General features: G+C 28.2%; 3 protein-coding genes and 2 long non-coding RNA genes across 5 annotated transcripts; 4 read left to right on the top strand and 1 right to left on the bottom strand.

Annotated features, from left to right (window-relative positions):
• Window positions 1-11,174: 11,174 nt before the first annotated feature.
• On the top strand, window positions 11,175-12,224 carry LOC136089760 (uncharacterized). Its single transcript, XM_065815843.1, has one exon. It carries the CDS (start codon window positions 11,175-11,177, stop codon window positions 12,222-12,224), a length of 1,050 nt encoding a protein of 349 aa, XP_065671915.1.
• Window positions 12,225-37,079: 24,855 nt separating this feature from the next.
• LOC124816033 (5-hydroxytryptamine receptor 1B) lies at window positions 37,080-38,798 on the top strand. Its single transcript, XM_065815432.1, has 2 exons — window positions 37,080-37,184; window positions 37,776-38,798. Exon 2 carries the CDS (start codon window positions 37,784-37,786, stop codon window positions 38,789-38,791), a length of 1,008 nt encoding a protein of 335 aa, XP_065671504.1. The 5' UTR covers window positions 37,080-37,184; window positions 37,776-37,783; the 3' UTR covers window positions 38,792-38,798.
• A 6,686-nt stretch (window positions 38,799-45,484) lies between these two features.
• On the bottom strand, window positions 45,485-47,622 carry LOC136089394 (uncharacterized). Its single transcript, XM_065815365.1, has 3 exons — window positions 47,447-47,622; window positions 47,195-47,296; window positions 45,485-47,090 (listed from the first exon to the last, which is right to left on the bottom strand). The coding sequence occupies exon 3, from the start codon at window positions 47,071-47,073 to the stop codon at window positions 45,598-45,600; it is 1,476 nt and encodes a 491-aa protein (XP_065671437.1). The 5' UTR covers window positions 47,074-47,090; window positions 47,195-47,296; window positions 47,447-47,622; the 3' UTR covers window positions 45,485-45,597.
• A 1,254-nt stretch (window positions 47,623-48,876) lies between these two features.
• Window positions 48,877-51,538, top strand: LOC136089480 (uncharacterized). Its single transcript, XR_010643092.1, has 4 exons — window positions 48,877-49,518; window positions 49,718-49,814; window positions 50,607-50,679; window positions 51,362-51,538. It is a non-coding gene; the product is annotated as an uncharacterized LOC136089480 (long non-coding RNA).
• Window positions 51,539-52,860: 1,322 nt separating this feature from the next.
• Window positions 52,861-55,480, top strand: LOC136089246 (uncharacterized). The gene is made up of 3 exons (XR_010642891.1): window positions 52,861-53,509; window positions 53,707-53,803; window positions 55,295-55,480. It is a non-coding gene; the product is annotated as an uncharacterized LOC136089246 (long non-coding RNA).
• The last annotated feature ends 16,609 nt before the right edge of the window (window positions 55,481-72,089 follow it).

Genomic DNA, 72,089 nt, shown 5'->3' with positions numbered 1-72,089 from the left:
ACGCCGGTTTTTCCACTGAGGTCTTCATATATATATATATATATATATATATATATATATATATATATATATATATATATATATATATATATATATATATATATATATATTACCATCAACAAAAACTACTTATTACCATCAACAAAAGCAGGACAAAAATAGTAATCCAGCAACTTCAGGCTAACCACAACCATGAAGTAAGCAGGTTAGAGCCACCATCCTTTAATAGTATAAACAATCTTATTATGATCAACTTTATTAATAGCATAAGTTTAAAAAATATAGCTGGTTTGTTAGTTAGTTATTAATAATATTATGAATAGTAATAGCAATCATTCTGACAGTCAGAGTAAAAATAAAATGTATAAAATTACATTTTATTTAAAATTATGAAAAACAATACATTAGAAAAATTATTTTTAATTTTAAAAATTATGAAGCTAACACAATATTTAAAAAAGTATATTTTAAATGCCATATTATTTTTAAATACATTATGGTATTTTAAACTAATATTTAAGTTTTCGTCTCTTTCTGTATAACTTTTTGTTAAATTATAAACTATATTATATTTGTAATTATCTTCCTGTAAGCTTTTCTTAACTTGGTCATACTATTTGTGTAGTATATGCAGTATGGTAACTATTGCATTTATTTAAGTTTTGTAAACATGGTAATTGTCAAAAAAGACACTCAATTGCAAGTTTTAAGAATAAATTACTTTTACATTTTTAGTTTTTGATGGAAAAAGACAATATGTTACTAACACGCTAGTTTTTCTAATTTGTCTTTATATTTTCAAAGTAAGGCTAACATGTAAAAATCAACATGTAAAAATCAAGTTAAACAAACAATGTTTGTTTAATTTGCCTTTTGTATAGATTTCAATAAATATGTATAAATTTTAGCTATGAATAGAGCTAAAAAATGTTATTTGGAATACAAATTAGATAGATGTATTAAGTCGTTATTTTAAAGAAAAAAAAGCATCGGTGAAAATGAACTTTAAAGATTTAAAGAAGCTAATAAGGTTATAGATGGTAGTTACAAAAAAAGCTATAAATGTTTATATTCTGGATTATTGTTTATCATTAATGGAACCCCTTTAACTTAATTAATAAGCTGTTAAATGTTTCTTGGTGCCCTAATTAATAATGACTCATCAATAATATATTTTATTTAATAATTATATTTTATGCCAGAACAATGTTCAAACTAGAGGTAAAGGTCTGTTTTTTAAAAGAATATTTGCAAAATAAAGGAAGCAAAGTTACAACACCAAAAGATTTGTTCAACATTAATATAAAAATTGAACTAGAGGGCAATTGTAGAAAATCTAATAAAGCTTTGTTGATTGATGAACTCATATCCTTCAGTAAGCCTTTTGTAAAAACTTTACTTATTCAATTTGAATGTGTTTTGCAGAATTTATGATTTAAGGATAGTTTATATAGAGTGAATCGTGTTAATTTTAACATTTAAATTCAGTTTTAACATTTAAATTCAAGTTTGCTTATGTTTAAAACAGTTGAATTCCTCTGTTTATATAAATGAAAAGTTAAAATCACAGACTTAATAAAATTTTATGTGGTTTTCATCATATGAGATATAACTTAGTTATTAGTTAATAAATGCTAAATCACTGATTTATTTTGATATAAATAACATATTTTAATCATGTTTAAATTTGTTTTTTAAATTTAGGCGCAAAAGATCCAGAAGCTATGATATCTGTTCATGTTGATTCAGATAGTGTTCTGCAATTCCTTTTATTTATAAGTGTAGACATGAAACAGGTCTTTGAAATGTTTCCTGAAGTCTTAATGTTTGATTGCACATATTGCACAAACAAGTTAAGAATGCCTTTATTAACTTTGTTGGTTGAAGACGGAAATGGAAAAGGTAAAGCTGTTGGTTATGCTTTCATAACACAAGAAATCGAAAGTACCTTGCAGGATGCGTTTGCCAAAATTGAATTCATACTCAGTTTTAACAAAGTAAAAGTTGTTGTACTTGATAAAGACTTAAAAGAAATAGGTGCAGTTTTCAGGGTTATGCTTTTCCCTAGGTGAATTTAATTGTGATGAAAGTATTTTAACCCATTTACAGACAAAATGAAACTCATCAAAAAGAACAGTGAAGTCGTCAAATATAAAAATCAACGAAATATCCTTCAAATTTATTGATGACAAATTTATTGAAACAACATCTTTATCAGATATGTCTACAAATTATTTATCAAATGACATGGTCAATTCTAAAAATCTTTCCATACCCAAATATGAGTGCTGCACCAGTCGAGCTATAGATGTTTTTGGTAATTTAGCAAATATAAGCTTGCCTAATGTCCCTCTAGTTGTAGGCAATGTAAAAATTAAAAAAGCAAGACTAAAAAGGACAAGAGAATTGTATAACAATCCTTACCATCAATCTCGTAAGCGAGCTTTATCTAAAACTACTGATAAAGAAAAGTTATTAAAAATGCAGCGCTCTGTTATAGATCTTAAATTATTTTCTATTAAAGACTATTTCAAGATTTCGTCTGATTTGCATATCAATAAAGCACAACAACTTTTATCCATGCAACTTCCAGATATGCATGGATTGCAAGACCCTATTCTTGGATCAAAACTTCATTTTAGAGTACAAACTGGAAAATTTACATAATGGCGAAATGCATTGGCTTACTATTTCAAACTTTTTAAGCACAGATCAAAACTCAGTAGATATTTTCGACTCCTTAAATTCTGATTTAAGTCGTTGTGCAAAGATGCAAGTAGGATCAATTATGAAGGTTAAAGATCCCCTTTTAAAAATACTGTTCAAAGGTTTTCAAAAACAAACAGGTGAGCTTGATTGTGGTCTTTTTGCGATTGCAGCAGCAACAGATTTATGTAACAAAAATGAGCCTAGCATAAAATATTATAAGCAAGAACTGATGCGGGAGCATCTATTAAAATGCTTCAGTGACAATTGTTTAACTCCATTTCTTACAGAGACTTATGAGCGAAAAAGGAAAAAGCAACCCTAAGTACTTAACTTACCGCTATACTGTTTATGTCGTCCCCTTGATAATAAAGAAGAAAAATTGGTTGAATGTGAAAGTTGTAAGGAGTGATTTCATTTGACATGCCTTTTCATTCCAAGGATTATATTTGAGAATCCTGATTGCCCTTTACATTAGCATTGCAATTCATGCAGCTAACTTAGGTTTATTTATTTTTCATTTTTATAGGGTTTTTTTTTTTACAGTTTTTTTTTTTTTCTTATTGGGTGTTTTTTTTATAAAAATTAAAATGATCATAAGATGAAACACACACAGCATAAATATTTGCTATATTTAATTTACTAACATGTATATTAATACAAAAAATACATAATTTTTTTTATTTAAAAAAATTAAATGCTTTTTTTATATTAATGTTAGTTTTTCAGTTGGGAACAAATAAGACGAAGACGAAGCATTCTGATGTTATATTTTACATATTGGAAATAGTGAAATATTTTTTTTTTCTTTTTTTTTAGTTTGTTTTTTTGCAAATAATATAAATTATCAAGCTAATAACGTGTGTTTTCTCCCAAGCAGCTGCGCATATTTAACTGTTTATTAATAACTCTTAAATTCATGAGCTTTAGAGAGAACTTTCTAAAAATTCTATATGCAAATATTGCATATAGAAAAATATGCAATGTTTTATATTTCGAAAGAAAACTTAATAAATTTGAAATATTCCTTTTCATGTTTTATACAAGATGAATATTATACATAAAATATTTACAACTAATATGTACATACATAAAGTTCATCTTTAAATTTTAATTTTTTAAAATTAAATGTCTTACTGTTGAACTTTTTGTCACATGACTTGACCAGGTTAGTTTCCTATTTTAAGATGTAATGGGTTTTAGTAATTTGACCAAATTGAGCATCATATTCAATGTTGGTTACTAAGTTTAGGTTGTCACATATTATTAGATCTAATATATTTGTTAGTTTATCAAGAGCTATTTAAAAAGTTGATCCTTAAACTTGCAAAAGACCCCTTTACTTACAAATTGGTCCCCTAAATTCGCTGGGCTTATCTCAAATGTGGGTGTGGGAAAGCATAGCCACGGCTCTGATGTTCTGCTTGTTTGTCAGTTTTGTTTTAATTTAAAAGTTCCACTTTCATTCCAATTAGTTAAAATCACTAACAATAATTGTTTTACTTTTTGCAGTTTTTATTAATTCGTTAATTGAATTATTATATTAAGTATTAAGATTATTTTTTATAATGAAAACCATAATAGCTTTAAGATAATTCTTTCCATGACTATTAATGCTGGCCCTAATGAACAAAAATTGTTGTTAAGGTACGGCTAATTAAAAAAGTTGCACCAAGCCCAATTCACACCTGCAATTTTTCTAGATTCTACAAACCCATATATATCATATAAAAATATTTATAATAATAATTTCATATAATAATAATAAAAACTTTGCTGGTTCTTTTTTTTCTTTTTTTTTTTGGATTACTTTAATAATTAACAATTGCATTGATAATTTAGTATTTTAAGCTTTTGAAAACTAAATAAAAAGTTAATGACATTTTTTATAAGATAATAATTTTGGTTGTTTGCACCAAATGTTACTTGAGGTTGTTAAGCTTTTCTCGCTTATTTGCACGACTGCATCGTTAAGCGGAAATAGGATTTTGAACATATTTTTTAGTGATTTTTCATATTTAAACTTTTTAAGTTTTTTTTTTTTTTTGCATTCAGTTTTTAATTCTCTATAAAAAAAAAAAAAAAAAAAAAAAATTACTTTTAGTTTTTTTAAACTTGATATTTTAAGGGTATTTTCAAGGTTTTAAAAAAATCGCATTTTTGTTGAAGTCCTTTTAAAGTATATGATAAGTGTTAAATTTCTATATTATTTAAATGCAAAATTAAAATAATCACTTATTTAATTGAATGTAAAACTATAAATAGAAAAAAAAAGGCTTTTGCATAGCATTTTTTTGCTGATATTTTGATTTCTTAAACATTGATTGATTTGAGCATGTGGTCACAGAGGTTGCCTGTGGTAGAAAATTAGATCCCATGAAATATTAGATCTACTGCCGTAAAACTCAAAACGAGGATGCGTTTTTAATATACTATATTTAGAAATGTTCCTTTGAGTCCGAATATATAATAATATAAAGACATCAATAATGACTCAATAAGGGAAAGAAAAAAAAGGTTTACATTTGTAAATTTGCCATTTATAAAGTAAATGGTGAAATCTACTTATCTTTTAAAAAATATTTATATTTCATTAAAGTTGTTTGTAATTTTACGAGATGGAATCTTTTTTTTTAGATTTTTTTAGAAATTATTAGATCTCAATGTGTAAAACATATATATATTTATGCATAAAAGTAATAAATTGATAAATGACATGTAAAACTACCATTATCTTCACATCGCAAACATAAAACAACAAAATAGATGTAAAATTAGTTTCAATTTATAGTTTTACTCGAGGGGATCTAATAATTCAGCCGGATCTAATAATCTACCATAGTAATATGAATATAACCAATATGAATCTAAAGAATTTTTAAGATTGAACTAATAAAACGCGGCGTGGTGAAATGTATTAAGTACAAATATATATAAATATATAATAAATAAATATAAAAATGTCGCGACGCTGTACAAAAAATATTCCAGTTGAAGTAAAAATTATTTATTTTATAAATAGTTTTACGGGTAGCTTAATACAAAGTTATACTTGAAGTAATGAAAAATCCGTGTGAATTCGTTTGTTTAATTTTTTTACTCTCATCTGTAAGCGTGTGTGCGTATGAGAAATGAAGATTTCCGTACACACGTTAGCGTACGATGGCGCGTACGTGTACAAGTACACGTTTTTCAGTGTAAAAGCACATTAAAAGAGAATTTAAAAACGAATAAAGCAAATAGTTTAACACATTAAACTATTTGCTTTATTCGTTTGGATAATATGCATTTGTAATTTTGGCAATTGAATGGTAGTTATCAAATATTTTGTAAATTATAAAAAAGGGTTGATTTTTTTTTTTTTCTCTTTCATTTAGCCGTGCAAATATTTACAAATTCCGTGTTTTATAATATATATAAAAATGGCAAGGACGAAAAGAAGACAGATTTGCCTAGGGTGTCTTATTCCCGCAAAATTTTCGAATTCCCACTCCAACTTTTAAATTGAGGTTTAGACTAAGATAAAAATAATATTTACCAAGTATTTTGAAAAAATATAAAAATTTAAGGGTTCCCCCACTTAAAAAAAGTTAAAAAAATCCTTTTTTATCGTCTTTTTTGAGTATTTTTGTTTAAATCGTTAACAAATATATTCCGTAACGACTTCAACTTTTCACACAATTTAATTTACTATCTTATTTATGCTGTATAAAAAATTCGACTTAAAAAAAAAAATTTAAGGGTCCCCCGAATTAAATAGTAAAGTCGTTTTGTAATTTGGCAACATCAGAAAGTAGTTTTTTACTGTAAAGGCTTAAATTAAGGACGATCTAAAAATTGTATTGAAATAAAAAAATTTGATTGTCTTTATTTGAACCAATAATTATTCTAAAACAATGGTTGCGTCTAAACTGGACGTTCAGCCTAAGAAAAATTTCTTTTCGTGTTTTTTCTTCAGCATGGTAAATAATTCCATGTTGTTTGTTTTAAGTTGTTTTAACAAGTAAAATTTAATGTTTAATTAACATTATTTTCATTATTTTAATATTATTAAATAATATGTTTTTACAATAAATTTAATATACGAATTAAGGTTAGGAAATATTTTCTAAAATAGAGTTCCAATGAAATTAGACTAGTTTTTGTAATTGCTAGGCTTATGTAATTGCTTTTTTTAATTTCAGTAAAGTAATTTGCGCCAGATTTTGTTAAACGGTATCCCAATTAGTAAGTAACTCAGTCACGTGCTTCTGCTGCTGCTAGTACTGTTTTCTTTCTGTGGTAACCACAAAAATGGATCTACGTTCTCGTAAACTACCGAACCCTAGTATAAAAGAGAAAAATCGTTCAGTAGAAAAACCGAGATCCACACGAAATTATCATCAAGATTATTTTATTGGATTTGGACTAGAGAAAAGTTTAAGTGTCGGTGTAAAACTTCCCCTTAAAATTGCTTTGCTCCGAAGATACCTTTACTTTAGAGAAATCAACAAGGGAAATAGTGAAATAACAGTGTCGGCAAAAAATTTTTTAAAGTTATTTTGATTGAATTGCAAGAACTTTGGAAAATAGCTCACTTACCAGTTAAGCCAGATAACAAGTGCATCGAGTATTTCATTGCAGTTTTTAATGAATGGCAAAGTGTGCTGAAAAAAGAAAATAAGTGCCCCGAGAAGAAACGAACCCAGTTTTTGAAATCAATGAATCAACTCTGTGACATATCAGCCGCTGATATATTACGTCTCTCTCGATATGCAACCTGGAAGGAGGACTGGGAGTTTTTACTGAACCAACGGAAATATCCACAGGTAATTTCATGCATTATTTCAACCATGTTACTGTGCTATGTTTACTTAAGGTTATTGGCTATTTTTCATTTTACGTTAGTGTTGTATTGTTTATCTCCAATTAGGTTGGTTCGATGATTGGTTGCGACGCAACTCATGCGCAGCGAGATAAGAACAAGTCGGATCGCAATAAACGTCTTGAAAACAGAGTCAATGATCACAGCAAAGCTAAGAGAAGAAAAACAACTTTAAGTAGCAAAGAAATAGAAGAAATCATTGAGCAAAGTGAGGATGACTCAAACAGCTCAGAAGTTGAAGTTTACACTCCTTTCCACCAAAAACGGAAAACCAGATTGTCAACCGTTGCTATTCACATCGATCCTACAACGCTAACAAAATCATTCACTGATGTCTCTGACCAATTAGGCCTGAGCGTTAGAGATCAAATGGCTGTTGAAGCAAAAGTCATCGAAGTTTGCGGTGCTTCGTTACGTCATTTTCCAATCTCGCGATCATCAGTTCACCGTAACCGTATGGTAGAACGAGAAAAACAAGGGGCCCAAATAAAGGAGAAATATCAGGAGAAGCGCCCTCTTCATCCATCAGGTCACTGGGATTCAAAACTTGTTTCGTCACTTACTGGTAAATGGATGATTAATTTATTACTTGTTTACTGTTTTCAGTGTTTGGAAATGCAAATATTGAAAAAACAATATAATATTTAAAAGCAAACATTTTTTGTATGTAGGAAAGAAAGAAGAGCATGTTGCTATTTTGGCAAGTGGTTGGGAAGGGTTATCGAACGATGCAAACGAAAAAATTCTTGAAATCCCTGTAATTACTAACTCTACTGGTCATGCCCAGAAAGATGCCTTCATTAAGTGTTTTTCTTCATGGAATAGATAATTTGATTGCCCTAGTTTTCGACACCACTTCTAGTAACACTGGATGGAAAAATGGATGTGCAGCACTGGTTGAGAAAGAAGTTGGTCATGCACTGTTGTGGAAAGCTTGTCGCCATCATGTTTACGAACTGCATGTTCGTCACGTCTGGGATGCAGTTAATGGAAGTCATAACGGACCTATCGAGCCAATTTTGAAAATGCTTCAAGACATTTGGGATTCTATTTCTCCCGAACCTACAGATATAAAAAATTTGATTGGCCGGAAGAGAACCATCCTATTCATCGCCAGGCAACAATTGTTCTGAACTGGGCTAGTAGGTGCCTTTAGGAGAATATTTTTCCAAGGGCCGATTATCAAGAACTGATTGAACTAACAGTTCATTATCTTGGAGGTGACTTGCCAAAAGGTAAAATGTTTAACTTCCAAAAACCGGTTGCGCATCATCGTGCAAGATTTATGCACAATGAGCTGTACATCTTGAAACTTGTCATGCTGGATCAACGGATTACATCGCTCGACCTGGATCAACGTCATAAATTAAAAAGAATAGCTAATTTTATTGCTCTGTTTCACGCAAAGGCTTTTTTACAAAGTCGCATCTCAGTTATTGCACCAAAAGTTGATCGTCAATACATCGCCGATATGCAGTGGTACCGTGATACAGACAAAATCACTTCTGATGCAGCTATTCAGTCTTGCAGCAGGCACCTTTGGTATTTAACTGAAGAGTTAGTTATCTTCGCAATGTTTGATGATGAAATTTTGCCTATTGAAAGATCTGATATGGCATTGAAGTTGTATGACACCCAAAGAAGTGAAGAAATAAAGCCTGGAAAACCGTCTTTTCCGAAAGTCGATGGCGACAACATACCTTCTTTTGCCTCTTTAATTGGTCCTCGTTCCTGTCTACTATTTAATCTAATCAAGATGACTGCAAACCAGGTAGATTGGATGCAACTTCCTGTCGAGCACTGGGTGAAGATGAAAGACTACAACTATGTAAAAAGTGTTGTTAAGTATTGTCAAGTTGTGAATGACTGCGCCGAGAGAGGTGTAAAACTTATACAAGACTTTAAAAATAAAGTAAAAGACCCCGCGCAGCTTCAACTGCTACTTCAAATAGTGGAGGGTCATCGCAAACGAGCTTCTCTTCAAGGACGAAAAGAAAATTTAATGAATATTTGATTTATTTTTAAACAATGCTAATTGTTTTATTCTTACAATAGCAGAAGTTAAAATGCGTAAAACAACTTTACTGTTTAATTGGGGGGGGACCCTTAAATTAATTTTTTTTAAGTCGAATTTTTTATACAGTATAAATAAGATAGTAAATATTATTGTGTGAAAAGTTGAAGTTGTTACGGAATAAATTTGTTAACAATTTAAACAAAAATACTCAAAAAAGACGATAAAAAATGGTTTTTTTAACTTTTTTTAAGTGGGGGACCCTTAAATTTTTATATTTTTTCAAAATACATGGTAAATATTATTTTTATCTTAGTCTAAACCTCAATTTAAAAGTTGGAGTGGTAATTCGAAAATTTTGCGGGAATGGGACACCCTAGGCTCCTATTTTTAATATCGAATTATTACGTGGCTATTATTAGGACAATAGTTTAATTTATTGTGTATAAAGTTTAAACACAAATTGTGTCACAATAAATTGGACTTATATGTCCTTATTATAAAAGTTCTAATAACTTATATGTCCTAATTGTATCCTTATTATAATTATACTTAGTGTTTATACATGGTAAAGTAAATACTGATTATAGTTAATATAAGGCTTATATTAACTATAATCAGTATTTACTTTAACATGTATAAATACTACGTATAATTAGTATTTACTTTACAGTATTTATTTTAACGGTTTATTATGTCTGCAAGTATGTAATTTTATTTGTTTTAATGTTTGTAAATATTTAAAGTAATGGTTTGTATTTTATAATTTATATAATACAAATAAACAAAAATTATTATTATTAATATTTACTAGCTACATAACAATTTAAAACAAATATATTTTGTATATTTAATTTAATGCTCACTAAGTATTATGTATTATAAGTATTATGTTGTATTTAACCATTGTACTTATGTATGCTATTTCTGTTACATTGATGTATAGATATGTATGATAAGCATACTTTATGCTTGTATATGTATTTGTTTGTGGTATCCGTATATAACCTTACAAAAATCTAATGTAAACACATTATCATAACAATGTAGTCAGTATTCTCTATCTTTTAGTTAATTTGAGTAATTATGGGAAAAACCACGAAAATCGCAAAAAGGAATAACAAGATTAAAAAGAACACTGCCTCTAGTTTTAATTCAAAGTTGAACCAGAAAGTGACTAATGTAAAGAGATTTCAGTGGTCCAACAGAGGTATGAAAAATACAATTGCAGCTGTTCAAAATAGTTTAATGTCGCAACGAGAAGCTGCAGCACAACTTAGTATTCCTCGGTCAACCCTTGGTAAATATCTTAAAGGTAATTCAGTTCATGGTGTCAACCTCGGACCTAGCCCAATATTATCAATGAATTTAGAGCTAAAACTTGTTGAATATGCCACAACAAGAGCTGAACTTGGATTTGGATTTGGAAAGAGACAATTTAAAAAATATGCATCAGATTTAGCCACAAAGCACAATTGAAAGTTTAAACGTTCAACTCCTTCAGAAAAATGGTGGCGCTTATTTAATCAGCGACATAAAAATTTTGTTTTGCGAAAGCCTGAAGGTACTTCATCAGTCCGTCATCAATGCATGTCTATGCCAAAAGTTGCTAAATATTTCTATTCGCTGCATGAAGTTTTGAGTGACACTCGTGCCCTTTTAAAGCCTTCATTAATTTCGAACATGGATGAGTCTGGGCTACAGATGGATTTTAATCCTCCTAAAATAATTGCAAAAAGAGGTACAAAACACCTTCAATCTCGCACATCTGGAAAACGTGAAACCATAACCATTATTGCTGCTGTAAATGCTGCAGGTGGTTTAGTACCTCCACATTTGGTAGCAAAAGGTAAAACGGCTAGATCTCTTCATTCTTTTAATACTGCAAATGCACCATCAGGCAGGAGTTTTAGTGAGACAGGTAGGACAAAGCAAGGAATTGCATTTCTTTGGTTCACTAATACTTTCTTGCCTAACATAGGTAGAGATAGGCCACAAATTCTCATAGTTGATGGTCACGATTCTCATAGCTTTGTTGAGTTATTGTCTGTTGCAATCGAAAATAACATTTATATTGTCAAAATGCCAGCGCATTGTTCGCATTGGCTCCAGCCTCTAGATCGCACAGTATTTGGTCCTCTTAAAACCTATTATAATCAAACATGTCATGAATTAATGAATGAATATCCTGGAGTTACTATTGACAAGTCAACTTTTTGTGGCCTTTTTAGGAAAGCCTGGGATCAAGCTCTCACAGCTGCTAATATTATTTCAGGGTTTCGATCATATAGCATTTTTCCATACAATCCGTCTGCTGTTCCAAGCATAGCTTACTTGCCTAATTCTATCTATTTCATTCAACAGCTACTTGACTCAAATGATCTGCTTGAATCAAGTCTTCATCCAATCAAAACTGACACTAAAATAACAAGATCAGAATATGCAATAGAAGAGGAAGTTGATTTTGAAGTAGAATTAGTTAATAAACCTGGAAATATGTCTGAATCTAAAATAGATAATAATTTGATAAACCTTGACAATATTTCTTTGATATGGGATACCCATTTGACTCATGAGCAGTTTACAACTTTTAATTTCTGTATTCAAAATGGCTACGACATCCCAGATCCCTTGTTATAAATTATATAAAGAATTTAAACTGAAACAGATTTCATGTACAAATACCATTTTAGAAATAGATGACTCTGTTCCGATGCCAAATGAATCTATAGTTACTATTCCATTTCTAAATGAAACTATTATTCAGCAAGTTCCTGTGCCAAATGAAACAACTGGGCAATCTAGTTTTTTTCCAAATAAAACCACTAATGATTGTAATCAGATGCCAATTAAAGCCATTGTTCAACCTAGTCTGACACCAATTATGTTGTGTACAAACCATTCAAATAATGATAGTGACAATAATATTTTGCCTTATCCAAAGATATATACTATCAAGTCAAAAGAAAATCGAAAAAAAGGCTCAAAAATATTTTGTATTAACTTCTCAAGAAGCAATGCAATCTAAAGTAAATGATGAGGAGAAGAAAAAAAAAGAAAGTCGCAGCAGCTGAAGAGAAAAAATTGAAAAAACAAAAAGAAAAAGAAAATAAAGCACAACAAAAACAGGAGAAAGAGATACAAAAGCTATCTAAAAAAGCTAGCTCAGTTAGAATGAGAAAATTCAGTTCAACTCCTAAGATATTGGAATTCAAATCTCTTCAGATAATCAAAATATCTGTATTAAAGTACCAGATAATGCAATTATCTCCATCGATAATGAGCAAATGTAAATAGATTATTATCAACAGATTATTATCAAATTTATTATCAATATATTGTGAAAACTTCTTCTTTTTTTAATATTATCAAAACTTCTAACATATTATTGTAAAGCTTATTGTACATATATTGAAAATTGCATTATTAAATGCTAGTTGAAATCTTATAACAGCTATGTGCTAAAGTTATTTTTTTATTTAAAATTTGTTTTATGCTTGATTTTCTATAAAAGTAATTAAAAAGTTTCTTAACTTATTTTGTATTTCCTTTTTGATAGAATTTTTATTTACTAGATCTTTTTATTTGAATAACAAATAAAAACTGTTTAAGTTTTTTTGTTTAATATCAACCAAAATAATATTTTTAACCGAAGTATAGAATATTTTACTTATAAAAAAATTATCTTGGTTTGTAGCTCTTTAAAGTAGATCCTAGTTCATTATTAGGCTTTAATCATCTGTCTGAATAATACTTTTCGATATATAAGCATTCTTAGATATATTGATTTTAGGTCATGTAAGTGGCTCATAATAGATAACGTTTTTTAATTTGCTGGCTATTATTTGATCTACCCGGCCAATAATTGGTACAAATTTAAAATCTCAGTTTAAATACATTTTTATCTGAATTAAAAATGTTTTAAAAATAAAAAAGGTTTGTATAAGGTGTAGGCGTTGGTCATTAATAAAGCAGTATAAAAAAAAAAGTCACCATTAGTTTAAGACATCCTACACGACATTTTATAAAAAAATTGTGGCCATTAATTGGTCACTTTGCCCTATTAATTAAATTTATTTTAAGTACTTCCGTGAATTTCTTTTTAATTATTACTTCAGCCAATGCAATGGATGTTAATGATTACCAATTTCAACATTTAAGCAACTATATTATTAATCTGGTTAGTTTCGATGAAAATTTGAATATCTTGTTGATTGAAGCAAATGATGTTGTGAGCGACCACGACTTTCTTCACATTAATGCCGTATGGTAATGATCCAGTAACGGAGCGGACAGTATTTATACAATTTAAATCCGAAAAAGATTTTTGTCGAGTTAGTTTCTTTTTTTAAAGACGCTTTACCTTTTTTAAAAAGACAATGTACTGAATTTATTTGTAGGGGAGATAGGGGCACCTTGATCTGTGGGGCAGCTTGATCTTTTTGCGCTACACCATCTATTTATAATTATATCTGCGTGACGTCATAAGTTGCTATCCGCATAGACTTCCGGCTATTTATTTTCGTTGTTGTTTTGCAAAAAAAATAATTTTACGAATTTTAAGAAATAAAAGTTTGATTTTTGCGATAAAAGGTAAATTTGATGAACATGAGAATTATTTATATATTTTTGTTACTATGTTAAATATTTGTAAAATATCAACTGGAGTCCCTATGTGTTTTATTGACCTATGTTTTATGGTATGATTTTGGCGTCGCATGTTATTTATCGGCGAGATACAGCCATTATTACATGATGTATACCTATAGGGGTTCCTTGATCTCTCTAACATGGGGCTGGTTGATCTGAGGATCAAGGTGCCCCATACTAAAATTATAATAATACATGTTTAATTTGATCTGGTTTTTGTGTATTTGATTACATTAAAATAACTATTGAAATGGATTCATTGCACAAAGAACTAATATTTTTATTTGCTAGATAAATAAAATTAATAACATTTATATAAAAAGGTAATATTATTCTATAAAGATATAGTAATAATACTCGATTTAAATTTGTTGAATTTTTGATAGACATTAATTTGTATCATATTGCATCAAATCCTAAAAATGTTTTTGAATTTGTTTTCAATATTTTAGATTTGGTATTGACTGAAAATGGTAAGAAGTAGAATTCGAAAGACAGATAGAGGAATGATACCTCCAGAAACCATGAGAGCCGCTGTAAATGAAGTTTTATTGAAAAACAGGCCTAACAACCAAGTTGCTCGAGAGTTTGGTGTCGATCGTATGACACTGAAAAGATATGTTAAAAAGCAACGGCTTAATCCGTATATACAGAAGAAGAGGAAAATTCGTTATCAAATTATTTGCTTCAAGCGTCTAAGATGAACTATGGTCTTTCAACAAAAACAACTCGCCAATTAGCATATGAAATGGCTGTTGCTAATAATAAAGTTTGTCCGGATTTATGGATCAAGAACAAAACGGCAGGCATCGATTGGTTACAGAGCTTTATGAAAAGAAAACCAGAGTTATTTCTACGAGCACCAGAAGCCACCAGCTTTGCAAGAGCGACAGCATTCAACAGATTCTCTGTTAGTAAATTTTTTCGGAATCTCCGGGAAGTGCGGGAACGTCATCAGTTTGGTCCAGAAAGCATTTACAATGTAGACGAAACGGGACTAACAACCGTACAAAAACCTGTCAAAGTTATTGCTAGTAAAGGTGTCAAACAAGTAGGTAGTAATAACATCGGCAGAAAGAGGAACTCTCGTGACAGCTTGCTGTGCTGTAAATGCGATCGGCAATTCCATACTACCACTGTTCGTTTTTCCAAAGGGTGAAGATTCGGGATTTTATGATCAAAGATGGCCCATCTGGATGCGTAGGATTTGCTAATCCATCTGGTTGGATGACATCAGAGATTTTTGTCGAATGGTTAAAACATTTCATCAAACATTTGCACTGTTCGAAAGGGTCCAAAGTTCTTCTTGTGTTAGACAACCACGAGAGTCATATATCTGTGGCAGCCCTCGATTTGGCGAGAGAAAACGGAATAACTATGCTTAGATTTCCACCACACTGTAGTCACAAGCTGCAACCGTTGGACAGATCTGTGTATGGGCCTCTGAAGAGGTATTACAATGCGGCATGTGGCAATTGGCTAGTCAGCAGTCCGAGACCGATGACTATTTATGACATTGTTCCGATTGTGTGTGAAGCATATGGTAAAGTTTTTACAAAATCAAACATTGAGTCAGGATTTAAAGTTGCCGGAATCAAACCATTTAACCCGGACATTTTCACAGCTGACGAATTTCTGGCAGCATCAGTGACCGATCGTCCAGAACCTACTCCTCCTACTGTTGAACATCCAGAAATCATTGCAGATATTACAAAAACTATTGTATCGAACCCCGATGAAAATCAGCAGGAAATGGCTAGCTTAGATGAGCGAGACTCTTCTGAATTAGCAGGACCATCTGTTGCCGAAGCAGGATTATCTGTTGCCGTAACAGCAATCCGGAATGTCATAACACCTGAAGTTCTGAGACCCTTTCCGAAGGCTCCAGCCAGAAAAAAATAATTTAAAAGTAGGCAACAAAAAACAAGAATTTTGACAGACACTCCAGTTCGAAATGAGATTTGTTTAGCAAAAGAAAAAAACAAAACAAAAAAACCGACCAAAAAAAAGTTTCAACTGTTCAAAAAAATTTAAAAAAGACCACAACAAAACCTAAAACAAAAAGTGCTCCTACAAGACTTCAGTTTGAAGAATCCGATGATGAGTTTGAGGAAGAGTTGAGGCTTCGAAAGATAAAATGTATCAAGAAAAAAAATGCTACAAGTGCAGCCGTTGAAGACGATGAGCCAATGGAACTTTCCAATGATTCTGATAATATTGATGGCCTACCACTGCTTGAAAGTGATGACAGTGAAAATGATCTTGACGTGATATCTTCTCAACAGATAGTTGAATCATCAGACCTGAACTTTGACTTTGATTCACTGAATGTGGAGGATTTTGTTCTCGTTAAATTTGATACGAAAAAGAAAACGATTCATTATGTTGGACAAATCTGTGAAGAAGAAAATGTACGAATGCTCAAATATTTGAAAAGAGAAAATTTAAAATCATATAAATTCATCTCTGTCTGTGAGCAATTATACAAGTTTATCAGAGATGATATCAGAGATGAACCCAATGGTTCAAATCAAACAAACTATCTTTGAACATCAATAAATCCAAATACACTTTGTTCCATCGTCTTCATAAAAAACAAGATATTCCATTAAAACTTCCTGATCTTTTTATTGATAACGCATTATTAAAAAGAGAGCAATCAATAAAATTTTTAGGTGTGGTTCTGGATGAAAATTTAACCTGGAGGGACCACATAGGTCTAATTGAAAATAAAATATCAAAAAATATAGGTGTTTTGTATAAAGCCAAGCAGTTTTTAAATCTATCTTGTTTAAAAAACTTATATTTTTCTTTAATTCATTGCTACTTAAATTATGCAAACGTTGCTTGGTGCAGCACAAACGCAACAAAAGTAAAAAAACTGTTTAGTAAACAAAAACAGGCTATAAGGATAATTACAAACGTAGACCGTTTCTCTCACACTCAAACATTATTTAATAAACTTAATATTCTAAATGTATATAAACTAAACCTTTACCATATTCTTATCTTCATGTTTAAACTTGATAAAAAAATATCACCAATGTTATTTAATTCACTTTTTGAAAAAATAAACCACATATACCCTACCAGATTTTCAAAAAACAATTACATTCAATCCAAAACACATTATTCAGCAACCAAATTCTCAATTGCTAACCGAGGTCCTAAGCTGTGGAATACAATATTAAATAATGAGCTGAAATCTAATTATTCTTTAAACCAGTTTAAAACAAAACTTAAGCAATTACTGATGATACATGAAAATGAATTAAAGTTCTTTTAAAAAGCTTTTTAAACTAGCAAACAAAAACAAAAATTAACCTACTAATTACTCTTTAATATTATATTTAATATTCTAAACAATAGTCTGCTATTGTAAATGTATTTCTTATCTTATAAGTTTTGAATTTACAAACGATTTTTTTAAGTTTTATTATTTGAAATACTAATTACTAAAAATATTGTAAAATTTTATAATTTCAATTTTTATTAAAAAAAGTTATTGTAAATTCTTTTTGTAATATTAATACTTATATATCATCTTATTTTACTAATCAGTTCTTAAATATAAATACTCTTTGAATTACTAAATATTTTAAACGTTATATATTTTATTTTTTGCATTTTGTTAAAACATTTTATTTGATGAATATGCATTTTTTTTGGGGGGGGGGGGGTTAATGATAAGATTAATTTTTTCTTCTTCAAGCCCCAGTCATGTAAATATTTGTTTTTATAAATTAAGATTTTAAATTTTTTTCAAACGGCAAATAAAAAAATAAAAAAAAAAAAAAAAAAAAAAAAAAAATATCGTCTGCAAGCTTCCCGATCCAATGAAGCATGGTGGCACGGCTCGTTTGGGTCGACATTTGATTTTCGACTTTGATTTTTCAGTTTTTGCAAACATTTCTTAAGATTTCTGATGAAAAAACTGTTGCACTAATCTTTAAATGTGAACCTCTCAGCAGAAATGTGTAGAACTATGTTTTTAATTATGCTTTATTGCCAACATTTTATTGATTTTGTAAAAAACTGTTTATAGGATCAAAGTGCCCCATAGTGCAGATCAAGGTGCCCCACATAAGGGGCACCTTGATCCTTTGTAGGTGATGTTAAAAAGTTGAGTTTTAGCTAACTAAATATTATTTATACCAAAATTAGCTTGTTGATTTGAATAAAGAAATAAATATTCTTTTTAAAATATTGAATATGGTAGTGTTGTATGCAATGGTTTTCAAGTAATCAACCATAAACCCTGAAAAGGATCAAGGTGCCCCCATCTCCCCTATACTAAGATTTTCCCTTTAATTTAAAATGTAACTTACACTGTTTTGCTTTTAAATAATAAATAATTAGCAAATGTCAGTAACGGAGCAGACATCTTCACATAAATTAAATTTTTTATGTCGTTAAATTTGGCTAATATACTTAACATGTAGGCTGTAGTTATAGTACCCAGTATATTTCATTACAAAAATAGAATTTGTTACAAAAATAATAATAATTCACAGATGTCGTTACATTTATGTTACGGTAGCGGAGTGGAAAAAATTATTGGGCCTCATTACTTGATGATATCCAAAAACATATAAAAAGCAGATTCGTGCAAAACCAAATCTATTTTGTACATCCCTAATGATGAAATTTAACATACTTGTTAAAATTTTATAGATAGTCCAAACTTTACTTTCATGCAACATTAGTTGGACAAAATCGTCTTATGAGAAATTGACTCTTATACGGCGTGGTACTTTTAGCACAAAATTCCATAAAATTCCTTTCGCTTTAACTTTCACTTTTAAACAATAAAGAGCTATATTTAACGAAAGTGTCATTATGAATGCGCGTATCATAGTCATAAGAATAAATATATTTCTTATGACTATACTGTCACGGAGAAAACTGTCCGTCAGAGTCAACTGTCCGGTAGGACATTTTACTCCGGAGTAGATTGTCTTACATTGGAGTTAGTTGTCCGCTTTGAATAAAGTCAGACAAAGTAGCTTGAAAAAGATTGCAGACGTTTTTAAGTAAGACAAATTAAGAAAGTACTTGGAGACTTTCTCAATGCAACTAAGGCATAGAACAAACAAACTCGTAAAATATTTAAAAAAATATGCTACATTCAAAAGTAGTTGGAATGAATTATGTAATATATATTTCATTTTGCGCTGTGCTAACAACAAAAAGTATTTATACATTACTGAAGCCATAATAGATATTTCTATCGACTTTAGTGTTCAAAGATATAATTGTTTATATAACAATAAGTTAAATGTAACTTATGTTAATTTTAAATTATTGTTACAAAGATAAAAGAAATCAAATGTCAATTGAAGTTTACAACTGACATAAAAACGAAACGAGTATGATAATGAAAGTAACTTGTTTATAAAGTTTGCCGCCTCTGTTTTTTAATTGTTTACGCATTCTGAATGGAATAAATTATTTTTTCAAGATGGCCGATTAAGCCCCCAGTATTTTAAAAAATGATACTAAATACCGAAAAGAGTTTTTTAAATGGGGCTAAAAGCTATGTTTATTTAGACAAAAATTAACTTTTGTAGAAAAATTAACACTACCATAGTTTATCTGAATCTAACGTGACATTATCGTTAAACATACTCATTTAGGTGTGGTATTGAAAATAATAACTTCAATTTTTATGGATAAAATGGTTTTTGATGGATAACTTTTTTTGATGGATAAATGTCAAGTTACATTCATTGAAAACAAACACCAAAACATGCTTTTATGAAAAAATCAAATCCATAAACTTATCTATAGCCGAGCCCCAAGGTACTTTATGTTGAAAACTACATCTTTTCTAAATGAAAACTACGCTTGACGATTTTATATAGTCGCATAACTTTTACCAGATTATAATAGTGGTTAAAATAATCTTTCCATACATACCAAATATGTCATACTTTTTGATAAAAAAACTTACATATATTGTAATTGAAAAAACTTTGTTCGGAAAAACGTGTACCATGCCTTAGTTGCATTGAGTTATAGAGAAGAAGAGACTTATTTTGTATAATTAAAGTTACTTTTACTAAAAGTAACTTTAATTATACAAAATAAAACCTCCTCTTCTCTATAAAGTCTCCAAGTACTTTCTTAATTTGTAAATAAATTTAGGAACTAATAATAATAACACTCTTACGAATAAGAACTATGGTGACAGTATTTCTAAAAGTTTTAGAAATACTGTCACCATAGTTCTTATTCGTAAGAGTGTTATTATTATTAGTTACTGAATTTAGTTGTTATAATTATTTAATAACATTTACAGCAATAATGATTACAACAACAATAATATTAATACTGTAATAACTAAAATAATTAGTTGATGGAACTAGATATGATAGCTCTTTGTGATGTACTATATTAAAATAAAACATGCTATTAATTAGTAATTAAGCAAACATGTTTTATTTTGATGCAGTACATCACTGCTCAAAGGTGGTATCATCTCTTGTTCAATCAACTAAAACTCATTCTCGCTTGACTCTTCATTTATCAAAGTCTCATTCTTTTACTGTATCTGTCCCTGCCGTCTCCAAAAAATTTTATTTGTCTAGTTTTTTTCCCCGCACTTCAACCCTTTGCCTTGGTTGAAGTGCGAGGAAAAAAAGTTGAAGGTTGTATGAGTCAGGAAAACATGAAAATGGGAGAGAGTTCCAAAGGCTTTAGAACTCTCTTCCATTTTCATGTTTTCCTGACTCATACAACCTTCAACTTTTTTATGTCAACCGTTTCCTTGCTCTATAACACTTTTATTTTTTTCCAGTAACTCCCAACTTAATGGTGGTTGCTTGCAACCTTGTTGGGAGTGAATCAGAATAAAATAAAATAAAACTTAGTATATGAAATTATAACACAAAAATTATAACACAAAAATCAGTTCCGTTTTACGGAATTGATTTTTGTTCTAAAATTCAATGCCACGTTTTTTGAAGTCTGCATTTAGTCAGCAAGGAAGAATCATGTTTTCTTGTGTTTCTTTTTAGAATTATAAATTAACATAGATATTTTTTAAAAATTAGAATGAGTAAACTTTAATATGATGTGTTTTTTGATTACAGTTTTTAATTTTTTATGTGGGTTTAATGACTTTCAAAACTTAGTTGTACTTCTTGCACTTAGTACATATTGAAGATATGCTATCTTTTTTTTCTAACCTATTATTTATTTTAAGTTTACACCTTTACTATGCACATGCCAAATTTCATCGATTTAGTTTTTGCAGCACTATCCCTATTTTTTGCAGCACTTTTGGTTAGTACCTTAATTTCATTTTTTCGTCTTGAATTTGAGAGTCAGGAAGGTGAGATGGAAAGAAAGTAAATATGTTAGGACAATTATAACATATTAAAAATTCGTTATATTTAGTCAAACAAATTTAATATAAAACGAATAAAAGGTTTGCACTTTAGAAGAAAGGTAATATCAGCTAGTTAGCTTAGTTTATCTATAACTTTTAGTTAGCACTTTGATTTTTAAGTGATTTATAAATAAAATTACTAAAAATTTTAAAGTCTTTATATTAGTTTGCTTGTTTAAATGCAAAAGTGCTTCAAAGGATAAGTCAGTTTTCTTATGTTTAGTTATTTTTTTAGTACTATATATTTTAAGACCTTTTTTAAAAATATAAATTGTAGTGTAGTTATATATATATATATATATATATATATATATATATATATATATATATATATATATATATATATATATATATATATATATATATATATATATATATATATATATATATATATATATATATATATATATATATATATATATATATATATATATATATATACACACACACTTCGGTATTTACTTTATTTTTTTTTTCTGTTTTTTACTGACAATAGTTTTTTTTAATGATTTTATATTGTTGCAAGGTTATTGGTTTTATTTTTATTAGTATTATTGTTTTCATGTAGATCAAATAAAGAAAATATTGAGTAAGAAAAGTTTTAATTATACCACCTATTAATATGATGAAAAACAACTAAGCGTATAACAATACGTGTAATCAATAATGTTGTAATCTTTTTGATTTTTTGACAATTTAAAAAAACTTTAAATTGTTTAGATCCTTTTCTCTTGGAGGGGGTTTAAATGTCCTCCAAGAACAAAAGGATATTATATATTTTTTAATAATATATTTAGTAAATTTTATAATATTTTCTCTCTTTGCAAATAATCACATTCAAAAATCCTTTTTTGCTTGTTTGTTTTAGATTTGAGGAGGAGAGGGGAGGGGGAGGGGTTAGCACATACCCTTGCCCCTTTCTCTGAAAAATGTTTACTTATATGGATCTTGTATTGAAGTAAAGTATGTTTTAATATCAACTTCTCTTTGTAAATAATCATATTTAAAATCTTTTATTGGTTTTTTTAGATTTGAAGAAGAGGGAGGGAGGGGGGATTGGAAATACACACCCTTGCCCCTTTTCCTGAAAAATAGTCACTTGGATGCATCATCATGGTAAATGTTTTTATATTATTTTCTCTCTATGGATATAATCAGAGTTTTTTTAGATATTCATTTTTTTAATAACCAGTATTTTTCTATAGGTTGGAAAAGGAAGGAGGGGGGGACACACTCTTTCCCTAAGTCTGTATTCACCTCTAGTATATGTCGTAAATAAATGGAATATGATTTTCATTTGTGATACTAAATTTTCTTTTTTTAATAAATATACAAATATTTATAAGAATGAAACATTTTTGAAAGAAGGGTGTGTTAAACCACCATTTCTTTATCCACCCTAACATAAAAGTACACCTATCATATTTGGTAGTGGTAGAAAAATAAATTACATTGAGTTTTTATATATAAAAGTTATCAACTTTACAAAAAAGACGCTCTTCTATGAATGACATGCATTTTGGGACGGTAAAGATGGTGGTTTTACACCCCCTCTAGCCTCCTGGATACCCCCAATGGGTGGACACTATTAAATATTTGTAGCCCACTATTACATCTATCTTTTGATGCCAAGTTTTAGGCATTTGGATAAAAATTGATAAAGTTATAATTTTTGTGAAGAAAAACTAAATTTTGACCACAGTTTCTTCAACATTTCCGTATATCAAAAAATTGCTACTAAAAATCGCATAACTTGTTGTAGAATTGTCCCATTTTGATAAATTTTTCGTCTTTAAGATAATGTATTAAAGGGCTTTCCAATGATATATAACATCCTAGTGTTTAATCAATTTAAAATTTTCATATCACGTACCTAACCACATGCCTCGTTTTTTTGAATGAAATATAGCTACTGCAAATTGACTTTACTGCCATGCAAATTAATTCAGGCGACCTCTGTGACCTCATGCTTCAAAATCATTTTTACTACTGTGAGTTTTATTCAAAAACCGACTAAATTCTGTGAAGTAAATGAAAGCTCAATAACATACATGTATGTTATTGAACTTTCGCAAGGTAAAACTGTACCTTGCGATGGTTTTTATAAATTATCAAAATGGCAACATTCACTCTTTGTCAACTTTTAACACATGCAAAAATTTTAAAGCCTGTGCCAAATATTTGCAGTCTAAGTTTATTGCACTAAATAATGCGGGTTGTTAGTGCTTGGCTGGTTAATTTTAAAATTTTTCTAAGACTGACTCTTGAGTTAATAAAAAACTTTAACAAATAAGGAAAAAAAAAGCAGTTTGTTCTTCACTAAATGCAAAGATTTTCTGGATAAAAAATTGAATACAAATCTTGTCTCGTAAGTTTTTTATTACTTTTAAAGTAAAATGTTATATATATCTATATGTATGTATATATGTATGTATGTATGTATTGTATGTATATATATATATATATATATATATATATATATATATATATATATATATATATATATATATATATATATGTACACACATTTTATACATGTTTTAGGAGAAATACTGTAACAATGGGAACACTTGAAGCAGGTATATTTACTGTACCGTGTGCACCAAAACCTAGAAAATCTTTTTTAGAACTCACAAGTAGGATGAAACGTAAAAGAACTGATAATCTTTAGGGAAAAGAACTGGAAGAACTTCAACATGCTGTAATAAGGTTTGCATTTAATTCCTCTACTGCACCCAGGTCTACTTTATATCGTCCAAATTTATCATTGCATACTTTTTGCAGTTTGAGACTAACAGACAGAACATGGGCTGAATTAAAGAAAATCGTTACACAAAATCATCATCTTGTTCCTCCAGGTTTAACCAAGTTAAAAGAATACAAAAATTGACATATCCAGAGCAGGTGGAACATTCAGAAACTGAAGTAAAATGTATTCTCTTCAATATGATCAAACATTCAGTTTCTATAGTGTTTGAGTATCTTTTAGAGGATGAAGATAATTCTATTAAGGTTTTGGCGCAGGAGGAACATGATAACATATATGCTATTTGCAAATTGCGAGGTGATGGTCAGAGTGACCAATCTGAGTTTCATAATACAACAACAATGAAGAGATGTGTGGATGATTCCACTGTGTATAGTATAGTGTTTGTACTTTTGGAGATTCGAAGTGGAAAAAAGATAACATTGAAAAATTGTAATCCAAATAGTCCGGATGCAACCTGTCATCCTTATGTTTTGTTTTTCCGAAGAGACTGCTATTTTTATTCAAGAGAAATTTGAACATTTACAAAATGAAATTTTTTCTTTAGAGAATATTAAGTTTACACTTCATAACAATACTTTTGTTATAAGTTCAAGTTTGTCAACTATTTATACCACAATGAATGGTGGTAAAATACTTTATACTGTGGTATCAAAAATGCTTAAAAAAAATTTAACATCTCAGTGCTGTCATGTCAAGCAAGCCCTAAGGAGTTTAGTTTAGTTTGAGTTTAGGAAACTATTTGGAATAAAAATAAAATTGTAGACAAGAATAAATTGAAACTTGGAATTTGTAGTCTTCATTTGTTGATATGCAGCATGGAGTGGATCTTCAATACTACTTGCAAACTTCCAGCAGTGAAATAAGGAAAAAATATTCCAGCAAAAAACGGCCAAGAATTTATTAAAAAAAAAATTCCAGCACTTATTCAAAATACAATTAAAAATAAAGGTATCTTTTGTCAAGAAGGGAAGTGGTACATCCAATACAGGCAATGTTGCACGAAAATTCTTTAATAACCTATCTGTGACTGGAAGAATTTTAAATTTGAATACCAATATAATCAAACTATTTAGGGACCTGCTCATTGATATGAACAATACAACCACAAGACCCGATGTAAAAATTTTAAGCAGAAATCTTAACGTCTGTTTGGTCTCATTTCTAACGATCAGTTTTCAAAAGCCATTCCAATGTCGCAGTCTGTGCATAGAATGGTAGTTCATGGTGTTTCTTTTATTAAATATTTTAGGTATCCAATAGATTCTTTGTCTGAGAGTGCCATTGAAGACAGGAACAAAGCCAACAAAACTGCATAAGGTCATGCACGTTTAACTTCTTTTGCCAAAAATACTAGGGATACAACTAATTATTTATTTATGACATCTGACATGTATCTATACTGCAAGAAAAACAAAATGCAAGAGGTATAAAAACTATACTGCAAGAAGATTCAGCTGACAACTATTCTTAAGGTTAATATTGGAGAAAGCTATGTGTATCTTTAAATTTAGACATATAATGTTATTGTTTAATTTTATTAATGATACATTTTAGGTGCTGGTGGCAGCCAATCTGATATTTCTGAGGTCATTTCACATAATCAACACAGTATGTTTTTTTTATGCTTGCAAAAAAAAACAAAAAAAAAAACTAATTGTCAGAAAAGTTGAAACATAAGAATCCCAAACTTTTATGTTTGAGGAAAAATTGCGTCAATTGGCCTCAAATTTAGCAATGTTTTTGTTTTCTTCAAAAATGTGTCTAAAGTCTTATTTCTACTTAGGGATGCATAGTGCAATTCTTAAAGACTTGTTGTAAATATTAAATGTTGCTCCACATAAGGATTGCTGAGACATGTTTAGAATGAAAATTTTAATTATATTTCAATTATATCTATTTATTACAGTGAATACAGTTTTTTTCTTGAATGTGTAATTATTAGAATTAGAATTTGGTAATAGATAATTTCTATAATAAAAAGTTTATATCTTAAACTATACTATTTATTACAATAATGAAACTTTTTAAAATTTTAATGTTTGTTGTTAAATAATTTTAGGAAGTCAAAGTGTAATGGTTCGTATTAAGAAAAGAAATCAAGGAATACTATTAAACCATGCAGCTGTAATTGATAAGCAAGTTTTAATAAAACGGTTACTTTCATAGCCACATATTGTTAAAAACCTATTTTAGCATCAGAACCTATATTCTGCAATTAAAGGGAATGGAACTTCTGGAGTATCTATTTTACTTTTATTTATAATAAAATAATTATGCTATTTCCTTTTTTATTTAACATGAAAATATAAGAAGGAGACAAAAAATGCCTGTAACCCCTAAAAAAGATAAACTCATATATCAGACTTAGAGTTTTAAATATCAAAAAACTATCGGTTTTATATCTTTTTAATCAAAAACCGAATAAGTCCGGATGAACCGCCTAAATAACCAGAACGAAACCGGTCTTAAAAAAAAACGGGCTTTTTTTTCTAAATATATATAAACAAACAATATCTCATAATTGATGCTTTGTTAAAAAAATTACTTCAAAATGTTAAACAGTTCTCTAGTTAAAAGGCTATTTCCTTTTTTTCTATCAGCGCGACGCATAGTGTGTCGTGAGAATAAGCTTTTTTTGCTTATTTGCACGACGGTCGCGCGAATAACAGCAAAAGCTTATTCGCACGACCGTCGTGCGAATAGACTCGCCCGTGATAATACCCACAAAGATAATTTTATTTGAAAAGCGTTAAAGAAATTCGAAAATAAACTGTTAAATAAAAATACAATCGTTAAATTACGATTGGTTTAAATTAAAAACATAAATTAACTTAAATCTTTTAATAAAATAAATATTTGATTGTTTACTTTTTAATATAATATAAATTACAACATATTAAAAAATAAACAATCAAATGTTTATTGCCAACTAACTTGGGGCTGCCATACGTCGCGGTACACCGGGACATGTCCCGGTTTTAAGATCTGTGTTCCAATGTCCCTGTCAAAGGGCAATTTGTCCTGGTCGATTTAAAACTATTAGTCGTATTAAAAAAATAACTCCGGTAATACATGCATTGGATACACTTTTTACATTTTTTGTTTTAGGTGTTTATGTATTTTTCTAACTTCTGCTGAATTTAATTTTGATTTCAATTATTCAAATAACGCAAAAGCGCAAAACTTGTTTTCAATACCCGTCAGAAGTTGTTACCAAAACCGAGACAATTCTATCTCGTTCCCCCCCCCCCCCCTCACAAACAAAAAAAAAGTTATCAATATTTTCAGCTTTATTATTTTATTATCATCGGTAGTATAGCTATGTCGATATCGGTATCTTTTATTATAATCGTAATTATAAGAGCATTATAAGTATTATAAAACAAGTATATTCCTGACAATACATTCAGGCCCGTCCATGGCATTTGGAGAGGCAAGCCGGATAGGAATCAATTTATTTTGGTTTAACTCTACAAACTTCACTTTTAAACTTTAAATAGAATAAAGATTAGCTATGTGCGGTTGTTTTAATCTGAAGCACAAATACGAAAAGAGTCAACAAAGTAAATAAAATGATTTAAGCAGTTGAAGTTGTTTTAAAGTGGGATGAGCTGTACAGCTCTCTTCTTTTTTTCGTTCAAAAAAGTTTAACAAATTTTTGTCGAATTTGAAAAGAACTTATGCTATTGGTGAGCACCAACAAACACTCTGCTGCTGCGACGGATTCAAGATTCTTCAACCATCTAAATCATTACCCTGGATACGTCACTACTCTGCAGAGCTTACAAACACCAATATGATGAACTAATGTCTATTGAGGCATCAGACTTCACTGAGGAAGGAAAAACTTGTTTTAGGTTTATCTAATCTTTTTTTAATCTTATCAACTTTTATTTGAGCTTGCAAGACAAAGACAATTTTATGCATTACTAATCAGAAAAACAGATTTATTTTGGGAAGGGGATAGGGAGAGAGTTTGTAGAGGCCGCAACTGTTATTTCGCAATCGGACTTGGATAAACTAAAGACGGGCCTTTAGTTCAACCCGAAAAAAACTTAACAGCTATTGTAATAATTGTTAAGTTTTTTTACGCGTTTTTTTTTAGGGGAGGGGGGCTTTTGTCCCGGTTGGTAATCCGATATTTATGGCAGCCCTAAACTAACAACCTCGTTTCGTTTAACAAAAAAAATTGTTGCTTGTTTTGACCTATATTTTAATACCATTTGATTACAACGAAAGTAAAAACCAACTTAAAAACGTGAAAAGTTAATTAAATTGACATCATTTATCTATTTAGTTATTGGTTATTTAGGTTCACGTGTTTAATTATTTTGATTGGTACGAACGTCATAACAAAAATATAAAAATTAAATTAAGTTAAAAACGACTTTAGGAAAGAATACATGTTTTTAATAGTGAGTTCTAAAGTGTGACGTCATTTATCAACAGCTCTTTTTTTACCAATAAGTATTTTTACATTTTAGGTATTTTGCTATATGAAGAAGTGTAATTTGTAATTACAAAAAATTTTTGACTACCAAAAGCTTTAGATAAAAATAAAGATCAAAATGAACAAAAAATCAATTTTTGCGTACTTTTTAAACGTGATATATAGAAAAGCCATTTGCCTACCATATATAATTTTATAATAATTTAGGTCTCAAATAGCTAATATAATAATAATGAAATAAATTAACAATGGAAAGTATGGAATATTTTCTAACTTTAAGTTTAAAAATGCTTTTAACATCATATGATCAATAATTCTAAAATGTTTGTCAAACTTTGAAGTCCAACGTCTAGAGAACAAATAGGGTAAACCACCCAGTGATTGACGCTTTTCTTTTGCATAATTTTATACAAATAATAATTTTTCACTCGTTATTTCATAAAATATTGATATCAATGCTTTATCGCATAAAGGGATAGTTGCTCTTTACAATACACTGAGTGAATAACATCCGGAAAAAAAAAAAAGGGGTTAGAGCCGGGGGCTCTAACCCCTCTTTTTTTAACCCTAGAAATGTCTAAATGTCGAACAACGTTTTTTTCCCCAGTATTAGACACTTATTAAACTTTTAAAAATTTAAGTACTTCTTCAAACACAGGTGCTTAATGATACGTAGCAAAACGAATAAATATTCTTTTTATAGTTTACAACGTAAAATATAAAAAATACTTTAAAGAAAAGATTTAAAAATCTGTACTTTATATTTTACAGCGTAGGATAAATGATTACAATTCAAACTAAGTTAGGATACATTATTTTTCAACTTTGATTTTGTTGTTTTGTTAGCATTACAGCATAATTTTCTTTTAACAACAGCCGTAGATGTGTTTTTTTTCATTTAACCAGGAAGTTCACGCCTCCTTCCTTACCGTGACGCAAAAATATGTCCAGAGCTCGTTTTGAACCTGGATCTCCTGTTTCTAAAGCAAGCGCTCTAACCAATGCGCCACGACCGCAAAAAAACTAAACTACTTGAGGTGTTGTCAAGACAATTGTTGCATGTCCTAATTGTTGCATGTCCTGTTGCATGTCCCAGCTACTGTCCTAACTTTAGGAATGATTCCTCGGTCACACCTAAAGAAAGAAGAAATTGAAAATCAAGAAACCAATACTAAATTGGAGTGTCAGGGTAAAAATTTACAGAATACATGTAACTTAATATAGGTTATGCTATTTTAATAAAATTTAAAGGAAATATAAATACTACCTTCTACATGGCTTCTTTCTTCTACAGGGCTCTTTGATATTCTATCTGCATTTCTTCTTTGTAAATAATTAAACCATTTTTCTCTAGTGATAAAACGCAATGATTCTTAACGAGGACACTCAATGATCGAGTTATCACATCCAAATGAACGTCTGTAAAAGATATGTACAAATTTAAATGGATTGAATGTTTGTATGGCTATTGGTTTTTTTATTTAAAGCTTGAAGAGTTTGAAAGTTTGATGAGTAAGAATAACTTACAACTTTATAGTTGTGTCTGCTCCCAGTGATTCAATAAGATTAGTGCAATATTTATCAGATATGGTTTGAGCATTTACCTTCTGAATGAGATCTACTTGCGTGCTTCGCTCCACCTTTCCATCGTGCAAAATATCTTCAAATAAAAACGCCACGCTATAATGCTCAACCTCTTTTGTTAGTTTTCTGTAATCTGGGATTTTTTTTTTTTAGGTTAAATGGATAGAGGCCAGATTTTCTAAATGAATTTTTGATTTTGTCTTTGCTCAAAGCAGAACAATAAAAAGGAAGGAAAACTGTAGCAAATGTTTCCTTAGTAATGTACATATTGCTGTATTCTTTAACACACAAGTCCCATGCTTGTTTTAATGGGGCAAATATCTCAACATCAAGAGGTAGGAGGAAATGAGTAGTATTTGGAGGAAGCAAGATAAGATGTATTTGCAGATCGGTCAGCTGTTTCACAAGATTCATTCTTGATTCATTTTTGTCTGACCAGACAACGACTGATCTTAGTATATTATTGTCAATAAGCCATCTGTCAAAATCATTGGCTAAATATTCATATAAAAGCTCATTGTTTATATAGCAAGACTCGCTTTTCCCGATAGCAGCAAGCGTCTCTGGAAATGCCTCGTACACATTCGTCAAAATTTTTATGTTTGCATAGATTATTAAAGGTGGAGGGAAAGACCCATCAGCACCGAAGTTTGCTGAAAAGAAAGAAAGGAATAGACCTAAATGTAGCCTGAACTTTAGAATAAACATCTAGTTGAATGCAAATTAATGTCCATTATTTTAATAAAATAATTAGGCATAGCGAAGAATTTAATAGACATGGGGTCAAACCATATCTGATAAATATTGCACTAATCTTATTGAATCACTGGGAGCAGACGCAACTATAAAGTTGTAAGTTATTCTTACTCATCACTTATTGAATGTAAGCATAATAAGAGAAATATTTACAAGGGATTTAATAGGTTGGCTAAACTTACCAAGCACTGTAACACGTTTTTTTGCATTTGTTGAAGTTGCATAGTTGACATTTTTAGAGCCTTTCTCTGCCGAAACCCTCTTAATTCATGATGAAAATTAAAAAACCCGATTCATCCATATTAAAGTTCCTGCTTGCTTCTTTTGTTATGTCAAGAAAATCATTTTCTGCCAAGTATACTCTTTTGTCTGCAAACCATTGCTGCACTTCTTGCTTGCTAACATTCATTTTTGCTGAGCTAAAAAATTTGCTGGTACGCGTAACTATATTTGGGTGTCTCTTCATGAAGAATAAATACCTAATGAAATGAAATAAAACTATATGTCCCAACTCGTCTAAATTTAAAAGGCCGATTTCTATTTATCTCAAGGAAATTCCTTTCATCAGATATAAACGAAGAAACAAGGGATAAAACGGTATCTTTTGTGACAGGCAGAACACAATTTTGGGCACTTAATATATAATTTACCAGCACTTGTTCCTCTGCACCAGTTAAGAACGTGTTCAGACCCTTTAACTTCCATAAAGAGAAAAAGCAATCTCTCTAGCAATATGAAAAGTATCCAAAATGACGCAAAATTATTGAGAAATGTGTAAACTTTGTGTCCATCGCTAAAAATTATTGAGACATGTGTAAACTTTGTGAAACGTCCATCGCTAAAAATTATTGAGACATGTGTAAACTTTGTGTACATCGCTAAAAATTATTGAGACATGTGTAAACTTTGTGTCCATCGCTAAAAATTATTGAGACATATGTAAACTTTGTGACACGTCCATCGCTAAAAATTATTGAGACATGTGTAAACTTTGTGACACGTCCATCGCTAAAAAATATTGAGACATGTGTAAACTTTGTGTACATCGCTAAAAATTATTAAGACATGTGTAAACTTTGTGACACGTGTAAACTTTGTTCCATCGCTAAAAATTGAGCTACGAGCTACATGTCCACAGTGAGAAAAACAAAAAACAAAATCAAAGTTTCGCTTCATTGAACAAGTTAATACCTTTTATTTTTATTTTCAGTGAACTTTGATTGCAAGAATTTTTTGACATTTTTTTTTCAAAAAATGGGTATTGGCTACCACACTTTTTATTATGCAATAGTAAAAAAAAATAACATAATTTTAACAAAGGTTTTCTTTTTTTTGACTAAAAACTTCCATCTGTAAGAATCAGGCGAGCTTATTAGTGACGAACTTCAAAATTGTATTATATGTTGTTGCTATTTATACTAAAAAATTCTAAAATATTTTTAAAAAACTACTTAGGGTAAACCACCCAGTGATTGACACCCTTTCCAGTATTCGACGTTTTGCCACTCAAAAATAGGCTGAGCAAACACTAACTGAAGTAAAATCCCAAAATAAAGATTACCTATCTTTCCTTTATATATGAAGGAAGTTTGGCTATCGTAAACATAAAAATAAACGCATACAATGATTTGGAGCAAAAGCTCCGTAAATACCCTTAACTCAAGAATAATTTTCATAACTGCTTCCAGATAACCACAAGAAACGTATGACAAATGTATAGTAATTAAAATTTTTTTCATGCTGACACTGAAATAGATGAGATAAATGTACAATCATTTAAAATCAAAAAGTTGAAAGGGAAGTGGGGGGTAGAATGGGTGTTGAAGACTAGAAGCAATTTATTACGTTTTCCAGTATTCAACAACAAAAAAAAGTATTATTATTACTTTATCTTATAATAAGGGTTCTGAGTCACATATTTTATGTTCGACCAGAGATTTATGTTTGAAACAACACTTCTATAAGTTGTTGAATTTTTTTCCAGCTTTTAACAAGACTGCATTCTAGTCATTGACGGAAATTTTTTTGTTTTTTTGCTAGGATTTTTAAAGATTTACTATATAAAAAAAATTAATTTCTTAATTGTTATGATTGTTAAATAACAATTCCCTATGGGCATTTTAAGGTTTGTAAAGTTTGGAATTATTAATGTTTTGTAAAGTTCTATTTGCACAATCACTAACGGTTGCAGGTTGATATCGTTAATTCGTTGATTGAATGATTTAGAAGAATACAAACACATTTAATAACTATACAAACATTTATTTATTTGAGAACTCCTTGGTTCGGAATTAATCTCCAAGGGATTAACAGTGTTGCAGTTTGAAACACTGTTAATAAATAAATCTTTAATATCAATCTTATCTTTATTTTAATCTGTCTCGGCTTCGTTTCCTGATGTTTTAATCAAAAAAGAGTAGAACGTTGGAAGAACTAGAAAAATAAGAACAAATAAAAAAACAGCAACTTAACTGTTTAATCCATTAAAATTTAATAATAAAAAATACCTTAAAAAAAGCAATTGACTTAAAATAAAAGATGATGGTTCAGCAAAAATGAAGTTTTCTTATATTAGGTAATCAAAAGTTGTTGTATAAATACCCCATATAAAGTACTTTTAAACTCAACATATCTTTTTATTCACAAAGATATACAGCTGAAGGCTTTATAATTGATGCAACTGTTTAATCTCTTGTCAAAAAAGAGTTCAACTTGGATGATGATAAAAAAAATTTTATACTCATAAAACTTTTTAATAGAACCATCAGTTCTATTAAAAAGTGTAAAATAGCATAGTTTATTTATATCCAACATTGTGTTTGATATAAATAAACTATGCTATTTTACACTTTAGTTATTAATACAAGTGCTAACACAACAGACTGATCTAGCAACATGAAATGACTGAGTGACTACTCTAGTAGCAACAAAATATTGATGCTTGACTGAAATAACTAAGTGACTATTATATAGCAAGCAATATTGGTCCAGTAAATTCAATATTATTTATAAAAATGCGCTAATATTGATTATCATCAATAGTAGCGCATTATTTAGAGCAATATTGGACAATATTAAAAGGCTAGATTGGACCATATTGCGCTAATATTGACTTACAATATTGTACAAATATCTGCGTCAATATTGGTAAAATATTGCTTAAATAGCTTTATTTAATAGTGTTTTTGCGCTATATAATACTCCATAACATGTGGAAATATTTTGTCGCTAGTCATATAAACATTAGGCCAACATTGGTGCCTAAAAAACCCACCAATGTTTGCTCAATCATTATATTACTAATACTAATAACCTCTATTTCATTCTACCCTTGTTTATCCTACAGTACTTGCAATACTTGGAGAAATATTATATCATAAGTTCTCATCAAAAAAGACTTAAATAAAACTTTAAAAATTAAAAAAATTTTATGAAAATGATAAATTAATGAATTTTTATCTAATTTTAAAAAATACAATTTCTTTTTTCTTTTGGTGATCAACTTTAAAGATTGAGGCAACTAGGGATCACTCGATTTTTTGAAAGTTCTGCTGGTTTTAGGTTTGTGAATTAAATTGAAAAATTGTTTTGCACTCTCCACTTTTTCAAACTTGCTTAATAGTTATAAAATTAACTACATGTTTTGCTTTTTTTATTTTTATATACACGAAAACTGGATATAACAGATTTAAAAAAATAGATACAACATTTTGCATCTTATCAATGTCATAAAATGGAAACTAAGCTGGGTTTAATGTATTTAATGTGCTTTAAAAAATCTTAATTCCTATTGTTTTCTATCCAGTGAAGCTTTGTCTCTTCCTTGGAGTTGGCAATCATGCCACTGCATGCTTTATAGTAGATTGAACCATTGACAGTATCATCTGCATCAATTATATCAAATTGAATGTGGCTTTATAGTTAAAAGCAGTCATTTCATGTTGAGCAACGGAGAAGTTTAACAGTAAAAGCCTTCAATGATTTCAAAATTTATTACTTCATGCATAAAAATATAAACTTACCTTTTTGAACCTATTTAGCTTAAAGAAGTTTTAAGTTGGGATGACTGAGGTAAGTATTAATCTTACAATTTTTTTTTTGAAGGTTTAAAAATAATCAGCTTGTAGAAAAGAAAAGTCACATTAAAATTTCATTATAAATTTTTTATTGAAAAAAAATATTTCTTAGTTTTTTATTGAAAAAAGTTTAATTTGTTTTATCTTGACATTTTTTTCACTTTTCTCTACTTAATAAAGATTACCAATAAATATTTATTGCTTTAAAGTTATAATTTCCTTTTCTTCTACAGTTTTTATCTAATCATGTGACTGATATATGATATGTCTATCGTTCCTCGTTTCATGAGTTACAACATCAAGCTCAGTTTTTATTTTTTGACATTAACTGGATGGAAAATGTTGGATCTATTTTTCTAAATCTGTTATACCCAGTTTTTGTATTTATAACAAAAAAAAAGCAAAACATGTTGTTAATTTTTATTATTATTAAGCGAATTAAATATGAAAAAGCAGTGTTCATTATGAAGAAGCAGTGTTCATTATGAAGAAACAGTGTTCATTATGAAGAAACAGTGTTCATTATGAAGAAACAGTGTTCATTATGAAGAAACAGTGTTCATTATGAAGAAGCATTATTCATTATGAAGAAGCAGTGTTCATTATAAAAATTATTGAATTTTTTTAAAAAAGATCAAGTTACAACATTTAAGCATATATTTTGTAAGTTTTTAATTTTAAATAAATATTTATAACACATCAAGTATTTTTTTTATATCAATTAATTTTTCATTTATTTTAGCAACTCGCAAATGCACTTTTTTTCTTATCTATTACTACGTTTTCTTTCGACGTCCATACGTTGATTGGTAATTGTTCTTTCGTGAAAACATTCCATATGTATAAATATATCTAAAAAAAAAATGTCAGACTTATAAACAACTCTAATTTTTTATATGTTTTATTATTAATTCCAGACGACAGATGAACATTGATATAAAAACTTTATTAAGATTTCTATCTTTCACATTTTTCATTTCTCATAAATTATAACTACGCCAATATTGAATATAACATTGAATAAATATTGAACACAACGTTGAACAAATATTGAATGTAACATTGAATATAACGTTGAATATAAATATTGAATGTAACATTGAATAAAACATTGAATAAATATTGAATATAACATTGAATAAATATTGAATATACTATTGAATAAATATTGAATATAACATTGAATAAGTATTGAATATAACGTTGAATAAATATTGAAAATAACGTTGAATAAATATTAAATATAGTGTTAAATAAAAATTCAGTTTATTACTTTAAACAAAATGAGTACAAAATTAACGAGCATGTTAATTGAATATTGAATATAATGCTAAGCAAATGTTGAAAATAATAACTGAAGAATATTGAATGTTCAATGTTGAGTAAGAAATAAATGTTATACTATAACAAGAATAAATAATTTATAATTGTTATATTAGAAAATGCAAATAGATTATGAATATATTTTAGTACAAAAAAAAACAATAGACGCCTCAACCAAATATTGAGAGAGACGTTTATGGTTATGACCAAAAAGTTTTATAACATCGCACAAGAAATGTCAGCTTTTTAAACAAAAAGTATTTATATACATATATCTAAAGCACAAATATTATAGGATACACATCACGGTTGCATGAAAACCCAATTGCTTACTTTAAACATCTAAATCTTTAATTAAAATCTTTTTTTTTTAAGATTTATAGAAAGTTAAATTATTGTTCTTTTATCGTTTATATTTTTATAACAGGTGGTTTTATTTGTTCAAAAAATTTTACAGATTAACTTTTTATTACTAAATTTTTGATCTCACTGATTTTTATTACGTTATATCGAATAAAAATATTGAATTAGGACTTAGATTGATATTTACCATTTATGGAAGTGGATGAACACGACGTTCAAGTTTTTACAAAAAAACGTGAGTTACTTTAAATCTTTTCACCTTTAAAATATTTACATGAAAACATATAACTTTTTAAAGTTTGTTATTTATAAAAAAAAAAGTTTGTTAAAGTTTAATATTTATAAAAAAAAACTACATTAAGAAGAAAACTTGTCTGTAAAATACAAAAACTAATATTTAAAGTAAATTTAAGTGAGAGAAAATTGATTTTTTTTCCCAGTTGTATAATAAATAAAAATGACGGAGAAAGTAAAAAAGTCAATATTCTCTGTTTTATGTATTAGTTCTGAGCTTATTTTAAATGATTTATATATAGCTATTTTAAAAATAACTCGCGTGATTTTCTTTATTATATATTATCAATTATTTATTACTATAAATTACTTACTAAAATCTTATTTAAATATAGGATACTTAAGTCTACTCCAACAATATTTTCTTTTTGAAAAATAGGGTAATGATGACACCTTATAGAAAGCATGAGATTGCACCCTATGTTTTTATTTTTGGACAACTTAAAATAACTTTGGCGAAATAAATTTTTTTTTTAATTATATACTTTAATGACTAGGGCTTATTAAAAATGATTTTATTTGTGTTTAATAGAATAACAAATGAATTCTACTTTTGGTTCAACAACTGGCGAACCATTTAAATATCTCTCAGTTGTTTCTCTTTGCTTGCTTGCAGTGGCTGCCATCACCATCAACATTTTAAGCTTGGTTATTATAAAAAAATCAAAGAAAATTCTTAGCAGACCATCAATACACTTTACAATTAACTTATTGTTTGTAGATTTATTACAAGGAATATTTGTAATACCAATCTATGTTGCTAAAAAAATAAATATTCAAAATAGATCTGGGGACAATTTTATATGTGATTCTTTTCGATTTTCGTACATGATAACATATTATATGTCAATATTTTGTGTTTTACTTATTGGATTAGATCGTTATATCGCTACTACATTTATTTTTAAATATAAAGCGTTGGTTAAAGTAAAATATGTCAAAATTATTGTAATTGCACTTTGGGTTTATGTTGTTACACTGTGTTCAATTCCCTTTTACTTACCTGAGGTATCACCACAATTACTTAGTCAAGATGAATGTTTTTATCGCCAGAACACTGTTTGGACAATAGCAATGCTTGTAATTAATTGTTTTGTGCCGTATATTTTAATATTGTACTTCTATAAATATATTATTAAACATATTCAAGACACTGAGAAAGTACCAATTAAAAAAGCATCTGATGTAACACAGAATGTTCTAGCAATACCACAAATGAAAGATGTACAAAAGTTTAATGACATAAACAATATAATATGTGGCAACCAGAAGAAAACTGATTACACTAAAAATATTATAAAAATTTCGATTTTGTTATCAACTTGCTACGCATTTTTTTGGACACCATCAATTGTTTATTATATACTAAGTAAATTTTGTAGAGATAAATGTTTTTTGAACCTAAATCCCGTCAGTCAAACTTATTTAGAATTTGCAATAAAGTTTTTAGCGTTTTTAAATTCGCTTTCAGCTCCAATTATCTACTGTTTTACAGACAAAGAATTTCGATTACGGTTTAAATCTTTCAAACACAAATTTATTTTATGAATTAAATTTAATAAAAGGAAATTATTAAAATTTTTTTTTTTTAATAAATGTTTATCTACAATATATATATATATATATATATATATATATATATATATATATATATATATATATATATATATATATATATATATATATATATATATATATATATATATATATATATATATATATATATATATATATATATGTATATATATTAATTTTTGTTTTTAATTATATTATATTTTTGTGATTTAATTTAATTTTTTTTTATTCATGCTATACTAAATTTTATTAAAGTTTTCAATAAAACTTTTCAAAGAATTTTTTTTTTTTGCAACTTTCTTATTTAAAATTTTGAATAATAAAATAAATAAAAATGTTCAATAAAATATTAAAACTCCTTTTACAATTTTTTAAGACCCAATTTTCCATAAACAATTTTCTTTATAATCTTGACCGCAATCGGCTTTTCATTGTGGTTGACGCTCCCCTTCTTTATGTCACAATTTTCCTCCGCCTTTTCTAAAATCCATTGATAGAATCCATTTATTATTATTTTAAAGATTGTAAATTCAGTTAATTCTGTTAAAAACATTGTTGAATTCAGTTCAGTTAATCATCAGTAAATAAGATTATTCCAACATATATCCAAATAAGATTATTCCAAACTTCGAATACCAGATATGAAATGTTCTGACTCTACAAGACTTACAACTTTACCTTGTTTTTATTCTCATTCCACCTGCCGCTTCATTGTGGTTGCTCAAAGTTTCCATATTTTAAAAAATATTGTCAAATCATAGGTATAAACTTCCAACTATTATAATACTTAAAAGCTTTTTGGACTTTTATGAAATACTTTATATTGTTTTCATGCCGAAAAAAAATATTGCAAAGGTGACTTTGTTATTGGATCCTAAAAACACAACTTGAATGTTTTATTACAGTTTACAAAATCCTATGAAATCCTGAATTTGTATGGTGAAACTTAAAACCTTGGTTATTCAGATTCTAGGTTAGTAATAATGCGTGTTAGTTATAACACACTAGGTTATTAACACTGTGTGTTAATAACACTGTGTGTTAATAACACTGTGTGTTATTGGCAATGTATTCACTTTATCCATTACCTGATTATTTACACTAATTGAGTAAAGCAAATAGTTTGATAAAAAAAAATTATGATAAAACAAACAAAAAAGTAAAAAGTAAACTCCATTGTCTAACTCCGTTACTTTATCAGTCAATTTATTATCGGCTTTTATATCAATAGAATCAAATTATCGATAAACATCAATTAATTCGGGTAAAATCTTTCCATTTCTACTTTTTTATTTTTACTAACTTTAAATCACTAAATGTTGCATGACCGCTTCTAGTAGAATTAATTACCGACTTGGTAATAACACACAGTGGTGGTAGAATTAGTTAATTACCGACTTGGTAATAACACACAGTGGTGGTAGAATTAGTTAATTACCGACTTGGTAATAACACACAGTGGTGGTAAGAATTAATTAATTACCGACTTGGTAATAACACACAGTGGTGGTAGAATTAATTAGTTACCGACTTGGTAATAACACACAGTGGTGGTAGAATTAATTAATTACCGACTTGGTAATAACACACAGTGGTGGTAGAATTAATTAATTACCGACTTGGTAATAACACACAGTGGTGGTAGAATTAATTAGTTACCGACTTGATAATAACACACATTGGTGGTAGAATGAATTAGTCGCTTGGTGTTTATGATGTTTGTACGCTGATATCACTCTAAGAACTTGATTAGGTGTTTTTAAACCTCGGCATATACAAATGTTTCTAAATCCTCAACAAACAAAAAAAACATAGGTATCAATCCTTAAGTTTTTTTATATCATAACTCAAACTTCTCTGATTCTATCCTAAAACGCAGTCTTAAATTTACTGTTGCAACTTTTTTTTTGTTTTGACAACTTTTTGATGATATGTTAGAGCACTGTAGTTGAAGTAATTTGTTAGAAAAAAAAATTACTCCGAATTATTTCCACCCAAAAAAGATTTACATTTTTTAAATCACGGTTCGATTTATAGAGACTGGATTTTGAAAATGTTCTGTCAACGTCTAAAAAAATAAAACAAGTTAAAATTTGCAGGACTTTTATGTGTTTAAAATGAGAGGAACTAGAATATTTTAAAATGGCCGTATTTTAAGAAAGGATTTATTTTTTGTCAATAAAAAAGAATACAATGCGGTTTTATATATATATGACAATATTTGCTTTATCCCTAGGCCCCGTATTTTATGATAATAACCACTATATTTTAAAATAGGAACTACCATATTTTAATATAGGAACTAGGATATTTTTAAATAGGAACTAGGATTTTTATTTATTTATCAATTTCGTCAGTAAAAAAAGAATACAATGCCGTGTTACAAAAATAAAATCTACATGGGGGTAAAAAGACAGTATTTGCCTTATCACTACGCCCCATATTTTAATATAGGAACTACTATATTTTAAAATTGGAACTAGCATATTTTAAAATAGGAACAAGAATACTTTGAGATAGGAGCTAGCATATTTTTAAACAGAAACTAGCATATTTTAATATAGGAACTAGCATATTTTAAGATACCATGCCTTTGTCCATTAATCAAAATGCCCACTAGCATATTTTAAGATAGGAACTACCATGTTTTAAGATACGCCGACAAATGCCTTTGTCCACTAATTATTGTGTTTTTTGAGACGATACTACAGTTACTAGTTTAATTATGAACAAATGAGAAATTTTTTTAAAGAACTTTTATTTAACATGTACGAGAAATTTTTTTAAAAGCTTTTATTTAACATTTGAATACTATGACTGAAATATTAAGAGATATTAAAAGTTAGTCTTGTTTATTAAAACATCGGAAAGAGGATTATCTGTTTTAAAAGATTTTGAAAAGATAATCTTTATTTACTTTTAGAAATTTATTTTATTGTTAATTAAAATGGAGTAGTTGTAATGGAGTTTCCAATTTATTGTGTAAATAATAACAATGTTCTAGTTGGAAAAAAACGTGTTAAAATAGTTGAATAAAAACAAAAGTTTTTTAAGGAAAAAGAAAGAAGTCTTGCATTTAAGATGTAAAAATAGAATATTTTGATTGTAAAAGAACGCCTCCTCCGTATCAAATTTCTTTGACAAATCAAACCTCACATTTTAATAAAAGAAAAAATTGGTCGAAGAAAACAAATATCTAATAAATAAATAATGAATGAATGATGACAAAATCATCTTTCAATTCATCCTGACCAGGGCTTTTATTTGATTCTATTGTGCATGCATGGCAAATTACTAGGAAATCATATAAACTTGTCCATTACTAAGTCCACTATTTTCAGATGCAATTTGAAAATTTTCTGGAATTTTTGTTATCAGCTCATATGTTCTCTCCAATGTAAGGTTTGCAATTTCGAGCTATATTTTCAATCCAAGGATTTCGGGATTATATTTACCTAATCCCGGAATTTTTAAATAGCTGTTCTTGAAAAATTTTAACATAATATTTAATTAAAATTTTAATAAAATTAATAAGACAATTAAAATATGTTTAGAAAAAACTATTTATTAAGTTACAAAGAAATTCTTTGGTTTTTTAATATTATACATACTAGGCAGTGGCGGATCTAGCTTTTTGGGGGCCCAGGGCTTAAAAATAGCAAGGGGCCCTAGCCCTACACGAATAAAGATTTTTAATTGATTATGCGATTTTTTGCTGTTTTTTTTTCGCTTGAATTTTCACATACACTTACTTATGTTTGAAATAATTAATTATTTAACCACTTTTACATTTGATAAATGAATATTCACGATAATATGTAAAATTTCTCTTTTCATACGGGCCCCTTACTGGTCGGGGCCCCGGGCTTTAGCCCTATTAGCCCATATATAGATCCGCCACTGATACTAGGGATGGCTTTTTACATATTTTGATGTAAAAACGCGAATTACTTTAAAGTGTAAATTACTTTACATAACTCATAATATGAGTTATATTATAAAAATATATAATTTACTTACATTTAAAAGTAATTCGTTTTTTTTACATTTAAACTAAATATTAATTAAATACGATTAGATAACGTGTAAAACTTAACTACTTAAGTTTAGTTTTTTAAATGAGTTACTGATACTAGAAAAATGTAATTTACTTTTTAAACGTAAAAAAAGTTATTTATGAAGTAAACTTACGTAAATATATTATTTAAAAAACATTACACTTATAGGCTATTCACGCGAGGGTACATTTGACGGAACATTCCGTGGAACATGGAACATGAACAAATATCCTCTCGTGTGAACGTAACTTGAACAAAAATTCACGGAGCATTTGAGGAACTTTTGTACCGTCCCGCCAACCCAGAACAAATAAATGTTCCGGAACATTTATTAGTTTTTGTATAAAACACGGTGGCCTATATTCAACTATTTTTAAAATAACTGTATGAGTATAAGCTAAATGACACAATAAAAATGCATTGCAAGTTGCAAACTTGTTGTGAAAGGCACAAACTATTCTTTTTATAAAGTTGTTGTCATCTTAACTAAAGTTTTTAGTCCTTGATCTCTGCATCATCCTTGGTCTTGATCATTTATCAAGATAAGAGTATCGATACTATTGGCCTTACAACATGTTACCTTGAAGCTTTTAGTCTTCGCCTTCCATCTTTCTTATTGAATTCAGAACATTTTTTCGAATATTATTTCGTAATTTTATTCATTGAGTTAAAAACTTGTGGCAATTGCATGCAACCAAGGAAATTCCAATCCACATGAGTATAAATCATGAGTAGACCAGATGGTGGGCGGTGATATAAAAACGATTTATTTAACCATCAAAATACAAGGGGCGAATTAAGTGATCGCGAATTGAAAATTCCGTAAAAGCTTCTCGTTTTCAAATTTTGTTTTTCTTGAAAACCATTTTTGCGCGTTTTTTTCGGACAGTTTTACAAATTGTTGATTCAAAAAGTTCATGCTTGCAAACGTTTCTAAAGTTTTGTAATTTTTCTAAATTCAATTAATTTATTTTGATTATTTTTTAGTTATGTTTATAATTATGTTTATAAACTAAAATATGTAAATTATATAAATATTGTGTAAAGATAAACATATATATTATAAAATAGTTTGTAATTATAAGTAACAACATTTTTCTTGTCTTTTTTATTATAGATTATTAAACAAGTATTTATATTATTATTTATTTATGTAATTTATTATGAATAAAAAGGATATGACATTAAAAAAAAGTTGTGGTTTAAAATTCTCCAAATATAAAAAAAAAACAATTACTGTTATGTTAAACCATATACGCATATATTTTATTTTTAATGACTTTTATGTTTTTACGACTTCAAAATGCATTTTGGTGACAGTTATAAATATAAAACATAATTTAATGATAAACTCAATTAGTGCGAATTTTATTTAAAAAAATATAGCAAAATAAGTTTATACATCGGAGTTATCACAATCACTTTCTCTTTCTAAATCTAATATTGTTAATAGAGAAAGGTCAATATAATTTGCATCGGCAGATTTTTTTCGTTTTTCTGGATAGCGATGAGGAGCAGCAGATAGTCTTTTAATTTTATCTTTATACCATGCACCCAAAGCAGGGGTTGCGTCCTTCTTCGCTTATTCGTAAAAGAGATTCAAGACGATCACAAGATAGTTTGTTTCTCCAATCCGATTTCACTCTGTTAATGCGCGAAAACATACGTTCTACTTTAGCGTTTGTAAATGGAGAAAGTAAAAGCAACTCAACTTCGTCTGACAAATTTCTGCATTCAGTAATAATTATGTCGGATGCAAATATTTTTTTCCACGTTTTCAAATAGTATTCACCTTACGAATTTTTTAACATTGGAAATAACTTGCAAACAATCTACTCAATAAAAGTTTCATCAGCTTTACGCCCTCCATTTTTTTAGGAGGTCTTTAAAATGTGAAACCGCTTCTGCTAATTCTTTATCACCAAATGTAAATACAGGGTTCATTGGCCAAAAAGAAATGTCCAAAAGAAAAATTAAATTACAGAATAAAGGAGAAACCTTAATATCTTTGAAACGTAATTCCATACAAATTGTTAAACTGTTCATTATATCAGCATAAATGTGTTGCACCGATGCATTAGTTTTATTAAAATTTTCTTAAGAAATGTTTGGTAAATAAAATTGCCATCTTTTTCCACTATACTTTCAATTAATTTTTTTTAGTTTGTTAAAATAGCTTTTTCTGTTGAAATATTGCTTAACGAACTCACTGTGGACCAGAGTGACCGCCAGGTTGAGTTGTTCCCCAGGTCTAATTTTTTTTTTGCAATAGCTAGATATACATTAGTAGACACCATTTATAACATTTAGAACTTCTGGGGTGTTGAAATTTTCAAAAAAAAAATGAGACAAAAAAATCAAAAAATAGCTATACTTATCACTGTGGACCTGAGTGACCACCAGATTAAAATGTTCCCTAGGTCTGATTTTTTTTTTCAATAGTTGGGTATACACTATTTCTAACATTTTGGGAAGACACTATTTCTAACATTTTGGGAAGACACTATTTATAACATTTAAAACTTCTAGGGTGTTAAAAAAAATTGAAAAAAAAAAAATTAAAAAATAGGTGTAACTTATCCTATACAAATACTAAAAAAGCACAAAGTAAAAAAGCTTTATGTTAACTAGTTATAATATAAGTCTAAATCTATAAATAATATACTTTACAATATATACTTGAAATTATAAACATTAAATTAAATTATATAATTATTCAGTTTATTTAATGTTTTTTGATGCAAACTCGACAACACTGGATTTTAGTCGTTTTGCATAATCTATATGGTTAACTCTTCGTTTGTATCTATTCCATGTTTTTTTGAATTCATGATGAATAGCTTCTCCTGTTTGCTCACAGTAAACTCCTAGGTCGCAGTCAGTAGAATGAAAAAAAGGAAGTATATGACATACTGCTATGTGAACTTTCCATGTAACACTGAGCTTGATACCCTCAAATGTGGCATGCACGTATTCAATCAAATCTGCATAGGACTTTTTAAACTCCAGAACAGCAGTGCTGATGTTATCCCCTGCTACCATACCAAATGCTTCTGCTTGAAGGCATTTAAACTTTCTAACACAGTTTACTATTGGTAGTAAGTCATATTTTCCATTGTTTATAATATCTCTTTCAAGTATATCCACCAACTTCAGGAACTTGCTTGCATTGTTTCCGTCAAGCCCTATGCCTTGGTATCCTCGAAACATGATGTAGTTTGATTGTAACCACTTCTCAAACAAAGGCCATACACTAACTAGAAGTACTGCAAGTTTATTTACTATTCCCATTAGAACATGGAGCTCAGGAACAGGAACCAACTCTTCGAGAAGAGTTTCAGGATCTTCCTCTTTGTACAAAAGTCTTGGATTTGTAACATTTTTAAAGTGTGACATTTTTGACTTCTTCTTTCCGTCAAGGGTAAAGTTGTTATAATGATCATCCAATGACCTAAGTGTTCGTTTAATTCCAGGCTCAAGAGTGCAGGATCCCTCACAATATAAACAACTGTATTTCCCAGCATGACTACTAACTCCAAACACTGAATTTGCACATTTTAGATCAAATGCAACGTAAAACTTTACATCGTTTAAATTCAGGGGCTCAATAAGCTTCCAAAGATTATCGTTAGCTTCAGAAACCCCCTCAACAATTGCTATAAGAAAGGATCTTTTTACTCCAGCATCATTTAGCTCTGAATCTGAAGAAGTTTTTTCCAGGGGATTAAACACATTTACAGTAACTTTAAGGAATCCCTGACCTGAATCCATAGTTATTCTCAATATGGAGTCATGTGGATCTATTCCTCTTTCTGTAATGACGTGCTGTATAAATGTAGATGTATCTTTTACATGAACCAATGTTCTAGTAATGGCTTCTTCTCCATCCATAAAACCTACTTCTTTAGAAGTGTAAAATTCATCTATACGGTTATGGAGAGCTTCAATTTTTTCAAAGATGTTCGCTTCAATACAGGTTTGAGTTCCCATACTAGATCTATATTTGGAACAAAAATTCTTTGTTTGATTTTTTGAAAGCTCAAGAGATTTAACCAACTCCATAACAGTACCAAAGGACACCTGTTTCAGCTCAATTCGGTCAGTTTTTTTGTCAGGAGTTCCAACCACAATGTTCAAAGGAGACCCTTGAGTAGCCAACTGAAACTTCTGTCCTCTACAAATATTTTCAGCTTCCATCTTGTGCTTAAGTATACCTGGCAACATACATAAATAAAATATGTTTATTATTTGGAATTTTAAATATATATGAACCTTTTTAGATATGTATTTATATTAAAGAACAGCTTAATATACTTGCCTGAGGCTACCCGTTCTAAATATTTAGGTCCAAGCTGTTCTGCCGCTTCAATGAGATTGTTCACAGCTCTGCTCTCTGTACAGATATGAGCCACTCCTTGCACTAAATATTTTTGTTTGAAAACAAATGAACAAAATTTTTAATTAACTAAATATTTTATTAAGTACAATAAATTTTGTTATGTGAAGCATTATATATATGAAGCATTATATATATGAAAAAATAAAACAACAATAATAATAAAATTCTAACCTACAAAGCCAAAGCATGTTGAACATAGTCTGGAAGACTTTGCATGTTCAGAATCATTAGAAGCACTGATTTCATCAACAATGTCTTTGATATTTGATGATCTTCTAAGATGCAATCTATCAATCTAAAATAATGGAAAAAATATTGATCAGTAAGTGATATTATTTTAGCATACTAAATGGTATTTTACTATACACTATGTAAGTTTAACTATATATACTATATAATTAAATTTTAAGCTTACACTGTAAACAGTAAATAAATAGTTAATAAATAAATAGTAATTAGTTGTTTATCTTATACAACCTTATATACATGTTTTGTATAACTAATATTTATATACTACAATGTAGTATATATGTAGTATGTATGTAGTCTACATACATACATATTATACTCAAATACTTCCATGCATGTCATACTTAAACTAAGTATATGTATATACATATACTTATCGTGCTGTATATATAATATATAAAGTTATATACATTTTAAGTCTACGCATACAATAGAAAAACTGAAAGTTTTTTTAATAACACATGTATTATTTTTTAATACATGTATATGTATTAATAACATGTACTAACCCAGTCGGCATATCTAGTATTGTAAATACTCTGAGTATTAATCACGTATGACATACCGCCATTGATACCAGAAAAATGCGCATTTAGTTTTAAGTTTCGAACTCGAGTTCAATACCACTTATTTATCAAAAATACGTATTTATAATATTTGATCAAAATCGGATATGATATCGAATCCGATTTTGATCAAATATTAACAAATAAGGGGGAAAACGAAAATCTTTGCTTATAAAGCGCATGCTATTTTATTGACATTTCTGTTATGCTATTACCTTTTTTGTTCTGTTTTAGAAAATTTAAAAAAATAAGTTAAAATTTTGAGCCAACACTGACACTTTAATTGTTGCTAAACGTTAAATTTTGTTATTAGGATTGCAGTTCTTTTATCTGTTTTTTGTTCTTTATTCAATAAGTATTTGATTTAAGTTAGATATGATTATAATTTGATATTTTATTACGAGATATATGTCTTTATATATAAATATATATGAACCTTTTTAGATATTTTCATGTTATTTTTAAATTTTTTGTTCACACAATTCAAGTTATATATGTTTATAGTTTGCATATGTGTTTATATTATGTTCAAAATTAAAAAGTTTTTGATAAATATATGTATGTGGTAATATGTGTTATATAATTGTTTTATAAATGAATTTTTAAAATAGTATAAAATGTATCTATTGTGTATATAAATATTATAAGAAGTGTTTATATATGTGTTACAAATTTAAATAAATATATTGTGTTTTATAGTTAGTATTTATGTTTATATTATGTTGTTTCCATGACATAGAAACAACATAATATAAACATATATACTAACTATAAAACACAATATATTTATTTAAATTTATATAACATATATAAACACTTCTTATAATATTTATGGACCATGTTTTCAAAGTGTGTGAGTTGGCAGACGTGTTGAGCAAGATTTTGCATAAAGTTGTTATTTATGTTACTAATGTTGTTACATTTGGCTTACCTTTATGTTGGTGTCTATTGTTAAAAATTATAAGTGGTTTTATTATTGAAAGTCACTGCTTTTAATCATTCACTAAAAGCCACTCAAGAAAAGTCATTTTGCCACATATACATTTTGTTTATATCTTAATTTGAATTTTTAGAACCATGACGTACCAACATGAATTGTTTTCTAAAAGCTAACATGAAATAACAATACTTAACAACTACTACTCTCTTATCATGACATCTTATCTCTATCTGTTATATTGATTTGTGATTCATATATGATGTTTTTCTTTGTATTTATCCATTACATTTTTTTATTTCAGATTTATCATATGATGGATTTATGCAATATAAAAGAACGAATATATGTAAATTTTTATGAATTTTTTAAAAACATCTGCTAATAGTTAGTCCAGTCAACGTTCAAACTTCAATTTTGCATATGTCATCTTTAAGTAGTTTCTAGGCTTTTCTAAATGTGTTTCTTATTCACATGGTTTTACAAGCAAGGTATGCAAGCAAATTTGAGCTGAAAGTTTTTTTTTAGCCTTTAAGGAGAATTGGCGTTACACTTTTTTAAATTTAATTTGTTTAAATATAGTAGTTTTAACAAATAAATGTTTGTTTGTTCTTTGTTTTTTTACTTATTTGTTTTCAGATTCTTAAGAACTTGCCAACTTATCTAAGTAAGTTTTTTTTTTCTTTTTAGTGCAATTGGAAAGAGCTAAAAGTTATTTTTTAAAGCAATTGAAAAGAACTGAAGTGTTTTTTAGTTACTTCACATGGTATAACTGATACTGATTTGAGTAAGTTTACTATTTTGTTTTATTTTATATTGGATTTATTTGATATTTGATATATGTTATATTTGATATATATTTTATGTATTTAACATGGAAAACTGACTGTAATTTGTTGACACAAAAGTTTATAAACATAAATCTGCCTATATTTCAGTATATTTTATATTTCTCTGTATCTTTATAAATATTCTTTCTTAGAAAAAATAACAGACTAGAAAAAATAAATAAATTTCTTTGAAAGTAGTTGAAAAAAATGATGATGTATTTCCATATTTCATTGTGTAAAGTGTAATACCACTTTTTAAAGGTATGTGAATAGATATATAGGGGAACATGGGGCAAGATGACGACTGTTTCGAAAAACGCCTATATCTTAGTCTGTCCAAAAAATAAAATTTACCTTTAGCTGGTGATGTAGCGATGTAATAAATCAAGTCAAACGAGGATAATAAGTTTTTTTCTCAATGTCAGAAAAACTTTTTTAATACTTAGCTTTCTTCACAAAAATAATATTTAAAAAGAAACCATTGATAAATCTAGTAAAATTAATCTACTTCCCTTTCAGCTAAAGTCAACTGTTATATTTAGTTTTGCTTAAGAGATAACTGTAGGTTGTCATCTTGCCCCATTCGTCATTTTACCCCATGTTCCCCTATATATATATATATATATATATATATATATATATATATATATATATATATATATATATATATATATATATATATATATATATATATATATATATATATATATATATATATATATATATATATATTTAAATAATTAATTTAGAGTAAAATATACTGATTGGCATTGCTTCATTTTTTTATACAAGATTGTGCATTTATTATTTTTATGCATTAAGGTAAAAATAATTTTGTGCATTGTAGTCAAGATTCTTTTTTAATTAAAAATAATTGATGTAAATAAATGTTGTTTAATATTTTTGATAAACGACTAATGTATGTAAACATATAAAAAGATATGGATTTCAATAAATCTTAAGTTTAAATAAAGTCTTTGATTAGAAAAGATCACAATTTGTAAGATTCTTTTACGTTCATTTATTCAGTTGCAACAATAGTAAGATTACTGGTAATATGTTTAATGATAATAGTTAAATTGAAATAGATAGTATTAGGCTCAACAAAGTTATTAATGTAAATGCTTATAGGCAACTTGAAAATAGTAGTCAAATGAAAAAAATAGATCATTTCTAAGAAATATTTTACGATTTGCTTGCTATTTTATGGTATAATTGTTTAAATTGTTTAACTATAATTGTCCCTCGATTGTTCAAATATTGTAATAAATAAAATCTTTTCAGTCCAAGTATTTAAGTTAATAAAATATTTTATTAAGTTGTGGTGTTATTTGCCAGTGTTACTACATTGTGTTGTCTAGCCTTTTTATAATCTTTTTTAATTATTCTGTAGTCACGGAATATATATTTTCTGTTATTATTATCCTAATTCTACTAACAATACAATGCAAATAGTACTTTTGTAATTAAAAATTGTAATTTTTTTTTTAATTTTATTTTTTAGGTATTTTCAGGCTTTCCGTTTCTGGTACCTGTGTTGTGACAGATTTTAAAAAGAACTCAACTGATGTTAATGCGGTCTTCGTCGTTAACTATAAGCAATGACGTTACTGAAAGGGAGTCAAAGTTAAATATTTATAGATAAATTTGTATTTAATTTTTTAGATAATATATCAAGTTATTAATGTGTTTTTATTGTTATTAATGATTTAATAACTCATAACCCGTATTATGGGTTGCTTACTCCCAGTCGGCATATCTAGTATTGTAAATACTCGGAGTATTGATCACGTATAACATACCGCCATTGATACCAGAAAAATACGCATTTAGTTTTAAGTTTCGAATTCGAGTTCAGTACCACTTATTTATCAAAAATACGTATTAATAATATTTGATCAAAATCGGATATGATATTGAACCCGATTTTGAACAAATATTAATAAATAAGGGAAAAACGAGATTCTTTACTTTTAAAGCGCATGCTTAAACTGATATAGCGAATATAAAATTTAAACTAAAAAGGTTTCTTGAGAAATTTAGTAAATTATCTCCAGTACAGTTTTACTTACAATACTTTTTTTGCACTAAAAGAGTTACTAAAACTTTATCATAAAAATATTTATTACTACTTTTAAATTTATTAATTTAGTTTTATGAGGTCCTAAATTAATATAATTCAAATATACGTTAAATCCTATCATTTCATACCTTGCTTATTTTATTCCGTTGATTACTATTTTATTGACATTTCTGTTATGCTATTACCTTTTTTTGTTCTGTTTTAGAAAATTTAGAAAAGTAAGTTAAATTTTTGAGCCAGCACTGACATTTTAATTGTTGCTAAGCGTTAAATTTTGTTATTAGGATTGTAGTTCTTTTATCTGTTTTTTGTTCTTTATTCAATAAGTATTTGATTTAAATTAAATATGATTATAATTTGATATTTTATTACGAGATATATGTCTTTATATATGAATATATATATATATATATATATATATATATATATATATATATATATATATATATATATATATATATATATATATGTATGTATATATATATATATATATATATATATATATATATATATATATATATATATATATATATATATATATATATATATATATATATAATATATATATATATGAATCTTTTTAGATTTTTTCATGTTATTTTTAAATTTTTTGTTCACGCAATTCAAGCTATATATGTTTATAGTTTGCATATATGTTTATATTATGTTCAAAATAATAATGTTTTTGATAAATATATGTATGTGGTAATATGTGTTATATAATTGTTTTATAAATGCATTTTTAAAATAGTGTAAAATGTATCTATTGTGTATATAAATATTATAAGAAGTGTTTATATATGTTATATAAATTTAAATAAATATATTGTGTTTTATAGTTAGTATATATGTTTATATTATGTTGTTTCCATGACACAGAAACAACATAATATAAACATATATACTAACTATAAAACACAACATATTTATTTAAATTTATATAACATATATAAACACTTCTTATAATATTTATGGACCATGTTTTCAAAGTGTGTGACTTGGCAAACGTGTTGAGCAAGATTTTGCATGAAGTTGTTATTTATGTTACTAATGTTACATTTGGCTTACCTTTATGTTGGTGTCTATTGTTAAAAATTATAAGTGGTTTTATTATTGAAACTCACTGCTTTTAATCGTTCAGTAAAAGCCACTCAAAAAAAATCATTTTGCCATATATACATTTTGTTTATATCTTAATTTAAATTGTTAGAACCATGACGTACCAACATGAATTGTTTTCAAAAAGCTAACATGAAATAACAATATTTAACAACTACTACTCTCTTGTCATGACATCTTATCTTTATCTGATATATTGATTTGTGATTCATATATGATGTTTTTCTTTGTATTTACTTATCCGTTACATTTTTTCATTTCAGATTTATCATATGATGGACTTATGCAATATAAAAGAACGAATATATATAAATTTTTATGAATTTTTTAAAAACATCTGCTAATAATTAGTCCAGTGAACGTTCAAACTTCAATGTTGCATATGTCATCTTTAAGTAGTTTCTTGGCTTTTCTAAATGTGTTTCTTATTCACATGGTTTTACAAGCAAGGTATGCAAGCAAATTTGAGCTAAAAAAATTTTTTAGCCTAAAAGGAGAGTTGGCATTACACTTTTAAATTTAATTTGTTTAAATATAGTAGTTTTAACAAATAAATGTTTGTTTGTTCTTTGTTTTTTTACTTATTTGTCTTCAGATTCTTAATAACTAGGCAACTTATCTAAGTAAGTTTTTTTTTTTCTTTTTAGTGCAATTGGAAAGAGCTAAAAGTTATTTTTTAGAGCAATTGAAAATAATTGAAGTGTTTTTTAGTTATTTCACACGGTATAACTGATACTGATTTGAGTAAGTTTACTGTTTTGTTTTATTTTATATTGGATTTATTTGATATTTGGTATATGTTATATTAGATATATTAGATATATATTTTATGTATTTAACATGGAAAACTGACTGTAATTTGTTGACACAAAAGTTTATAAACATAAATCTGCCTATATTTCAGTATATTTTATATTTCTCTGTATCTTTATAAACATTCTTTCTTAGAAAAAATAACAGACTAGAAAAAATAAATAAATTCCTTTTAAAAGTAGTTGAAAAAAATGATGTATTTCCATATTTCATTGTGTAAAGTGTAATACCACTTTTTAAAGGTATGTGAATAGATATATAGGGGAACATGGGGCAAGATGACGACTGTTTCAAAAAACGCCTGTATCTTAGTCTGTCCCAAAAAATAAAACTTACCTTTAGCTGGTGATATAGCAATGTAATAAATCAAGTCAAACGAGGATAAAAAGTTTTTTTTTCAATGTCGGAAAAACTATTTTAATACTTAGATTTCGTCACAAAAATAATATTTAAAAAGAAACCATTGATCTAGTAAAATCTACTTCCCCTTCAGCTAAAATCAACTTTTATATTTAGTTTTGCTTAAGAGATAACTGTAGGTCGTCATCTTGCCCCATTCGTCATTTTACCCCATGTTCCCCTGTATATATATATATATATATATATATATATATATATATATATATATATATATATATATATATATATATATATATATAATTAATTTAGAGTAAAATATACTGATTGACATTGCTTCATTTTTTTATACAAGGTTGTGCATTTATTATTTTTATGCATTAAGGTAAAAATAATTTTGTGCATTGTAGTCTAGATTCTTTTTTAATTAAAAATAATTGATGTAAATAAATGTTGTTTAATATTTTTGATAAACGACTGATGTATGTAAACATATAAAAAGATATGGATTTCAATAAATCTTAAGTTTAAATAAAGTCTTTGATTAGAAAAGATCACAATTTGTAAGATTCTTTTACGTTCATTTATTCAGTTGCAGCAATATAAGATTACTGGTAATATGTTTAATGATAATAGTTAAATTGAAATAGATAGTATTAGGCTCAACGAAGTTATAATGTAAATGCTTATAGGCAACTTAAAAATAGTAGTCAAATGAAAAAAATAGATCATTTCTAAGAAATATTTTACGATTTGCTTGCTATTTTATGGTATAATTGTTTAAATTGTTTAACTATAATTGTCCCTCGATTGTTCAAATATTGTAATAAATAAAATCTTTTCAGTCCAAGTATTTAAGTTAATAAAATATTTTATTAAGTTGTGGTGTTGTTTGCCAGTGTTACTACATTGTGTTGTCTAGCCTTTTTATAATCTTTTTTAATTATTCTGTAGTCACGGAATATATATTTTCTGTTATTATTATCCTAATTCTACTAACAATACAATGCAAATAGTACTTTTGTAATTAAAAATTGTAATTTTTTTTTTAATTTTATTTTTTAGGTATTTTCAGGCTTTCCGTTTCTGGTACCTGTGTTGTGACAGATTTTAAAAAGAACTCAACTGATGTTAATGCGGTCTTCGTCGTTAACTATAAGCAATGACGTTACTGAAAGGGAGTCAAAGTTAAAATATTTATAGATAAATTTGTATTTAATTTTTTAGATAATATATCAAGTTATTAATGTGTTTTTATTGTTATTAACGATTTAATAACTCATAACCCGTATTATGGGTTGCTTACTGCTAGTCATTTTCATTATGTTATGAATTCATATTAGTTAACAAAATTGTATTGAATATTCTCTGGTTATCGTGTTTTATACGTGTTTAAATGCGAGTTTGATACTCAGTAGGCGTCGTATTGTATACCTGTCTACGCATCTGATGTCGTATTGTATACTGTCTGTATACGCATCTGATGTCTATTTTTAATGCGCGTTTGACACGATAAAATGGCTAACAAATATTCGTAAATAATGCGTATTCTGGAAAGTTTTAAATGCGCATGTAATACCAGGAAAATATCGTATTGAATATTCTCTGGTTATCGTGTTTTATACGTGTTTACAAGAGTTTCAAATGCGAGTTTGATACTCAGAAGGCGTCGTATTGTATACCTGTCTTTATACGCATCTAATGCGTATTTCTTATGCGTATTCGACACGATAAAATGGCTAACATACATACCACATCGATACGTATTTAAACGAGTTTCTAATGCGCATTTACAACTAAATTTGCCGACTGGGAAGTAAATGTTGTAATAACATGTATTAAAAAAAAAATCTGTTCTATATTTTTAGTTAAGAAACTGTGTGATTGTAAATATAACAAAGTATTAACTAGAAATTAATAATAATTATTATACATAAAAAAACAGATTAACATGAATTTTACCTTGGATATCTTCACTATCCAGTTCCCTAGGTACTCCACCTTGTTCTTGTCGAGATCATAGAGGTTTCTGTGGCAATTGTTACAAATAACCTTGGGATAGTTGGTTACATCTAAACTATACTGACTCCAGACGAAATTTTTTATCTTTGTTTCAATTGCTGGAGTGATCTTTTGAATTTTAGATGACTTTTTCCCGAACTGTGTAAGACAAACAGCACACGTTTTATGTAAACAGTCCGCCATTGTATATACAATTTAATAATTTCGCGGACTTTCAACCGAGTTTTCACCTAATTTATTAAGATTTTTATGGCTAAAAATAAATATTTTTGAGCAAATTTTTTTTGACTTTGTCCAATCACTCAGAAGTTTTTAATGTCATAAATGGTGTCTACTAATGTATACCCAACTATTGAAAAAGAAAAATCAGACCTGGGGAACAACTTAACCTGGCGGTCACTCTGGTCCACAGTGAACTATTCAACAGAACTTTAAGTTTTTCCATGGTCTAATTAAATTGCTGCTCCCTGCGTACCACTTTTCAGGATCATGTAAATCTTGCTGGAAGCCAACACTTAGGCGTCTCAACGGAGCAAGAACATCTAGATAAAGAGATAAATGTATTAGAAAAGATAAAATTTTCCAAACTTTTTAAAACCCCTTTAATTCAGCTTTTTTCGACAGCTGAGAATCTGTTTGGCTAAGAAACTTTATATGAGAAATATATGCATCATAATTATCTAAAGCTATCTTCATTGCATTCCACTTATGATCCAGCCAACGCATACCGTATGATTTTTCTGGTTTAGGAACGGATTTTTCTCAAGCTTCTGATAAAAGTTTTAATTCTCGCAAACGTTTTGGCAATTGTTTATAAAGTCAATGCAACTTTAGTAAGAATTTTTCACAATTTGCAAATGCAGTACATTTTTCAAAAGCATCTTTTAATGCAAGCTCGAGACAATGGTTCAAACAATGTATTACTTAAAGCCATGGAGATTTTTTTTTAGTAATGCTCCTAAACCTAAATGAACATCAAGATTTACGCTAGCTCCGTCTACGTTTAACCGTAAGAGTTTTTTAGTCATGTCATTTATTCCAACTCTTGCAAATGCTTGTTCTAGACAGATTTGTAAACCACAGGCATTACCATTGTCAGGACTTTCAACCGACAAAAGTTTAACGCATGGACTGCCCTCAAACAAATACAACACATATACTAATTCCTGTTCGTGTGTAGCAATATTACAATTGCCATCACTTAAAATTGAATAGTATCTCGACTTTATAAAATCATCTCTTAAATAATCTTTAGCAATTTTACTGATGTAATCTGTAAAAATACCAGCAGCTCGATTGGTTGAGTAACTATTACCAAGATCAATGCCGTTTTTTTAATTAGCTCTAAATTGCAAAATGGACGTTCTATATTTGCCAAGTAGTAAACTGTATTGAATTTCTTCTTAAAAAAGTCACAATCTTTTTCATCAATTTCTCGTAGCCCTTTTTTAATATCAGTGTTTTTATATATATATATTCTTTGAAATCTTCTGCACCCGATTTACTCCGATTATCGATGAGATGTGCTTCCTTATGTTGTTTACTGTTGCGATGACTTCTTACACTGTCTTTTTTAATTGATGAAGTTCCAGGGCGAATCCACAAAATAGAAAATTTTTGTTTTAAATAAGGCAGCAACTGCAATTCAACAAATCAACAAGCAATTAAAAAACATCATTACAACATCATTTCGATATCATATTCAAACTTTAAATTATTTTTCCCATTTAAAATTAATCTAATTTACAATGGTTATCTTTAGTTTTTGGTAAGAAAAATGATGCTATATTTTTAAATATTTAGTTCACTTGATCTACTACGCTTTCAATTTAATATATTTTAAACCTTTTATCTTAAAATTTTTTAAACCTTTTCAATTTGCTCAAAATGATTGTAAATTAGAACGTCATTTTGCAAATTAAAGCCATTCAGTCTCAAAGCCACAGTTGTGAAATAGTTTCTTTTATTCTTCAACCCTTTACTTCCATCATAAAATTTTTGCAGACTTATAATAACTAACCGCCACTGACAATAACAAATAATACCACGCTGAAATATTCTTTCAGTGTTATGTATTAATATAAGCGTTATAAACAATATTATATATATATATTTTTAATATATCTTGTTTTTTGGTATCGATTTTTTCATTCCAATTATTATTTTATTTAATGTATATTTTTAAAGATTATTATTAATATTTTAAATTATATTATACTTAAGTATAATATAAGTATACAAGAGGGCCCCCATGACCAAGGCTGTAAAGAGGGGGGCTCAGGGTATATTGTCTCAGGATCCGGCTATGTTTAAGGGCCTGTAAGAAAAATAAGGAAAATTTTGAACCAATTAGGCATTACATGGTGCCTATTTTCAGCCAAGGTAAGGCTCGCAAAGAAATTTGCCCCGGGGCATGTCTTGGCTCCCTACGGCACGGCCCATGCCCCTCACTTTGTGAGCTACCATGGTCCCCCGTCGCTCATGTGTAATTTTATTCGTAAAATAACTAATTATTTTTTGGAGTATTTATTTTTTATTCTTAGCCGATTTTGGAAGGTAAAGTTAAATGTTGCTAACTGAGTCGGATTCCAACAGAGGGAAAAACAAGTGAGGCATTTAAAAACAATTACAAGAAGACGTTATTACGTTTATATTATTTATAAAAATAATTACCTGAAGACGTTGGAATGTTTTAATTGAAGAAATTTCTTAAAATCAGAGCCATTACTAGGCAACCCTCACAGTCCCCTTAATCCGTAAGGGGAGAGAGGAAAATCAGCAAAATTAGAGACTTTTCAAATTTTAGAGGGGCCTTTACTAATTTTAAGGATCTTTTTTTTTTTAGTAATAACTAATAACTGAAGGTTTTTAAAATTTTGTGGCCGTAATGACAGGTTTGAGGGAGTGCTCTGCCTCCTATGCTTCGGCACTGATTAAAAGAAGAGGAATGTTTTGAAAAAAAAATTTCTTTGTATTTCTATGATAAAAAAGTTTTAACATAAAATAAATTTTTTTTCAAAACATTACTATATTTTATTATAGAAAGGAATATAAAATCAGAGATTGCAATCTAAGTTTTTCCACTTTTATTTGTCAAGTTTCTAAAAAATCATTTGTCAAGTTTCTAAAAAACGCTCCTAAATTTTAAAATCAACCAATAAGAATTATAATAGAGCTTAAGTTGCCGTACCGCTAGTAACAATATTTTCGAATATTTGTAAGCACTTCAGAAGTTCGTAGTGCGATGAAGTTTGTGGTTTGATGTACATAAATATCAACTACAACAAAGTTTGATGTAGTTGATATTTAATGTACTTTATTTAACTTATTTATATTTCCATAAACTTTTGTCATATGACATTAAGTATTTGAATCCTGAATTTGCTTTTTCTTTTTCTGTATTTGTATTTACCTATGTAAATTCATACAGTGGTTAATCTAGCTAAATTTACAGCTGTTTCATAAAAGTAATATTTTAAACATGTAAGTTATGAGAGTCCTAAAATTGAAATTCGTTATAGTTGATTTTTAAGATACATAAAAACTGAGTTCACGGTTTTTTTAAGAAACTAAAAATTTAAAGACCAGAATTTTTTACGGAATTTTCAATTCGCGATCACTTAATTTGCCCCTTGAAATGTTATGTTATTTTTAACGGCATATAAAATTTGTATAAATAGAATAGAAATTTAGATATTATTTATTTATCATTATTTTAAAAAGAAGTTATATTCATGTGAGTCTTTAAAAACTTAAAACAAAGACAGTAGTATTCTTAATTGGGATCAGATTTAGGCACTACTGCAGTTTCACTCCCCCCCCCCCCTCTCTTTTATTTTATTGCTGCATATGATAGAGAATTTTATGCTGTTTAAGAATCGTATAAAAATATAGGTCTGAAAATTAACAGAAAGTGCTCTATTCGCTGTTGAAATTTAAAAAATTACACTAAAAAAACTCTTATATTCGCCATTTTTTAAAAACGCTTAACATCAAAGTTTACATTTTGAAATCAATCGTTAAGAAAATCTTTTTTTAGTTAAGCAAAAAAATGGCGATTAATAGCGTTTTTTAGTCTAATTTTTTAAACATCAATGGCGAATTAGCGCACTTTCTGTTGATTTTCAGACCTATGTTGATTTTCAGACCTATATTTATACGATTCTTAATCAGCATAAAAATTATTTATCATAATCAGCAATAAAAAAAAAAAAAGGGGGGGGGGGGAGAAACTGCAGTAGCGTTGAAGAAACTGCAATAGTGCCCATAATTATTACATTGCATGTAAAAGTAAAAATAAGAATAAAATTGAAAGTTTCTGTTTTCTTGGCTACCAGTTGTTAGCAATTTAATAAATTATTTAGTAAGCCCATTATTTATTAAACCCATAACATAAAATTATTTAAAGCCCATAACATAAAATCATTTAATAAGCCCATAACATTAATACCAATTGTAAAGTTTAACCTTCTATTATTAAGTATTTCTTTTTTTCTTTTTTTTTCTTTTGTTATTGTTATTGTTGCTAGATTCAATGTACTTATCCTTTTTAGTAGGTAAAACTTTAATTTTACACAATGTCTCAGCATTCAGATAAAGACAGTATTGACACCAGCACAGCATATACTTGTCTTTGCATATATCCTGTTAATAAATTTGTATGGAATATTGCTAACACAAGAGTATTATTAGTTTTATGGAAAGATAATTACAGTGTTAATATCTGCAAGAAGTAAGATAATTACAAGTGTTAATATCTGCAAGAAGTAACCCAAATATTTACAAACAAATGGCAGCTGAATTTTCAAACACATTTAATATCATACCTCTGTTAACTGGATCTCAAATTCAATCTAAAATTAGTAGTTTGAGGAAAAAATTTAGGTAATGTACATATTCTATATTTAATGTATGATACCTTACTGAAATCCGTAACTGAGTGTTAGTTTAAAAATTACTTAAAATTTTATTCAGTATTGTAGATTTACAGCTCATTATTAATTTTTAATTGTCACATTTAAAGTTCTTTGATTCATATTATATAGTGTTAATGATGTGCTTATATTTATGTATATTTACTTATATTTAAGTATATATTTCATAGACGAGAAAAACTTCAAGTAGGCTCATCGGGAGGAGCTCCTAATAAATGGTGGTCTTACAATATTGTTGCTAAAATAATAGGTGGTGAAGCTTCCTTTGACAATGACCTTTTATCTCAAAGTCAAAACTTTTCTAGTCAAGATTTTCAAGATGATCAGGTAAGCTTAATATAATTTATTGCTGTATATTTTAAAGTGCTATATATATTTTTTAAAGTAATATATACAAGTATGTTAAATGTTTTTACTATATTAGGTTTAAGAAGTTCTTAATTTCGCAACATTTGTCAGACTTGAAACATAAAGATCAAAAGCGTATAATATCATGTTTTCAAATTATAAAAGGGGATCTTTTAATATGGGCAAGAGATCAATTTGTAAAATGCTATTGTCTATATCGATCCATTTTGTTTGGGGAGGGAGGGGGAGAGAGAGTAAAATGACTTCAAGTCAAGTTTTTCAAAGTCAAGAAAAATTTTTTTTTTTAATGTGTATTTTTTAATTACACATTTTAATTACATTTTAATTACAATTACATTTTTTAATTACACATTTTTTTAATGTGTATTTTTTAATTACACATTACAATTGCCACAATGGAAGATGGCAAGAAGACTATCGGTATTTTAAATATTGAAGCTTTGGATGATACAAGTAATATGCAATCTATTGTCACTATTCCTGATGAGGAACCAACTCAATCTACATCCGGCTGCAATAAATGAAGGAACTCTGATGATGAAAAAACTTTGAATAAAATAGCAAAAACTAAACCGGTAAGAACAAATAAATAAAAGCAAATTTCTTTTCAGAATATTTAAAAATAGCAAATAAAAATCTAGATTTTCAAATCCGTTTACAAGAGCTACAAATCAGAGAGGTTACTGCTTTAGAGTGTATCTGCAATGCAATTGAAAATGCATCTCAAGCCAAGTAGATGTGTCTAGAGCCCAAGTAGAATATTATAAATTCTTAATGAAAAAAATAAGGTGTTCTATTAGTCAAGGTATCTCTGTAGTAATTAATTATGTTAAAGTCAAAAAGTAGATGAATCTCTATTTATATATGTTTTTTATGCTACCATATTACTATTATCAAAGGAATTTTTACTTTGTGATTTCAAGCACTAAAATGCATCTCTGGTGATATTTGTTTAGATTTGTCATATTTTTTTAACCAAGTGTATTTTATATGGTACAAATACTTTTTTTTTGTATCTCTATGCTATATATATTTAGTATTTTTAACCAAAGAAATATTTTCTTTACGATATGATACAAGCCTGTAGATGAATTATAATGATATGTTTTTTTATTATGCCAACATGATTTATACAAATTGCATTACATGTTTCATTTTTTATTTTTGTTAACAAATAACGCTGTATTAATTCTAACAATCGATTTTTAACAATGTGTTCTAATTTGCCTTGAATTGTAATATAATAAATATTATATTTATTTAAGGTTTTTATATAGTTTTAATAACTTTTCAGAGAGATATCTGTGAAGGAAAAAACTATTGGAAAAACATGGAAAACCTTTTGGCCGTACTTCGATCAAGAAGTAGAACATTAATCGATGATGAATCAATCACCTACCCATTTTCATATTTAAATTTAGCTTCCTTTAAGTTAAATCAGCAAGGGGATCTAACTAAAAGAAAAGTTTGGGTTAAGCCAAAAAGTTCTCAATGGTTTAATGATATTTTTAATCAAATGGAGGAATGTGAATTTAAAAAATATTCTCGAGTAAATCGTAACACATTTAATTTCCTAGTTAATGAGTTGCATCCACATTTAGTCAAAACTACCACAACTATGCGTGAACCTATTTCAGTAGTAAAACGTGTTGCAGTTGCATTACATAATCTAGCTTCATGCGAAGAGTATTGTGTTGTGTCTAGCCTTTTTGGAATAGGAAAGTCAACAGCAAATTTAATTGTTCATGAATTTGTTAATGCTGTTAATGACAATTTGCTTCCTAAATATGTTAAATTTCCATTGTCAGAAGAAAATTTAAATAAATGTAGTAGAGATTTCGAAGCTATTCTTGGTTTTCCCCAATGCGTTGGAGCTGTTGATGGATTCCATATCCCTTTTCAGCTCCTAAAGATCAAGCAATTTCTTATTATAATTATAAAGGGTGGTATTTCATTGTACTTTTTGCCGTTGTAGACTGTAGATACCTGGTAGAAATAATGACAGCTGTATTTTTCAGAATTCTTCTTTGAAAACAATTTTAGAATCAAATCTCTTTGATAAATGTTCTAAAGAGCTGGGCGGCTCTCTTGTTCCACTATGTTTGATAGGTGATTCAGTATTTCCTTTAACGCGTCATTTGTTAAAACCGTATCCTGAAAATTTGGAGCTTAGTGAAGTTCAAAAAAACTACAATAAAATACTTTGCGGAGCTAGAAGAGTAGTTGAAAATGCTTTTGGACGCTTTAAAGCTTGATTCTGTGTCATTTGCAAATGTATGGAATGTGATATTAACTTTGCTACAAGAATTGTGAATGCATGCGCCCCTCTCACTACATTTGTGAATATTATGATGACATTATTATAATAGAATGGCTTACATTTAGTTTTATCTCTCGTAAAATAATGAATATTAAAAATTAATAAATTATATAAAAAATGTGTATATCCAAAACTATTTTTCACTAATTTTTATTCGATTTTTACTTACCGTTTGTTTTTCTTTTATGTACCGTCAAGCCAATTTTACATGTGAACGCTACAAGGAACATGTAGAACATTAAATGTTCCGCCAAACATCGGTAGTGTGAACATTAGGGTGTGTCGATTTTTTTTTTGCCAAATATTAAAAAAAAGTAGTGAAAAAATGTAAGTTTACGATTAGTTAACTACAGGGAAACTTTCAAAACCAAATTCTAATAAGTGCTATGCTCGGTAAATTTTGATTTCAATATTTCACATTTTTGGTCGTTTTAGACGTTAGTCATTATATTTAAATTTGTTAATGGAATAGCGCTGATAACTTTTTTTATCAATTCGCATGGTGTATGACGTACACCATGCATAGGCGTAGGAAAAGAGTAAAAAAATGAAAAAGTATCTATAACAATAAAGGTCGAAGTTTTTAGCTATTTAAACATTTTTGAAAGTCTTAATCTACTTCCCTACAGTTTTTTTGAGAGTTGCCATATTATTTTTTTGCTTCTATTTCGTGACATTAAATGTCTACCTACAAGCTGAGCACGTATATATGATTCTCTTTGCACGTATATATGATTCTTTTCTCTGTGGCAGATGTAAGAGGGCAGGTAAGTGGAGGCTGAGTAACACTTAAATTCAATGTTATAAGGACTAATAGCTGTTTAGCATTAGGATTTATTTTTGTTGTTCTTCTTACTTTGAGACTACCATCTACAACTTGAGTTGCCTCATCTCCTATTCCTCGTATAGTAAGAATTCTGTTTACAGCTTCTTTTCTTTCTTCTGCATTTTTGCTGCAAAGCATGGATTGTAAAATTGCTTCAGAATGTGCATACCACGCTGATTGTCTAATTGTTGGCATAACGATATCTAAAACATTGTTACTCTGAGTTCTAAGTAACTCTAGTTGATACAAGACATGTCTAGGTCCCTCAACCCAACTTGAATGAACTTTTATATTTAACCAGTTAGGTATATAAACACTAACAATAAAATTCACAATTATTTTTAAATTATCTAGATTTGTACCAGTAAGGCCATGATTAGACACCCAAATTCTGCAAAATCGAAGTGCTGTTGTAAGCCATCTACTGTGACAGACTGGTCCAATTTCCAGCATTGCTAACTTGATAGGCAGATCTCCAGTCTTTATTGCTTGACAAATTCGATAAGCATAACTTTGGTCAGTGCTTAGATCCTTAACAAGTTTTCTAACTGAGATAAATTAAAGGAGGGCCTAAATTTATTTTAACAAAGTTGGTATTGATTTCAATCCCAGTTGGTGTGTCAAGCATTTTCCCAAGTGGTCCTGACCATTTATTTTGAGAAAGCATTGGACCATCTAAATGTTCAATTAAATGTCTTAACCCTAATTCGCCAGTATGTAGATCACAAACAATCCAAACCAATCTTCTATTTAATTTTTTTTCTACCCATTGTATGACTCCGCCCGCCCAACCAGTATTGACATTTGTGCTATCTCCTCCAATAGCCATGAGATTTTGATTTTGATTTTTCCTGTTTAACCAGTCAACTATGTGATCTGCAATAACTTCAGCTTTCTTTTTATTATTGGTCATATCTGGAACAAAATGAAAAACATAGTCACCACCAGGGTCTTTTACAACAGAGTAATATTCTTCTTTAATCAGACTAGCAAAATTTCTTTCATTTACCTCTATAAACATTTTTGTTGCATCAACTCTCCCGTCAAAAAAAAGACATGACACAGGGTTTTTTTTCTAGGTCTACCTCAAACTGATTGTTTAATTTATTTGCCAATTTTTCCTTAGCCCTTTTTACCTTGTTATGATCTATAATAAAATGACAATCACTGTTGCTTATAATCTTTGCATCTATCAAAGTTGTTGCAGCTATTTCAGCAATTTCTCTTAAACTTGTTTGGTGTCTCATGGTATTATAAACTGAACATGTTTGATTCAGAGAAAATTTACATTGAGTTTGACTATCACTTTGGATTGTTTTCTGACCACTGCCATCTTTAAATGACGAAGAGCAGCTGTTTATATAAATTGCTTGAATATTTTCACTATACTCATAATCCTGAAAAATTAAATAAATTGTTTATATTTTTAATCTGTATTTAAACTAATATTGTATACAACTAAGAGTTTTAAACTTACTTGCTCAATATGTGGCAATAAAAGAGATAAGGATTCATTCTTGTGCATGCAATCGATTTGTTCTATTTGATTGAATGTTTCATCTGGCTTTAAAAAAAGTAATATATATATATATATATACATATATATATATATATATATATATATATATATATATATATATATATATATATATATATATATATATATATATATATATATATAAACATAGATATGTTTGAGTATGTGATGTAGTTGTTCAAGCTTTCTACTTTAGTAGTTACCTTTTCTTCTTTATTTTTTTTCATTGTTCTTTGTTTTTGTTGTTTTATTTTAATTCTTTTGAAAAAAAGAAACAGCCAATTTTAGTCCTCTGATTGTGGATGAACTGAAGCTCTAAAATCGGTGTTTTTTCATCTCTGTTACATTTACACTTTATATGAATTTTTTCCATACATTCTGAATCACATTTGTACTCTGTACAAAGGGTTAGTTTACATTTGCAAAATAAGATGTCCACAAGATTGTCTAACTTTAAACTAAATCTTTCTTTTTCAGCTTTTTTACTACGTCCAATACTAAAATCAACAGCTGATTTCCATAAACACTTAAGTTTTTTGAAAATTGTTTTTTTATGATTAATAACAGGATATGTAAAAAGTGCATTTGCTTTTAACCATTGGCCAAGTAAAGCGGGTAACATATCAGTAACTAGATGATCTACAGTATCATTCCTAACATTTTTATCATTAATTTCTCTAAAAAATATACCATATCTTAGCATATCTCTAGCTGTTGGAAGCTCAGATGTATAAAGTTCTTTTCCACTATCTACAAGATTGCTCATTTTAATAGATAATGCATTCCTTGTTCTTTTTTGACATTTTTATGTCAAAATGTTTCCGGAGCTTTCCTTTTGGTCCGTATTTACGACGTATTAATTACTTTCCAAAGAAAAAAATGAAAACTTGCGAATTATTGGTAATAACCAAAATAAGTGAATTAAGAATCAAAATTTACCAAGTAAGCAATAAAATGATTTCATTTTTAAAAATATCACTTTTCTTAAAAAATGGCGAAGTTATAGTTTTTCACTACTCTTTTTTTGAAATTATAAAAAGTTCATTTTATCTTAAAAATCGACACACCCTAGTGAACATAGTACTACTTTACAAAGTAAAATAAAACTACATCATAACAACAAATAACTTTTACTTTTTAATTAAAAGTAAAAGTTATTTGTTTATTAACATTATAATAAGCGGCAAATATAGTCAACATGCGGGTACACCAGTAGTGTAGAGACGGCCTTCCTGCCGCATGAGTACTAATATTGGACTGCTAAATAATCATTTATTTTTTATTTCTTTTTTTTGTTGAGCAAAAATAGGTTAGTAGCCATTATAAAACTTTGGCAGGGGTGGGGGGGGTGCATAGTTTCTAAGCTATGGATAACTCATGCATGTGTAAACCTTGACTAAGTCTCTGTTCGTTAGAGCGCGCTTTTTCTCCAGTTTTTTTTCTTTGCATTTGCCTTTTCAATCAAGTATTTTGTTATGGTAATATGACGCAATATAACATTTTTGGTATCCGCAAGGACATCGACTGCTAAAACAGTTTTCAAAAAATCATAAGTCATTTAAACTATCTGATATAATATATATGATTAAAGGAGTGTTTATCAGATATAATCTTTTGTTGCGTTTTATCATACATAATCTATTTGAAAAAAGATGGCAAGGAAAGCTGTTCAATAAAGGTACCCTAATAACCTCCTTTTTGTTGCGTTGGTGTTCAACCCGCACAAGGATGATTAGAAAAATAAAATCTTATTCAATTAAAATAGTGCTTTAGATTAAACGTGTGTTTGTTTTCAAACGTTCCAGACTACCTTCCAGACTAGCTAGAGCTCTGAAACTTCCAGCATTTGCGTGAGTTTAACAAAAGTACATCTTAAAATTGTTTTCAGAGCCAACTGGAGAACTCCACTTTTTTGAACCTCTTTTTTTTTTGATTTTGCTTGATCTTTCAGAATTTACTTTGATTTTACTTTATCTTGATAGCATTTGTGTAGTCCCGATGAACATGCGTGTTAAATTTGTTTCCTGGGCAATGGGGGTCGTACCCTTATTTTTTTTCTCTAATATTTTGTTTTTCTTTAAAGTTGGGGTTTATAAATTTTTAGAAAGCAAGATTTTTTGCAAAAAAGCGTTGAAAAGGCAATTTTTTGATTTAGTTGTTTTAGTATTAATTTTTGTTGGGAAGAAATAGGTTAGTGGCCCTGATAAAAATTTACCGTAAAGGAGCCGGACATATATTTGTAATGATGCTGCTGCTTTTTGCTTCTCTTATTCAGCGTGGTAGTTGTCAGGGCTGTCCCGAAGAGGTCTCTCATTGGGGGAAGGGGGAGAAGTTCGTATGTGTTTTTTGTCAACTAGAGAGACAGACACACACAAATAAAAAAGGGTCTTCTATATTTGACATTTGCCAACTATAATAAATGTACAAATGCGCTAACTCAAATACATATATAATAGCTTAGGGAGGGGGAGGATATCCCTTCACCCCCTGTTCGGGACGGCTCTGGTCGTAACAACTACTCTAACAGAAATAAAATTTTTTTTTTTAAATTTATTTATCAAAAGCTATTTATAAAACTGTTGTCTGGAATGAATTAATTTCAATTAGTCTTCCAGACAACAATTTTTCCTATATTATTATATTATCTAACAATTATTCTAGTTAGTCATTTCCAGAAATAACTTTCATTTTGGTTATATTGGTTTTTAACAACAACCACGCTGAATAAAAGAAGCCAAAATACAAAACTTAGAATAAAATTGCAAAATGCGAAGCCATTTCCAAAGCGAGAACATTAAACCAGACAGTCTTTTAAAAAAACTTTTAAATAACTGGTGTAAAGAACATCAAGGTTAAAAGTTAAAAAAGTTAAAGTAAAAGTAATTAACTTAAAAAAAGTTCATAACTTTTCATAACCACAACAACCGCTTATTTTAATTTATTTGATATAGCGAATTTAGAAGGATGGTTCAAAAAAGCACACTTTCAAATTTTAAATTATATAGTCGATTGTGAAGAAAAGTTTCTCGATGTTATTTTATCATAGAGATGAAATAACTTCAAGTTCTATTTATTTCACTAAGTTTTTGTTACTTTTTTTACTTTAAATTTTCAAAAATTTAAAGTGAAAAAGTTTACAAAAGTGCAAATCACAATATTTAAACAACCAAATTTCAATCAGGCCAAATTAAAAACCAAATTAAAATCAGGCCCGTAGGAAGCTTTTTGTTTTTGTTTAAAAATTTAACTTTATGTAACTACATGGAGCAAACTCCAAACATTTATATATTCATGTTTATGTAAAGCTTTTTAAAAGTATTGCGATAATTGGAGTCTGTTAACAATAAACCCCTAAAATGTTAACTTCCCATTTAATTGCTATTTTCATCGCTCTCACACTAATAGCATTTCATGTCATTAGTGTGAGAGTGATGAGTTCATAACATTTATATATAAGCACATTTTTATTAACTAGTATGTTTTAAATTTAAACCAACTTCTAAAGTCTATAACTTAATATAGTTTATAACTAAGTATAAGTCTATAACTAAATATAAGTCTATAACTAAATATAAGTCTATAACTAAAATAAGTCTATAACTAAATATAAGTCTATAACTAAGTATAAGTCTATAACTAAATATAAGTCTATAACTAAATATAAGTCTATAACTAAAATAAGTCTATAACTAAATATAAGTCTATAACTAAGTATAAGTCTATAACTAAATTTAAATCTATAACTAAATATAAGTCTATAACTAAATTTAAGTCTATAACTAAATATAAGTCTATAACTAAATATAAGTCTATAACTAAAATAAGTCTATAACTAAATATAAGTCTATAACTAAGTATAAGTCTATAACTAAATATAAGTCTATAACTAAGTATAAGTCTATAACTAAATTTAAATCTATAACTAAATATAAGTCTATAACTAAGTATAAGTCTATAACTAAATTTAAATCTATAACTAAATATAAGTCTATAACTAAATATAAGTCTATAACTAAATATAAGTCTATAACTAAGTATAAGTCTATAACTAAATATAAGTCTATAACTAAGTATAAGTCTATAACTAAATATAAGTCTATAACTAAATATAAGTCTATAACTAAATATAAGTCTATAACTAAATATAAGTCTATAACTAAAATAAGTCTATAACTAAATATAAGTCTATAACTAAGTATAAGTCTATAACTAAATATAAGTCTATAACTAAATATAAGTCTATAACTAAATATAAGTCTATAACTAAATATAAGTCTATAACTAAAATAAGTCTATAACTAAATATAAGTCTATAACTAAGTATAAGTCTATAACTAAATATAAGTCTATAACTAAATATAAGTCTATAACTAGATAACAACTAAAGTCATTTAAATTTAAGTTTAATGAACGTTAATGAAACGAGTCGTTAACAAGTAACATTGTCATGCAATAATCTCTTAATGTTCATTAACTATGACCAAATAAATTTTGAGCAACATCCCCAATTATTTAGGGGATTTAAAACAATATTTTTAATTAAGTTATAAGTTTGTCTGACAATCAAATTCTGTTCCTCATTCTAAAGGTCGAAGCGAAAGAAACTCTTTTTTCGTGAATAAGTAATAAAATGACGTGGACTTAAAATTTGTTGAACAAATAACGAAGAAAATTAAGTTGTTATTAGTAACTTATTAAATTAATATATATGTGAAGCTGAATTAAGAAATTCTCCTGTTTTAGTATTTTATTTTAAAAAAAGAGAAATCGTTTTCTAAAATAACTTACTAAAACGGAAGAAATATTGCATAAATATCAGAAATTTTGAATAATTTTTTTTTAAAATATAAATAAAATGGTTTAAAAAAATATAATCCATGAAAATAGAAATTAAACAAAATACAAGATTTAATTTTAAATTGATTTAAGTACAAGTATTGCGTGGTATCACGTGAAAAGCAATGTAAAAAGGTAAAAAGTATTATAGATAGTTACGTACAAAAGAGGTCTTTAAATGTGTTGTTAAAAACCATATTAAACTCATTTGAAGACTTTACGGTAACCAATAATATAATGATGTCTACTTGCGTAAATTTTGAGAATTAAGTATGTTTTATTTACTTTTGGTAACTAAACATTCTTAAGTGCCAAACTTAAGTATGTTCTTGTTTATATCATATTAGAATGTTAAGGAAAATATTGAAACAACCACCTTATTCGGTTTGGGTGTTAACTTATATAATCATAATTTTGATTTTTAAAACCTGTTGACTTAAATTTAGTGTAAGAAAATAAAAATTAAAAGTTACTAATTTTTTGCCCTATCATTTGGGGTAAGGATGGTAAATGTTTGGGAGTATTTTTTTTTACAGGCTCCAATCACAGGATGCGTAGATTAAGATTATTTCTTAATCTACGTATAAATCATTGCTTAGCTACAGCTCGGATTATACGTATATTACATAGTGGCGTAGCAAAGTATTTTTGGTTAGCAGACATACGTGGCCAAGGTGCCCAAACTCTGTTTCTCTTGAACAATAACTTTTCTAAAAAAAAAAAAAAAAACTCTTAGGGCTCCTAAACCAGTGGCCTAGATACCGTAAGACCATTATAAGTTTTGCTTATAATGGCCTTACGGTATCTAGGCCACTGATACTACACGTAGATAAAGATATTTATGTGAAAAGTCTAAATTTGCATGCCCGTATAAAATTACCGTAATTGTTTAAACCAAGTCTTTTAGAGTCAATGGGTATTCTTGATCAAAAAATCTTTACAAAATAAAGCGTCCACTTAAAAAGATTGGGGCTCCTTAATTTTCAGGAAATGGTGTTATAGCCCCCATAATTCAG

Source organism: Hydra vulgaris, chromosome 13, assembly GCF_038396675.1.
Source record: "Hydra vulgaris chromosome 13, alternate assembly HydraT2T_AEP".
In the NCBI taxonomy this organism is placed as follows: domain Eukaryota; kingdom Metazoa; phylum Cnidaria; class Hydrozoa; order Anthoathecata; family Hydridae; genus Hydra; species Hydra vulgaris.
The sequence above is the reverse complement of the archived record's forward strand: the minus strand, read 5'-3'. Positions and strand labels throughout refer to the sequence as shown.

Excerpts from the sequence above, each read along its gene's own strand:
- LOC136089760 (XM_065815843.1), top strand. The coding sequence starts at position 11,175 with ATGTCTATGCCAAAAGTTGCTAAATATTTCTATTCGCTGCATGAAGTT.
- LOC124816033 (XM_065815432.1), top strand. The coding sequence starts at position 37,784 with ATGAATTCTACTTTTGGTTCAACAACTGGCGAACCATTTAAATATCTC.
- LOC136089394 (XM_065815365.1), bottom strand. The coding sequence starts at position 47,073 with ATGGAAGCTGAAAATATTTGTAGAGGACAGAAGTTTCAGTTGGCTACT.